The sequence below is a fragment of the Zingiber officinale genome, chromosome 9A (genome assembly GCF_018446385.1).
Source record: "Zingiber officinale cultivar Zhangliang chromosome 9A, Zo_v1.1, whole genome shotgun sequence".
Classification (NCBI taxonomy): Eukaryota; Viridiplantae; Streptophyta; class Magnoliopsida; order Zingiberales; family Zingiberaceae; genus Zingiber; species Zingiber officinale.
In genome coordinates this window covers 134,675,204-134,747,292 of record NC_056002.1, presented here as the reverse complement: position 1 = coordinate 134,747,292, position 72,089 = coordinate 134,675,204, and the positions used below count along the sequence as shown (strand labels likewise).

The 72,089-nt window shown below is 38.9% G+C and overlaps 2 protein-coding genes across 3 annotated transcripts; one reads left to right on the top strand and one right to left on the bottom strand.

Annotated features, from left to right (window-relative positions):
* The first annotated feature begins 19,557 nt into the window (after positions 1-19,557).
* On the top strand, positions 19,558-22,334 carry LOC122020550 (probable WRKY transcription factor 47). Of its 2 annotated transcripts, none has more exons than XM_042578524.1 (5): positions 19,558-19,838; positions 19,915-20,139; positions 20,222-20,425; positions 21,375-21,488; positions 21,594-22,334. In XM_042578524.1, exons 1-5 carry the CDS (start codon positions 19,566-19,568, stop codon positions 22,149-22,151), a joined length of 1,374 nt encoding a protein of 457 aa, XP_042434458.1. In that variant the 5' UTR covers positions 19,558-19,565; the 3' UTR covers positions 22,152-22,334. The 2 variants fall into 2 exon arrangements, with proteins under 2 accessions (XP_042434458.1, XP_042434459.1); XM_042578525.1 differs by having other exon boundaries at positions 19,561-19,838; positions 20,222-20,419.
* A 34,460-nt stretch (positions 22,335-56,794) lies between these two features.
* Positions 56,795-58,125, bottom strand: LOC122020963 (geranylgeranyl pyrophosphate synthase, chloroplastic-like). Its single transcript, XM_042579025.1, has 2 exons — positions 57,440-58,125; positions 56,795-57,356 (listed from the first exon to the last, which is right to left on the bottom strand). Exons 1-2 carry the CDS (start codon positions 58,064-58,066, stop codon positions 56,940-56,942), a joined length of 1,044 nt encoding a protein of 347 aa, XP_042434959.1. The 5' UTR covers positions 58,067-58,125; the 3' UTR covers positions 56,795-56,939.
* Between the last annotated feature and the right edge of the window lie 13,964 nt (positions 58,126-72,089).

The window sequence follows — 72,089 nt, the reverse complement described above, 5'->3', positions numbered from 1 at the left end:
CAGTTCCACTTGGCCAAATGCACCAGATCGAAGCCATATCTTTCTAGACATGCGATGCCCAAGTTTCCCTAACGTACTATCATCCAAAAACTTCACCGGTACCATGATTCAAGTTAAACTTGGTCTCTAATCCTAATTACCCTGCCGGGTTAATTTGTTTTGGGTTACCCTGTCGGGTAAGTTAGTTTTGGAGGTGCCAGCTATTCTGGAGCCTCCCCCTGAATTATTGACCATTGATTTTAAATTTTGGTTTTAGGTTTGTGTCGATTCTTTTTATAGTTATGGTTAACTTGGTGATAATTTTGTTGATTTTTAAAGTGTTTAGATTTTGAATTTGATTCAGGTTTGTATTTTGGATTTTGGTTTGGTTTATTCGATTTTATATAATGTATTTTTTCTTTAGGTATATAATATTGATTAAGTCCTACTTGCGTGGTCAGACACGCTTTCGGAACCCAAGCTAGATTGGTTGATTTGTATTGGGTTATTAATGATTTGAAGGTTTTATTTGAATTCGACTTATATCCTAGTCCGGTTTTATTATAACATGCTTTTTGATTATTCAGGATTAAGTCTAAATTTTTTGATCTTGTTGTGAATTTTTCTAACATTTATTTTAAATTATTAATCTCATTTTTTAATGATAAATTGTCCTCCTCAAGTGTTAGATCCTGAGTTGGATTTGAATTTTTGATTTGTTCCTTGAGGTTTTGATTTTCCTCAAGAAGTGATTTGTTTTCATTTTCTGTTTTAATTAATTTATTGTTTAAACAGGAAATAATTCTAAAATTTTTTTTGTTTAAATTAAAGTATACCTCATTCGGGCCTTCGGAAACGAGTACGGACTCGTGGCTTGTTTCGGGTTCAGACCCATCTTCATCTTCCGACCCGTCTTCTGTTTCAGCTTCGTGGGCCATCAGTGCGAGGTGGCTCTGATGTTTATGTTCTTCTTCCTCCGATTCGTCCGGGGAGTCGTCCCACGTTGCTTTGAGCGCCTTCTTTTTGGTTGGCTTCGGTTTGTCGAACTTCAGTTTTGGGCATTCGTTCTTGTAGTGTCCCTTTTTATTGTAACCGAAGCAAGTAACGCTCCTTTGTTCTGTGGGAGAGCTGATCTTTTGAAGGTCCTTTTTACCGAAGCTCCTCTTTCTCCTGATGAACATTTTTCTTACCAAGTTCACCAGGTGTTCTTCGTCTTCGGAGTCTTGGTCGGAATCTTCTTCAAATTCAGGCTTGCTTTTCTTTTCTTTGGTGGAACCTGCAAATAAAGCTATACCTTTCTCGGCTCCAGCATTAGTTTGTTCATGTAATTCTAATTCACAGAAAAGCTCATCTAATTTTAACTTAGAAAGATTTTTTGAAATTTTGTAGGCATCCACTATTGATGCCCACAAACTATTACGTGGAAAGACGTTTAATGCGTACCTTATTAAGTCTCTGTTTTCCATCTGGTGGCCTATCGCATGAAGCCCGTTGAGGATGTCCTTGATCCTCGCGTGGAGCTGATTCGCCGTTTCTCCTTCCTGCATTTTTATATTAAAAATTTTATTTAAAAGCAGGTCTCGTTTCGTTACCTTGGCGTCGCTCGTTCCCTCGTGCAGCTCGATCAATTTGTCCCACAGTTCTTTAGCATTTTTGTGTGGACCGACTCTGTTTAGTTCTTCTCTTGTTAATCCGCACTGTAGAGTGTTGATCGCTTTATTTTCTGTTGATGCCTTTTTCTTTAAGTCTGCTGTCCAGTCTTCAGGATCCAGTAAATTCCCGGAGTTGTCTACTGGAATTTTGTAGGGTCTCGTAATGCTCATCCACTGGTCGAAGTCTGTCTTGAGGTAAACCTCCATCCGCTTTTTCCAGTACGGAAAATCGTCCCCGTTGAAGAGTGGAGGGCGTACTGTGCTGAATCCTTCTGTCTGAGACATTTTAGTCCTGCGCACAGACGAAAGAAAAGAGACAAAAAAAATCCCAAGACTTGGTCTTGGATTAGTAGTGCGGGACGAAAAAATAGTAGACAAATCTAGATTGGTGTTGCACTAATTTAGATTTAATTGCAAAAAAAATGATATACCAGTTTAGAATTAGAAAAAATTTTTTAAGAGGAATAAAAAAACAAAGGAAAGGTTTCACCCCCAGTCTGATTGGTGGTTGCACCAAATCAGAGCGGTACCCGCTCTGATACCACTTGTAGGACCGTGATCGTTCGATAGAGGGGGGGTGAATATCGATTCGAAAAATTGAGTTAAAATACGCAGCGGAAAAGTAAATGAACACAGTTGTTTTTACTTCGTTCGGAGCCTGTGACGACTCCTACTCGAAGGCCCGTGGTCGTTGACCACTTTCGTTGGGCAATCACTATCAATTCGAATATAGTTACAAAATAAGTACAAGAAATGCTAGTGAAAAAATACCGACAAGGAAATTAACTAAAACCCGAAGGAGCACTTTGTCGGAGCTTGTTGGCGTCGCAAGAACGTAGAGCAGCAGGACCAGCAGTAGAGGAGTTCTCAGATCTAAAGATGATTCTGAAGCTCCTGCCTGGGGCTTCTTTTATATGTTGCTCCGGGCGCCTGGATTCCTTCCGGGCGCCTGGAATGTGACGTAGCTGCTCAAACCGAGATGCTCCACGTGGCGACGACTTGGCCTGGATATAATTTGCTTTCCGGGCGCCCGGATCCCTTCCGGGCGCCCGGGCGCCCGGACCACCTTGTTCCAGAAAACTCCTTTTTCTTGCAAAACAAAGTTAGTCTGAGACAATATATATCCTGCAAAATAGATTGTTAGCGCATTTTATAATAGTATGAATTAGCACAAATAGTATGACTTAGATTCCGTCTTTCCGAGACCGGAATCTAGTCACGATCTCGACTTAGACATCCGAAATGGATCTAAGCCGGATCGACGCCTAATGTTCCCTTCCCGGGAACGCATCCTCGCAGTCACTCCCCTCCAGTGACTTACCGCACCAACACATGTGACTCACCATAGTCCAAAAGTTTATCCAAAGAATGTTTGTTTGTTGGATCCAAAGCTAAACCTGAATCTAACACAAAGTAAAGCCAAACTCTAAAAATTGAACTTAACTTCATCTTATAAAAATTATAGGATTCCCTGATTGAAAACATAGATTGCGTGAGATGACTAAGGACATTAAATTAAATTATATTATATTATATTATATTATATTGTATTATATTATATTATATTATATTAAACTAAACTAAACTAAACAAAATTATATTATATTACATTAAATTAAATTAAACTAAATTTATCCACTAATGGTCCTAGAGAGCTCTGATTACACTCATTTCAGTTTCAGTGAATTTATGAGGTTGTAAGAAGTTTAAATATGTTATCCATTATTTATTTTGATTTCTCTAAATGTATTAAAAAATTAACTAAATCTTATATAATGTTACTCATATGTTATGCATGCCTATAAAAAAGAGAAGAAAGAGAAGAGGAGAGAGAGAGAGAGAGAAATGATATAGAAAATAATAATGGTAGAAAAAGTTAGATTATCAGGAGGGTAAAATGGAAAGTGCACTTGAAAAGGTGCGTCCTTTGGTAAATACCAAAATAGCACGCGCTTTTAGTAAATTCAAAAATTTAAGTGTGTTGTTTGGTAAATTGTCGTAAATTGTATTATGTTAATATAACTAGCTAAGATGAATATTGTTGTTCTGACTAACCAAATGGTTGAAATCTATCTATGGAAAATCTCAATCTTACATTACGTGGTTCCATTACAAATGAGGAAAATATATTATCAAAATGTTTCCATGCAGGGGAATCAGAAGGATGCCACATTATACCTCTTCCGTGCTCATTCTCATGATGCCACATCATGTGGCAAGTTGTAGCGACAGATTCGTACAACTATTAAAGTTTAGTAGTAACGGAAGGTAATACATCATTTTCCAAGTAATATTTTTCTTCTTATTCCCTAATATGCGAGTATGATACTTATAATGAGGGCGAGTACAAATTCTGCATTCGATTAGTTCGTTGTCTTCATTTCAAAAAATCATATAGTTATTTATACAACAATCAATCTTCACTATAGGAAAACTTAAATCTCTAACCAATTTCTTTATACTGTAGAAGCTATCAGTTATTATGTTATCAGTAGAGAGTAACTCCTACATTAATTAACATATGTCATCATAACATCTTTCTGAAAAATAATGTTCTACTTTCATATTCAATAACCTTGTAGTAGCTGATAGTTGAGAATGACTAGGAAGAATATCCTCCCACACTTCTCTTTCACCTGCCTTTAACATTTTATATAGTTGCTAATATTTAGGTATTGGTATTTCATCTATATTAGAATAATCAACTACATTCATCATATCGTGAACTATTGATTGGATTGCAATACCATTAGTTGATGATTCTCGAACAACAGTTATGCCAAATGATAAACCACCAAAAGGCTCAATTGGTTTATACAAATAAGGTTCTCTATAACAGTACTAATTATAGTAATTTGGTACAAAATCATTTCTATACATATATACTTTCACAATATCCTCATTATGAAAGACTTTATTTCTATATTTGTAATGATTACATGAACGTCGTAACTTGACATCATTCATACATTCTTACATTCTGGATGACTCTTAATAAAGTTCACAAACTGTTCAACTTTAGTAATAAAATCATCTCTAGAAAATCTATTTTCTAATCAATTGTATATCTAAACTTTATTCATATACATTGTTACCTAATGAAAATACAATTTAATATAATTTATTACAAAGTATATGGGTTGCTAAACCTATTAAATTGTAAATTAAAAATATAATTTATTTTCCCACATATTGAACTTGTAGTATGTATCAACCTAAATCACAAGAAACCTAGATTTCATATAAAAAAGATAACAAACTATGTTATCTTTCATATTTCAACCAAAGATAATGAACTCTAAAATTAACATAGATGTAAATATATCAACACTAAAATAACACGATGACTATATTATGTTATAAATCAAAATACTAGCTTAACATATATCTAAATTCTACCATATAAAATAATATATAGGTACTGTTTAATAAATTATACTTGAAGATGAGTAGTCTAGCTGGAGAAGAGCAGCAAATGCAGTATACTACAAAATAAAAAAAATAGCTAAAATTAATCACAAACAATCGTAAGAAAAGAGAAGCTGAGCTTGTGGCAGACTGAGCTTGTAGTCGCGAGCTGGCAATAAACCGAGCTTATAAATGTGAGTTGGTGGCCGACTAAGCTGGCGGTCGGACAAGCCGCCGGTCGCATGCTGGCAAATTTATGGATAGAATGTTATTCTGTCAGTAATACCGACAGAATCCCATTTCTATTAGGGATTATTGACGGAAACATAATTCCATCGACAACCTGAGTTCTTACCTTCCCGACGGAATCCAATTTCCGTCGGGGGTTACCGATTGAATCCCAATTTCGTCGGTAACCTTGTGGAAACTAGGGTTGGCAGTTGTCTTCCTCGCAGAAACAATAGTCCGTCGGTAATCCTGTTCTTACCTTCCCGACAAAGTTACAATTCTATCAGTAACCTCGTGGAATAGTTTGCCATATTATAGTTTTCCCAAGAAAATTTATTTTCATCAATAATTCCGTCACTATTCCGGATGGTTTTTTTTTTTTTGTTAAAGTAATTCAACGACAAAGTATAATATTGACAACAATTTAAAGTTTACAACCACAAACCCTGCATTCGACCATCACAATCAAGCTAATAAACTGCAAGTTTGGGACAAGACTTGAGGCACCAACAATGGCGAATGAAAACAGTTCATGAGATTTGAATATCCTAATTCTCTCTACAAGTCAGTGTGGAACAATTTCCTTAGCCTAACTTGGCTTTTCGGGCTATCATGAGGTGTTATGTGGGCCTCCATGGGCCTCTTGAATCAAGGGTGGTAATGCTTGCGATGCCAAATGTAGAGAGCACACAAGAGCTCAATGCTTCCTCCCTAGGGACACAGTTGCCTATGAGACCTAATGTTTATGAAGGATATGGTCTGACAATGACAATGGCGCCACCTCAATTGTGTCAAATGTAATTTATTTTACTAAGAAAAAGTCTTCAATTTTTTTATATATATTTTTTAATTTTTACTATTGGTTGAAAAAGTGAAAATTAATTACTTTTTTAGAAATTACTAACCTACTTGACTTAACATTGTCGATATAACGCATGTCCTTCTTTACTCAAAGATTGATCTTATTCTTTGTATGTAGTCCTTGGACTACATACAAAGAATAAGATGCAAGTTATGGGGGCGGGGAGGGGTGGGTCATGGAGGACTTAACGTCCCATTTCCAACCATGTCTTATCTATGACTTACTTTTTTTTTTCTGGTAGACATTGACAATAAACGAAGGAGATGCTTGGGGTAATGATAGAGTTGTTGGTTTGTGATCAAAAGATCACGGCTTTGAATCCTGAAAATAGTCTTTTACAAAAAGTAAGGTGAAATTGTGTATAATGAATCCTTCCCTGGGACCGCGCATGGCGAGAACTTCGTGCACCGGACTATCTTTTTTTAAGACATTGACAATAAACGGATGCCCTTCCTTGGACCCTCTCATTCTCAACGACAAACCTTTCGAGCCCTAGCACAATGCCATAAAAAGAAAACATTGGGCCACATATAAGCCTATCATCCTTCTCCAATGTCCATCTCAAAGCATACCTAACTTTGTTCATTTCTCTTTGTCTTCTTATGAACATAATGAAGAACAAAGAAATGCCTTGTGAAGTTTGATGGATTTGAGCCACCTTGTAGCTGTTTATGCTATCTTAAGCTTTTTTATTAAAGGTCTTTATTTGAATTGCATGCCCACATTTTAGTGATTTTTTGGCCTGGAGATCCTTTTCATGTCAAACTTTTGAGCCTCAAAGTCTCTCCTATCTTTACTGTTGATTTTGACAAATTTGTACTCACATGAATCTGTAGTTCCAACAATTGTTTGCAAGGAGCTTTCAGTTGTCACCCTTGTATCCTATGAATAACCACATTTAAGAGATGGGACAAATCCTATTTTAAATGTATTATGTTGATCACAAGTCTTGCCCGAATTCAGCAAAACTCCAACTCAACCTTCTAGTTATCTTGTAATTCTACCTCCCGGCCGGCTTCTCGACTCATCTTCAAGAGACATTAATCAAGACCTCAACTCTCTTGGCAGACCATATAAGTAATTTTGTATTTTACTATCCAATAATAAAGATGATAGAGTGTTTTGATCAAACTCTTGGATAAAAAGAATATGGTTTAATGATTTAGAAGACAACAAAGAGTTGTGTGGTGAGTGATTCACTGACTTGCCTCCAAGACAAACTAAACTAAGAAGAGGATGACTAGCTGAAGTTGATGAAGCTAATTAAAAAGAAACCAGACCTATGAGTCCAATGAGACTATTTCACAGCCACAAGGGAGAAAGAAAAAGAGAAAGAAGAGTTGCTTTCCTAGGTTCCCTACCTCTTCAAACAGCTAAGAAAATTAGGTCTTGTGGGGCAGAGAGAGAGAGAGAGATCTGTTTGTATTTATCAAAAATGTTTATTCCTGAAACTTGTAGTTTTTGCATGTGTACAAGAGGGTTGAATAAAGAAATATTCCCTCCTTTTGTCACTAGCTACGTACTTTAAGCCTTCACCTAATTCACCCTCTACTTTCACAATGCAAACACTGGTTTCGTATGTCATATGTCATGATGAAAACAATATACGACAATAATAAAAATTAATTAAGTCTTTATCTTACTTTACTAGATAGGATAGCTATATATAAATTCACATATATGATTGGTTTCAATAATTTAGTATATTTTTATTTAAATAAATTGTATCCCATTTTATTGTTATTATCTAATTAGTCTTTTTTTAATTTTTTTCTCCCTAGGTTAATATGTGTTTTTGTTATGGTCTAACATTATCTAATTTGAATATTTATTATATTCATATCATTTTAAATCTGTCTTTTAAAAATTTTCATTCAATTTTTAACCTTTTTTCTAATATTCTCATTTTTTATCTTGTCCATCCTTTTATATTTACACATACATCTTAAGATTATCAAATTTACGACTTTGTACTCATTTCATAATCCAATATTCAACCGTCAATATTCAACTTCATAACTTATCTGATGTAAAATATCTCTATCAAATTTTCCATCCTTTTACAAAAATAAATTTAAATGAAGAAGGAAGCAATGTACTTAACTGCATCAAGGGAAAAAACAATACATTTCCTAAAAAACATGATGCAACAAGTCACTGAAAATTGATGGCCTAGCTCTTTCAAGAGAAAGATAGGCATTTGATCGAGTACCTGGAAGCTGATGAGCTTAAAGAAATTAACATGACTGAAAGCTACCACTCGGCACAAAATTCTTCCCAGGTTGGGAGGAAAGGAAGAATACAAGACAAAACTAAATCTGCAAATTATGCAAAGTCTTCAAGATCAATTAATGCATAAGCATGTTTCATGCCTACACTTCTGTTCCTTAATTATATTGGACGGTGTTTACTGTTATCCAGTTGAATGGCCAGTTGTCAACATGTTGGCAGCCATTTTCTTGCTCACAGAAGTCATCATTCAACAAGCCAAGTAGCTAGCCAAGGAAAGTTATAGTAAGAGCAAACGACTATGCTCCAGATTTATTCGATAGACGAACTAAAAGAGAAAACCGTCTACCAATAACATTTAGATTATCAAAAAAAAAAAAAAAAATCTAGTAAAGGTGATCTTGTGGTCGACTCGGAGACCATTTTGTCGCGGAGTGTCCCTCCGGCGCCAATGCCTTTTACTTGAGCCATTTACTTGCTCGCAAAAGTCATCATTCATGATCAAGTGAAGTAGCCGGCCGGGGGGAAGTTATAGCTAGCGAGAGCAAACAAAGGTGAGACTGTACCTAGCTAGTTAACCCACATCATCCCTGATGATGTTATACAACTTGATGTTATAGTCCACCTCCAATGATGCATCAAGCCTCTAGACTCGTTCCAATGTCATTTTTTGCACGGAGTCATGCACGGAGAGTCGGACAACATATCAAAATTATATATATATAGTTCAACTTTTGTCGTACTCAAGTTGCCCTAGAGTTTGCCTCCACGTCAAGTTCACAATTCTTTGGATGCATCCAACAATTGTTTAGGTCATCAAAGATCTGACTAATTAATAGCTCATGCTCATCCTGGAGTTCGCATTATAATTTGAAGGCACCAAGTCATGTAACCTACTAAGTCCCTAGCTACTAACTTGATGCACGTACACATAAGTCAGTAAGATATATAGATCTAACTTGGCCTCTTTACCTAATACATCAAATAATCTTAAGTTTGAATATAGGCCTCAATTCAACATGTTAGATTGGATTTTGTCATGTTGGACAAGGATAAACAAATCAAGTTGATTAGGCCAAAGCAAGTACAAGGAAAGTTGAGTCAAAATTATTTAGGTGGCCATATATATACTTTGTTTCCATTGTTTAAATTATTTTATTTTAACTTTTAATTTTAATTTTTTGGTAATCCAAATACTCAAGTCTTGCCATCCAACTAATCTTAGAGATGAACGACCCAGCTTCACTAACCGTCCACTAGGCAAATTCAAAAAATTAACAAAGGCAGGCCACAAAGAGAGCCAAGATTCACCATGTTAGATTATATATATTTATTTGTTTATAATTTTTAAGACAAGTTAGTCATTTTTTTCATTTTCAATTTAGGATTTAGAGTTTCTTAACTTAGTTATATAAGACTTTATACTCTGTATTTCTATTATTCTTTATGGATTCAATAATACGTCTAGCTTTTTTCCTCTTCTTAATTTCTATATAGTATCAGAGTGAGGTTCTCCTTCTCTAACCTAATTTTTCTATCGCCCCCTGTTACTGCTTCCTGTTGTTGATGTCGCCTCTTACTGTTGTCGTTGATTTCGGCACCAACGCCATTTTTTTGCCAATTTTGGTGCCGACGTCATTTTCTGTCGATTTTGGTGCTAACACATTATGTTGTCGATTTTAGCACCGATATCATTTTCTGTCGATTTTGACACCGATGCCTTATGCGGTTGATTTCTGCCTCGGGTTCTTCGTGTGACCACGAGTCGTCTTGATACCCGTTTTCATGGATCGTCACCATGTCGGGGCATTATTCGTGTCAAGGTATCCATCCAGTTTGGTTATATTTTGAGCATTATTAGTTCTGTCACCAAGTTTGGTCATACAGATGCTTCATGAAAATTTGATTTGTATTTACTGGAGTAGTTTCAACAGTTTCTTGTTTCATAGCTCTCTGTCATGTCTGCTTCCTCTCATATATGTTTGTCATTATTCGGTATTTCAAGTGTATCTTCATCCTTATAGATTTTGGACTCTAATGTCTCTCATCATATGCCATATAATTTATCATATTTTATTTCTTTTTTCTCTCAGTTTATCTATATATATTATGATTGCTGATAGAACTTTTTTGTCATTGGTAGGTGTTGGTTCAATTGTTATATCTTGTTTATCTTTTACTGATGTTTATTATATTCTGAGTTTTACTTTAAATCTTATTTTTGTTAGTCAATTATGTGAGTCTGGATATCTAGTCTCTTTTTCTTCATCCAATTGTTATGTTCAAGATCCGTGATCTTAGAAGCTGATTAGGACAAGCCGTAGGCAAGGATGACTCTATATTTTGGAACAACTCAAAGTACCAAAAGTTGTAGATCTGAGTGTAAATTTATCATCTTTTCATCTAAGTCGTTTATCTTCTGATTTTTATTTATGACACTTTTGTTTAGGTCATGTTTCAATATCTCATTTGTAGTTTTTAGCTTCTACAGGAGTATTAGGGCCTTTAAAAAGTTCTAATATTTCTGATTGTAGTGGTTGTAAACTGGCTAAATTTTCTTCCTTACCATTTTCCAAAACTCTTTCTTTTTCTTCTGTTTCATTTGATCTTATTTATTCTGATGTGTGGGGGCCCCTCCTATTCCTACAAAGGGAGGTAAGGTATTATTTTTTATTTATTAATGATTACACTTGTTACTCTTGGATCCATCTTATGAAATACAAGTCTGATTATCTTACTATTTTCAACAGCTTTAGAGCTCTTGTGAAAACTCAACATTCTAGTGTCATAAAGTATTTGAGTTGTGATTTAGAGATGAATACACTTCGAATTATTTTTCATATTTACTTACTTCTGATGGTACTATTCATCAATCCTCATGTACAAATACTCATGAACAGAATAGTGTGGTTGAACGAAAATATAAGCATCTTGTTGAAACAACCTATTCATTTTTATTATCTACCAGTGTTCCTAGTATCTTTTGGGGGGAAGCAATCCTTACCACTGCTCACGTGATTAATAGAATTCTAACCTTACACAATTTAGGTTTGTCATCTTTTGAAAAATTGTATAGGCATGCTCCTATCTATTCCTCTTTACATATTTTTGGTTGTACTTGCTTCATTCACATGTTGAGCGTAATAAGTTAGCCCTTCAGTCTACTCTTTGTATCTTTTTGGATTATGGTATTAGCCAAAAAGGATATCGTTGCTTTGAATCCATTAGTTAAAAATTGTATGTCTCTCGTCATGTTGTGTTTCTTGAGCATATTTCATTCTTTTCTAGTCCTGCTAATTCGCATAATATGACAAAGTCAAATTTATTTTGCATTGATCCTTTCAATACCAACACTGAGGAAGCTTTACCCATAGTTCCTGCTGGTAGTTTAACTAAATCTGGTACTTTGGTTCCCGAAGTATCCGCTCTATATGCTCCTCCTTCTACTCTTATCCAATCATTTCCTAAGGTTGCAGATGATCCTTCTCTCCATCGTCATTAGTCTACTCATGTTCATAAGTCTACTAAACTACTAGATTTTGCTTACTCTTGTTATTTTCTTTCTTTTACTTCATTTGTTGCATCTGTTCATTGTCTTTCTAAGCATGTATTCTACAGAGAAGTTGTTCGTAATCCACTTTGGTATAATGCTATGGCTAAGGAATTAACTCCTCTGCATCAGACTCATACATGAGATTTGGTATCGTTACCATCAGAATTACATACTATTGGTTCTCGTTGAGTATATAAGATCAAAGCTAAATCTGATAGATCTATTGAACGATTCAAAGCTCATTTTGTTGTTAAAGTTTATTCTTAGGAGTATGGTATGGATTATAAGGAAACATTTACTCCTATTACAAAAATGATGATTGTTGTTCTCTTATTGTTGTTCATTATATTTGTCGATGCTGAATATATCAGATTGATGTTAAGAATGCATTGGTAAATGGTGATTTTCATGAAGAAGTTTATATGATACCTCCTAGTAGTTCACACCAACCTAGTGAAATTTACAGGCTTCATAAAACGCTTTATGGTCTCAAACAAGTACCTCATGCTTAGTTTGAGAAGTTCTCTATAGTAATTACTTCACTTGTTTTTCATCCTAGTAATCATGATTCAGCATTGTTTGTCAGATGTACAAGTATAGGTTGTATTCTTTTATCATTATATGTTGATGACATAATTATTATCAGTGATGATTCTAATGGAATTACTTTCTTGAAGTATGAGTTGACTTATATTGTTTTTTTATAAAAGACTTGGGTATACTACGCTACTTTTTGAGCATTGAGGTCGCCTATTTCCCAAAAGGTTGTCTTTTATTTCAGTCAAAGTATATATCTAATCTATTTGATAGTGCACGTCTTATTGATAATAGAGTCATTGATACTCCTATTGCGACTAATGCTCGACATTCTCCATCTAATGGCTCACCTTTGTCAAATTCTAGTTTGTATGGAACTATTATTGAAAGCTTGGTTTATCTCATCATAACTTATCCATATATTACGTATGTTGTTCATGTTGTTAGTTAATTTGTTACTGCACTAACTATAATTCATTAAGCTGTTGTTCTTCGTATTCTCAAGTATCTTCGGGGCACTTAATTTTAAAGTCTTTTATTTTCTTCTACTTCATCTCTAGAACTACGTACATACTCTGATACTGATTGGGCTGGTGATCCTATCGATCGTAAATCTACCACTGGTTTTTATGTTTTTCTTCATAATTCTCTCATTTCTTAGAAGAGTAAGAAATAAGATATTATTTCTAGATCTTTCACAGAAGTTCAGTACCGTGGCATGACTTCAATTACTTATGAGATAGTTTGGTTGCAATAGTTGCTTGCGGATATGAGTATCTCTTTTCATTAACCTATTTTGTTATATTATGATAATCAGAGTGATATTTAAATTGCGCATAATTCAGTTTTTCATGAGCGGATAAAATATATTGAAATTGATTATTAAATTACTTGTCATCATCTTCAGATTGACACTATCATATTATCTTTCGTTCCTTCAAATATACAAATTACTGATATGTTTACCAAGATATATTTCACTTCACACTTTCGTTTCTTGTCTGATAAACTTTTAATACTTCTAGCTGTAAGATCATGAGTTTGAGGGGATGTTAGATTATATTTATTTACAATTTTTAGGACAATTTAGACTATTTTTTTTTTCTATTTAGGGTTTCTTAAACTATATATTTCTATTATTCTTTTTAGATTCAATTATACGTCTCACTGTTTTCTTTTCTTAATTTCTACCCACAAGTGGTTCGAAAGTTTAAATTATTTCGTCAAATACAAGGGATAATTATATTAGGTTAGATCATGATCACGCCAAGGCAACGCCATCATCCAGAAGCCTAAGCCTCTAGGCCTTCAATTTGCATGACTCTTTGGAAGAACAAGACAAATTTAGGCCAATAAAATAAAATAAAAATAAAAATAAAATGTTTAGGTTAATGGCTTGTCACCATCTGAATATCTTGCAAAATTTGACATAATAAATGGACGCGGCAACGGTCAAAATAAGGAAAATATTAATTATAAAGATTATTCAGTATTAATTAGTAATGTTCTACACTAATGTTTAGGTTCATTAGTGAAGCGGTCGTCTTCTACTTAATTACGGGATTAGTGAGATGAATCTGAACACTTGAACTCTAATAAATAAATAAATAAAATTGCTCTTAAGTTATAATATAATTTTAGTTTAAATTATTTGCTATGTGGTTTTAATATTTTTTGAAAGAGAAATATTCTTTTTAATGATACAAATAGTTAAGTCCCTTTTGCATATTTAAATAATTCCTCATATTTATTCTCGCAAAAGGCCGCGCAGCTTCTCCGCAATTTAAATTTGTCAGTCATTGAAACATCATGATTTTAAATCAAAATATATTATTATTATTATTATTATTATTATTATGGTGGTCTTTCTTTTTCCACTGTGATGAAATTTGAAGTTTTCTCATGCATCAACGTCAAAAACGGGAACCCCATGGATTGTGCCAAAACGTCTCCAACACCACTTGTCTAACCTAACCTCTAAATGGCATAAAACATGCTTAATTATCAAAATTATTTCACTAAAATTAGTATTTATCAAAATTATTATAATTACAAAAACATTTTGAGAGAAAAAAAAATCAAGGTGTTTTTTCCTTGTATTATTTCTATCTACAAACTATTTTATATTTTGATCTTAATTTTATATTTAAAAAATGATATGTTCAAATACTCAAAAATAGATATATAAAATAATAAAATGTATAAAAATAAAATTGTGGACCATGAATTTATGTATTTATACTTAATATTTCCTTAAGATTTTTACTTGTATATATCATTGCTCTTTCTATTAAATCTGGTATAATATAGTTTCTATATTAGTATTACAAAATTATTAACTGATGGTTTATCTACAAGTCAAATTATCCTCTTATTCATGTTATTAACAAGTCAAATTATCTACTAATGGTAATAATACTATCAAAAACGTAATATTATATTCTTTAAATCATCAAAAATGTAAAATTAACCTCATTTAAAACCCTTGAAAGTATTGATAATAATTTTATCATTTTTGGAGAAAAAAACTTATTTATTAAAAATCCTATCTAATTCGAATCAAACTTAAGCTTTTTATCAAACTCACCTAACTACTTATTATCCTTATAAATTAGTTAAATAATGTCTATCTATTCCATGTAACTTTTATGAATAATACTTAGACTATAAAAAACTAAAAAAAAAACATGTATAATTAAATTATAAATAAAATTATTTATAAATAGTAATAGCACAACTTAGATGATTCATAAATGCTCTAGTTAAGTAATGCAAAATAAAATAAAATTTTATCTAAATATAGAAAATGATATACTAGAAGATATAATTCAATGAATTAGCTAACACCATGAATGAGATAAGATTTGATTGTTGATATTGTTATATTTATAAATATTAACAAATCAAATTTACTATAAAAAATCAGAAGGGAGTCCCAAATTTTACAAATCATCGAAAGGATGCCCCTTTTTTTTATAAAAAAAAAATCAAATAGGTCCCCCTCTCATAATTTTATCTTCAAATTATCCCCTTAACCCAATGCTATTGCAGAATCTACTGGTAGTTTCAACAATGTGCAGAAGCTACCAGGTAGCTTCTATAACGTGCAGAAGTTATCGGGTAGTTGCTACAACATGTAGAAGCTACCGGATAGCTGTTACAACGTGCAAATACTATCGAGTATTTGCCACAACGTGCAAATACTACCGAGTATCTGCTACAACGTATTTAATAGAGTTGGTAACGGGATGGGTTCGAGTTGAGTTTGGCCAATCCCAGAATCCACCCCACCAGAAAATAATAGACTTGATCTCAAAACCGTCGCACTTAATTTTTCAACCCGCTCTGCCCTGACTCGGCTCAAAACTCGACGGGTCCATAGCAGGTTAGACCTGCCAATCAACTAAACTTATATATATATATATATATATATATATATATATATATATATATATATATATATAATACGGGTTGGATATAAATCCGACCCATTGTCATCCCTAGTATTTAGGGCGAGTTTAAGATTTAGTATTTATGATTTATATCATGTAGAAGCTGCCAATAGCTACTATAATATGTAGAAGCTACTCGATAGCTATTACAACATATAAAACCTACCTAGTAGCTGGTACAACATGTTTAGTGTGAGTTTATGATTTAGGGTTTAAGATATTTGAATAGTATTATATCAAAATAGCTTCTACAATTGTATTAAAATTATTTTGATAACGTTTAAATAATTTTAATTGGTAAATGGTATTTTGATATAATAGTGTTAAATGTCTTAAATTTTAACTTTTGAATCCTAAACTCACAAAGTAACTATTGGGTAGTTTCTACATGTTGTAACAATTACCAAATGACTTCTACATATAGTAATAGCTAGTAAATAGCTTCTACACATTATAGTAATAACTAGTAAATAGTTTCAACACATTGTAGTAGTTACTAGGTAGCTTTTACATGGTATAAATTATAAATCTTAATTAGACTTATCCTAAAAACATTATAGTATCTATTGGTAGCTTTTACAATGTTAAATTGTCAGAAAATTAGTTTTGAACCAATTAGTGTGTGCGAATGAGAAATCACATGAATGGATGGCATCGCTTAATCTCTGGATCGCCGATTTGAGAAGACATAAGTGCCCTTTCCAATGACTCCATCTCAACCATTGATTTCAAAAGGATGACATCCAAATGAAGAGACATTGTGTCTCTTAGGAAGGAATGTAATCTACACCATGTAATTCAAGTTGGATGGATGACATCAAGTTGAACCAAGAAGTTCTTACACCCTTTTATTTTATATAAATAAGATCTCTCACATTCTCATTTTGCATTCCAATTCAAAGCAAAACAATCATTGTATTCTATACTTGCATTTGGAGAGTTCGAGAAGTTTCTTCGGTTCAGAGGTCTTGCGATTTGCAATATTGCTATCCCAAGATAAAGTCCTTGTATTTTGGGAGACAATTGCTATGTTCCGTGAGTACTGTGTGTGAGGCAAATCGTTTTAAAGATATAGAGTCCAACTCTAGTCTCGACTTCGTCAAAGCAGTGTTATACCATTGATTGCCAGATCAGCATTATTCGATTGCCCGATTGCGATTTTACTGTCGCTGAGTCGGTATTTTCTCGGTCGTGCTAACGACTTTACTATCGATCCATCTCTCTGTTACCCGGTCTTGATTTTATTGACGCTCGGTCAGTATTTCCTCGGTTGCACTCACGGTTCTGCTCGTCTATCGTCTTTCGACCTGCTCAGTATTTTTCGATTGCCAGATCGGCATTGTTCGATTGCCCGGTCGCGATTTTACTATCACTGAGTCGGTATTTTCTTGGTCGCGCTCACGACTTTACTCGTTGATCCGTCTCTCTATTACCCGGCCGCGATCTATTGACGCTCGACCAGTATTTTTCTTGGTCGCGCTCACGGCTCTGCTCGCTCATCATTCTCTCTATTGATCTGTCGTGATTTATTGTCGGTTGATCGCACGCTCGACACCACTCGCTCGACATTCTTGATCACTCGGTCGACACTTTTCGGTGACTTGATATTGATTGTCGCTCGATGGCTCTACTTAGCATCGCCTGGCCGCCCGCTTGATATCGCTTGATTTCTTGCCCAACATTGCCACAGCTACCCGTTTGACGTGATAAGGCGAGTACCAGTGATCTGATTCCGCGTTCGATAGCGATTATGTTTTGGACTTAGTCTAATCAATTGGATTTGCGCCTCCTTCAACTAGACTTGAAGGGGAGGCTTGTGATGTGGATATGGTTTTGTGGTAAAAAAGTGATTAAGAGAGGAAGGAGGGGCATTATTTGTCTTGGCACTATTTAGGTCTTAAGAGGGAGGAGGTACTGGGCGAAAGGGGGGGCTTCGGGTTTTCTTCTCCACCGCCAAAAGAGAGGACATCCAACTTCTCCTCCTCGAGCTCAAGCCCTCGCTGGCGCCGGCTACCGTTCCTCTCCCTCTCCTTCTCGCTACGCCTCTACCGGACAGATTCGACACCGGTTAAACACACGGTCGGCCACAGCTTCGCCTTGTGGCATCATCATCCTCTCCACAACCCCCGTTGAGTAGTCTCCGACCGCCGACATCTCTCCCAGCAAGCCGCCTCGCTGCCTTCGCCGGCTGTCGGACCATGCCTCTTGTCGTTAACCTCCACCCTTTCCTCGTTTCTCTCTCAAACGCACTAGCCAGTTACCACGCCAGCTTTTCTGTCCGCCATCTACTATCGCCGGCACAGCGCTGCCGCAGTAGTTGTCTCCTCGTGCCGCCTCGGGCGGCCACAACCGCTACTAGTACTTACTATTTTCGCTGTCATTGATTTGAGCGTATTCCGATCCCGTTGTGTGCCGGCCTTCGTGTCGTCATCTCGTTCCAGCTTTGGATGTTGTGGTGCTTCGGCCTTCGTGCCTTGGTTATTGTTCGGCGTCACAAATTTTGCCGTATTCTGCTCTTGTTGTTTTCTCGATCTACATGTCAGTGTTTTATCTTGGCCTGCGTGTCGAAGTCATGTCCCGACCTACGTGCCAATTTCACGTCGCGGCTTGCGTGTCGCTAATATTTCTCGGCCTGCGTGCCAGTGTTGTATCTCGACCTGCAGCTCATCTTCCGGGCCGTGCTGCTTTCAGCTCCTTGTCATCAGATCCTACTCTCCCACCTGATTGGAGTCATCTACTCTTCCGGGTCGCGACAACTCGAGCCGCGTCCCATCCGAGGGCGCCCCCTGGGCCAGGGTACGTCCTTCGTTCATATTCTATGCATATTTCATTATTTTATGGCTTAGTCTTGTACTCATATATTCATTGGATCTGCCTCGAGCATCGAGGTACCGGGGGTCGGGTCAATTCGATCGCTGGCTGCAGGTAGTGTTGACCAGAGGACTTTTGAGACTTGGTCAACATAGAAGTCATCTCAGCACACTTCCCTCTGGGACGTCGCGACTCGGTCAACATTCCATCCACCTCACCCGACGGTCCGTCTGACTCAGCTTCCGGACGAGATCAACCATCATTTTACCCGTGCTCAGATTACACCACCACTAGAACCAACATAAATTATAAATTCTAAACTCACCATAAACATATTGTAATAATTATTACATAACTTGTACACATTGTAACAGCTAAACGATATCTTTTACACATTATAAAAATTATTCGTTAACTGCTATACGGTATAAAAACTATTTGATAATTTTTACAATCGAATTGATTTAAAGAGTAATTCTAGGATAAAATTATAGATGGAACATCCATTTAATATTTTTTTTAAAAAAAAAACAAGAGATGCTCTTTCTCTTAATTATATTTTTTTCCCTTTAATTTTTTTTTTATATATAAAATATTACATTTAGTCAAAAGTTTGTACTTGGAGATATAATTTAAAGTTGTTCCACATGAGACAAGTCTAAGTTCATCCACTAACACTGACTCACCAACGTAAAGGCCACCATTTCAGCTCATTTTCTTCCCCTGACTTATCTTTTTCCTTTTCTTGACTTTTGTTAATCAGATCAAACACATCAACTTTATAAAAAACAGATAATATTAAATTGAGCGTGCAAGAAATTAAAAATCAATAATAATCTGTTAAAATAAAATATATGCCTTGCTCTCCTTCTTCTTCTTTTTCTTCATCTCACCTACCTCCTCTCTTGTTACTCATTATAAACCTTCTCTTCCTCTCTTCCCCATCTTTCTTTGATTTCTTTGTCCGATCCACTTTCATATCGACGTCCATGGAGACGAAGACGCTGTTCCCGTTCCATGATGCGGCTGTAGTCGAGCCCATCAAGGAGCTCGATCTGTTCTCCAGCGCACGGCCGGAACTCCTCCTCCACCGCCGCCGTCGCCGTTCTTGTTCCCCTGACGTCGATGTGGGTAACGTAGATCTATAGATGGATATTAGATATGCATATGTACGGCGTGGATTGATTTTGGATGTTTTTGTAGATCGGGCTGAATCTGGCGACGTCCGGTAGTAGTCGAGTTACAGAGGAGGAGAAATCTAGCAAAAGCAGGGTGATTGAGGTTAAAGTGGAGCTGAGCAGAGTGCTGGACGAGAACCGGCGACTGAGAAGCATGCTGGATCAGCTCGCCGGGCGCTGCGAAGCGCTGCACGGTCGTCTGGTTCATCTCCTGAGGGAGAGAGATCGCCGTCGAGCGGCGGAGAAACCGGTAATTATTATGCTTCAGCTGGTTGATCGATCGATCGATCGATGGATTGCGTGAGCTTGATGCCTCGTTATGCGAATTGAAGGATGCTGGAGGGATCCCCGAAATGATGGTACCATTTGCAGATCATGATGAAGATGCGACGACGACGGCGGTGGGGGCGGTGGCGGCGCCGACTGACTTGGTGCAGCAGGAGAACGACAAGAGCGACGTCGGTGCAGTGCCGGAGCTCCCTCGAAGGAGAGCTCGAGTTTCAGTTCGGGCACGATCAGATGCGTCAATGGTAATGGTAAATTAGCAATTGATTAAAGTTGTGAAATCTAAAAAAAAAACATTTAACTTTAAGATTTTTCAGATTATTTCATTTTATCCCCTCCTGTGTGACACAAGGCGATTCATTCGTCCCAGTACTCTCGTTAATATGTCTCTAGGTCAATATGAAGAAGGTAAATTACAAATAACTACTAGCTATTAGTGCAGATGGTCATAACATGAGAAAAGACATGTTCAGACATAGACAAATTTCAACCCAAAACTTCATGGGACGATACTTATACTTTAATCACCGCACCATCACGAGGGAACTCTTTTTATCCCCTCTTGTTAATTACTGTGATAGCTTCATTAATAATATTAATTACACTCTTGTGATATTGCATTTTAAAAATAGTGCTAATTTTAGAATTTATGTAATACCAAAATAGCATTAAATTTTAAAATACAGTAGCATTAGTAGTATTATGATGTTATTATTCAAAATCAACATTAGATAGTATTAATTTTCAAAATACAGTGATGTTATTTTTTAAAATCTAGTACCATAAGAATGTTATTTTTTTAAAACAACACCATAGTGATATAAAATACGCTCATTTTAGAGGTCTTTTGATAGTAAATTACGATGACTAAGTGACGTCTAGGAATTTATTCTTTAGGAGATTATCCTCTTAAAATTTGATCACTATTCTCTTATGATAATCTACCACTAACTCCATTATACCCTTGAAAGCAGCATTAATATTTGTTCTTTGAGCAATATTAATAAGTCCTCAGGATTATAAATAATAATAGTTAAGACATGAAGTGTTATCATATAAAATCTTAGAATATAAATTGAGGTATTAAATATTATCATATATATTTAAAATGCAACAGGAAGCTACTTATATATCTTATATCTTGATAGACTGCTATTTTTATCATCTTTAACACCATTAATAGAAATTTTTAATGTTCAGATCGGTGATGGATGCCAGTGGAGGAAGTACGGACAGAAGATGGCGAAGGGGAATCCTTGTCCTCGAGCTTACTACCGCTGTACCATGGCCGTCGGCTGTCCGGTTAGGAAGCAGGTACTGTGATCTCCTTATCTTTGATTTCTCTATCTCCTCCGCCATGGATGCGTGGCGGCGGCGGCCGCGGTGACGGTGGTGATGGGATAAACTGTGAGTGTGCAGGTGCAGAGGTGCGTGGAGGACAGGGGCGTGCTGGTGACGACGTACGAGGGCAGCCACAACCACCCACTGCCTCCGACGGCCGCCGTCATGGCGAACACCACCGCCGCAGCCGCCGCCATGATTCTCTCCGGCTCCGCCAGCAGCAACCTAGGTGACTCGATCATGGCGGGCCTGCAGCGCCCCTTCCCGTACGTTGCTGCTTCCCCTGCCGTGGACGCCGCCACGCTGGGCGCGCCTTTCCCCACCGTCACGCTCGACCTCACGCAGTCCTACTCCTCCACCGCCGCGCTGCTCCGGCAGTTGCAGCAACAGCAGCAGATGCCGCTGGACTTGCGGTGCCTCCTCCCGCAGCAGCCGCCGATGGTGGAGACGGTCACGACGGCGATCACCAAGGACCCCAAGTTCACCGCGGCCTTGGCGGCCGCCATGGCATCCATCGTGGGGTCTCCGAGGCCGAGCAGTGCTGGCCCAAGTGACTCAAGTGGGCCTGGTCTTGGGCCTGCTACTTATGGGCCACCTCAATTTCCCAAGCCCTGCGCCACCTTTTCGTTCAAGTAATTAACTAATGGAGGAATGAGAGTGTGAGAGATTACAAACACCCACCTTTGTGTTCTTCATATGTATAATATAATAGTAAATCTATCTAGTCAGAATCTGGTTCTGGTTGGCCAGAACTAAATTATAATGTACGTATGTAATTAATATATAGAGATGATATTAATAAAATATCTTTAATAATAACTTATAAAGTGTATATTGTTTGATCAGATTCTAATCATTTAACATTGTCCATAATATAATACGAGCTTGAGCAATTAATTTAACTTAGCTAACATTCAGACACAGTCGATAAACTACAATGGTTGTCATAGATGAATTCCCCACGAACAACTTATGACATGGCAAACTTTATCACAACTTGTGAACAAGTATGGATATATAGTTGCAAACCTATCACTAGTGATATACAACACTAGCATCAAGAACACTTCCTAGAATAGTATGGAATGAATATTAGACTTTCATCTTTGGAGGAAGATAACGTTAAAAAATCTTGATAAATTGTAGTGACAAGACATACATGTAAAAATTAGAAACACCAAAAAATATAAAATATATTGATGGCCCAAGATCCTTAAAAGAAAAGATGTAGAGGAAGACAACCAAAAAATAAATTGCCTCAGAAATGGAGATAAGACAAAAAGAGACACTAAAGAAAAATTGAGGACTTAATCACTTCATATTACAAAAATGATTAGGGTCAATCATCCCTTTAAATACAATTCAAAAGATAATCTAGACTTCTTTTTGATGACGTAGTTGACCATTGAAAACATAAATTATGAAAAAGACTAAAACCATTTAATCCTAGGTAAATTTGGATGGCTAGAATCTGGCCATCCAGAAAATGAATTTACCTAGTTAAAAATTAATTAAGTTAGTTAAAAAATTAATTAAGTATTATTAATAAAAATTAATTAGGTATTATTTTAGAAAATTAAATATAAAAATAGTTGAGAAAGGATATAATTAACTAAAAAGTAGATATAATGATCCTAAAATTCGAACTCACTTTATAGTTTCAAGTAGATCATTTGTACTTTCAACATGATATTTTGTACTTCCAATATGATATAGTTATAGTTCCAAGCGACTATCTTCGGTTTCCAACAAAAAATAACTCAAAAAAAATACGGTTCTAAGGATCACTTTAATTTCCAATGCTCCTCCTTAAAGTGATTCTTTAGCAATTAATCGCTTATTTCGAAGTGACTTGAATTGTCTACTACGAAGTTCTTTAGTGAATATATTTATAATGTTGCGCAAAGAGAGGACAATACTTCTCAACCTCTAAACCGTGAAAGAAGAGGAAGAGAGAAAAGAGATCGCGCGGAACAACAAGACAAAGATGCACAAAAAAAAGGAGAGCAAACACCAGAAAGGAGAAGAATAAGAGAAAAGAAAAGAGTTACCGTGGTTCGACGACTTGTCCACTCCACAAAACGACCGAAGCTTTATTAAAATTCTCTCCACACAAGAGAATCACATCTAATGATTCTTGTGTTTTGTTGTTGTACAATAGGCTTACAATAGTCTCTATAAATAATGCTAAACCCTAGACCCGATAAAATTATAACAGAATTTTGTTATGAAAAATCACAACAAAATTCTGTTATATAAAATCTTAATAGAATTTTATTAAGAAAAATCTTAATAGATTTTTCTTTCATAACATCCCTCATATTAACCTTTATCCAAATTTGAGTCACCCTCTCAACAATCTTCACCTTGACAAATATTCACCCCTTCGAAGAACACGAGTATCTGAACAAAACTCCATCCGAATCTCTGGGTCTGGGTTTCCTTCCTCTAGCATCTAGAGATATGGATAAAGTTCAAGCAATGTTTAAACTTCTCTGTGGTCACTGGCTTTGTCAGCATATCTGCAGCATTGTCTGCAATGTGAACTTTCTCAAGTTGAATTTCCCCAGAAGCAATCAACTCTCTGATCTTGTGAAACCTCACATCAATGTGCTTGGTTCTCGCATGATACACTTGATTCTTCGATAAATAGATAGCACTCTGACTATCGGATAACAATTTGACTCCACCTTACTGAACACTCAGTTCTCTGACCAACCCTGTAAGCCATAAAGTTTCCTTCGCTGCTTCAGCTGCTGCCATGTACTCGGACTCCGTAGTAGACAATGCAACAATAGATTGTATCATAGATTTTCAACAAATAGGTCCTCCTGCTATAGTGAACACGTATCCTGTAGTAGACCTCCTGTTATCTAAATCTCCTGCATAGTCTGCATCTACGTATCCAGCAACTAAAGGATCTTCCGGTTGTTTATTGAACATGATGCCATAATCAGTTGTATTTCTCAAGTATCTGAAAATCCATTTCACTGCATCCCAATGCAGTCGACCAGGATTTGAGAGAAACTTGCTCACCATACTAACTGCTTGCACCAAATCTTGTCTTGTGCAAACCATGACATACATCAGACAACCAATTGCACTAGCATAAGGAACCTTTGACATCTCTTGGATCTCGTCATCCATCTTTGGACACTGTGTACTGGATAACTTGAAATGATGCACCAGGGGTGTGCTTACCGACTTTGCATTCTTCATGTTGAACCTATCCAATACCTTCTCCACATAGCTACGTTGAGACAACCATAATCTCCCTGCAGTTCTATCCCTGTAAATATCCATCCCAAGAATCATCTTTGCCTCTCCCAAATCTTTCATGTCAAATTCCTTGCTCAGTAGTCTTTTCAATTTGTCAACCTCTTTCATCTTCTTCGCAACAATGAGCATGTCATCTACGTATAGTAGTAAGAAAATCAGTAATTCATCTTCAAGACTCTTCACATATATGCAGCAGTCATACTCACATCTCCTATATTCATTTTGAATCATGTATGAATCAAAACGTTTATACCATTGCCTAGGAGATTATTTCAATCCATAGAGTGATTTCTTCAACTTGCAAACCAACTGCTCTTGTCCGGGCTGACTAAATCCCTCGAGTTGTGACATAAAAATCTGCTCCTCCAAATATCCATGAAGAAATGTCGTCTTCACATCCATTTGCTCAAGATGCAAATCGTGATGTGCCACTAAAGCTAACACCGCTCTAATTGACGTATGTCTTACCACCGGAGAGAAAATTTCTTCATAGTCAATCCCCTTTCTCTGTGAATACCCCTTTGCTACCAACAGAACCTTAAACTTCACTTCTTCTCCCTCTGGCATTGCTTCTTTCTTCTTGAATATCCACTTGCACCCTATAGCTTTCTCTCCTTCAGGAAGTTCCACTAGATCCCACGTTTGGTTCTTATGCAACAACTCCATCTCCTCTGCCATAGCACCCGTCCACCTGTCCTTCTCAGAGCTATGTATCACCTCCTGAAAAGATGTAGGATCTCCGCTACTAGTGATAAGTGCATAAGATACTAAGTCTTCGAATCCATATATAGTGGATGCTTTTACGACTCATCTCGTTCTACCACTAGCTATATGTGATGCTCCGTATGCTCTGAGCTAGAATCATCAGAGTCATGAGTCTCTAGCTCCACCTGCACAATATCTTTCTTCATATTACTTTGTGGTGTTTCCTTTCCTTCTTCCTGAGTACGCCGTAACATGGCTTTCTCGTTAAACATCACATCTTTACTGATCACCACCTTATTTGCCTTAGGATCCCAAAGCTTGAAGTCTTTAACTCCTCTTTGATACCCCAGAAATATGCACTGCTTTGACTTCGCATCCAGCTTTGATCTTTCCTCACTAGATATGTGCATATAGGCTGGACATCCAAAAACTCGAAGATGAGAGTAATCTACTTGATTCCCTGTCCATACTTCATCTGATACTTTGCCTTCTAGTGTTGCCCTTGGTGATCTATTAATGAGATAACATGTCATGTTAACCGCTTCCGCCCAGAAATTCTTTGCAAGCTTTGCATTTAGCCTGAGACATCTTGTCTTCTCAATGATTGTCCCGTTCAATCTTTCCGCTACCCTGTTCTGTTGAGGTGTTCTGCGAACCGAGAAATGCCTCATTATCCCATACTGCTCACAAAATTCCTGAAACTTTGAATCTGTGTACTCAGTCCCATTGCCTGACCTAAGACATTTGATCTTTCTTCCGATTTGGTTCTCCACTTCAATTTTCCACAATTTAAACTTTGCAAAAGTTTCTGACTTGTGACGCATAAAGTATACCCAAACCTTTCGTGAGAAATTATCAGTAAAACTCACAAAATACAAGTGCCCTCCACGTGATGCTCCATTGGCTGGTCCCCAGAGATCCGTATGTACGTAGTTCAGAATTCCCTTTTTCTTGTTTGCTGTCGTCTTGAATTGCACTTTGCTCTATTTCCCAAGGACACAAAATTTACAGAATTCAAGCTTGCACGTCTTGACACCCTTCAATAAATCTCTCTTGTAAAGTTCTAGCATCCCACGTTCACTCATATGCCCTAGCCGCATATGCCACAAGACAGTACTATCTGATTCAGACTCCACCGAGGCGACTCCACCTACAACTGTAGTCCCTATCAACTTGTAGATGTTTCCTGTTACCTTTTGTCCTTTCATTACCGTTAGAGCTCCCTTGCTAACTTTCATCACCCCCCTCACTGATTTGTAATTACAACCAATACCATCCAGTGTGCCTAGTGAGATCAAGTTCTTCCTTAGCTCTGGTATATATCTGACATCACATAATGTTTTGATCACACCATTAAACATCTTGATTCTAACATTCCCTATGCCGATAACTTTGCATGATGCATCGTTTCCCATCAACACTGAACCAGAATCCACTGCCCTATAGGTGTCAAGCCAATCTTTGTTTGGAGTCATGTGATATGAACATGCAGTGTCTAAAATCCATGCATCCGTCAGCTGCTCCGAACTTGACATAACTGATAGCATATCTCCATCACCGCTCTATGAATTTTCTTCTTCAACTATGTTTGCAGACTTTGCCGAACTACTTTTGTTCTCTGCAACATATTTCTTTATCTCTGGACAATCTCTCTTGATATGACATTTGCCTCCACATTTGTAGCACATGATCACCTTCTTCCTTCTCGATTTAGAACGAGTCTTGTTGTTGTTACCCAATCCATGTCGAGATTTGCTCCTACCACGCTCTTGGTTGCTATTTACCACAAGTCCTCCTTGAGAGATTTCATCGCTTGTTTTCTTCCTTTAGTGAAAACCTAGCAACGCACTTGTGATCTCCTCCAATTTGAGAGTTTCCTTACCCCACATCAAAGTAGTAATCAAATTCTCGTACGTAGGAGATGAAGGTAGAGAATTCAACAACATCAGTGCCTTATCTTCGTCTTCGGTCTTCACATCAATCCGCTTTAGATCACTTACAATCTAGTTGAATATGTTGATGTGCTGGCTCTGATCGGTTCCTTCTGTCATCTTCAGTCCGAATAATTTCTGTTTGAGATACAGCTTGTTTGTCAATGATTTTGACATGTACCGGCTTTCCAGCTTTTGCCAAACTGTCACCGATGACTCCTCGTCCATGACATGGTACATCATGTCATCCGTAAGATAAAGCCTGATTGTTGGTACTGCCTTCGCCTGAAGTTCTTCCCAATCTGATCTCTCCATGCTTTCCGATTTGCTGTCTCCTAGCGCCTTCACCATGCCTTGTTGCACCAACAAGTTCTTGACCCTTCTCTGCCATAATCCAAAGTTTCCGGTTCCGTCAAACTTCACCATATCAAACTTCGCAGAAGTCGTCCCCGACATGTTGAAGAAATCCGCCAAAAACCTGTAGCTCTGATACCAATTGTTGCGCAAAGAGAGGGCAATACCTCTCAACCTCTAAACCGCGGAAGAAGAGGAAGAGAGAAAAGAGATCGTGCGGAACAACAAGACAAAAATGTACAAAAAAAGGAGAGCAAACACCAGGAAGGAGAAGAATAAGAGAAAAGAAAAGAGTTATCGTGGTTCGACGACTTGCCTACTCCACAAAACGACTGAAGCTTTATTAGAATTCTCTCCACACAAGAGAATCACATCTAATGATTCTTGTGTTTTGTTGTTGTACAATAGGTTTACAATAGTCCCTATAAATAATGCTAAACCCCAGACCCGATAAAATTGTAACCGGATTTTGTTATGAAAAATCACAACAAAATTCTGTTATATTGATCCTGTCTGGAAGCTGAGAAAACGAACCTGCCGGTGTGACGTGTCTGGAAGGTTGACCGCATCCCCATGACCCGGTTGATGATTTGTCCGCTGCGTTGACCAAGTCGTCTGAAGTCCTCCTCCTGTCAACTGTACCTGTATCCAGTGACCGGGTTCCCCCGGTCTCTGGTACCTCGGTGCTCGAAGCAAATCCCACAGATGCATAAATATCCGAATAATAATAGAATATTGAAATAAATGCGAAGAAGGTACGAGAACGTACCCTGGCCCGGGGGGCGCCCTCAGATGGATGAGTGAGCTGGTCATGAAACTGACCGAGTCGTCGTGACCCGGAAGGGTGGATGCCTCTGAACCGACCGAAGAGGAGCTGGGTCCGGAGGTGACAACGCGGAGCCGAATGTGGCATGAATCTGAAAGGTGACACACAATCGGAATACAACGGCGACACGACCGGCGTACGACATCGGCTCGCAGGCCGGAATGTGACAACGGCGCGTAGGCCGGAACACTAGGCAAAGTCGGCACCAGGACTGCCGGTAAGTGCCGGAGGAGGGCTGCTCTGCGTGTAGAGGCTGCCGGCGAGGGAGGAGAAGAAGGGAGCGCCGGCGGCTTCGTCGGCGCCGGCGGAGAGCTGGAGAAGGAGAGAAAGTTTCCTTGATGGCTGGCGGCGGCAAAAATCACGAACAGAACCCTCTTCCCTCTCTCCCTGGCGGCGCCCCCCCTCTAAAACGCGAGGCCTCCTCTCCCCTAAAGAAACCTAAACATTCAATTACCCAAACGCCCTTTGACCTCCCCTTAATTCCTCCCATGCCACATTCATATCCGGAACACAAGCCTCCCCTTCAAGTCTAGTCGAAGGAGGCGTGAGTCCGACTGACTGGACAAGTCTATCGCACAGGGCTGAACCGCTCATGATATCAAAATCAAATCGCTGAACCCAAAGTATACTGTCTCCAGCGATCGGTCGCTATAATAATGGTGTCGCATGAGATAGTACTCGTGCCGAGCGGATCAAATCTGTAACCGGACCAATGCCTAGTATGCAGCCACGAAGATACCGACCGGACGATCGAAGTGATGCCGATCGGGTGGATAGACGCTGAGCGGAAGATGCTGAGCGAACGACAACACGCTGAGTGCTCGATATGTAAACTGACAGCCGACCGAGCGACACGTGGGACGCTGAGTAGACCGGCACGAGGCCGGGCGTGCGACCTAGATCAAGCGGTGTGGCCGAACGGATGATCGGAAAGATGTCGATCGAGTGAGTAGAGGGCGTGCGGACAACGCCGAACGGGCGACAGAAAAAATGACGATCAGTCGATCATGAAATGCTGGCCTGACGTGCTGAATGAGCAGCATCGAGAATGGTCAACGAGCGAACATAAAATGCTGGTCCGGCAGTCGAGTAGCGAGGAGTTGGCAATGCTGAACGAGTGATCGGAATGATGCCGATCGGATGGATAGATGCCGGACGAATGCTGTCGTGCGAACGATCGTAGTGCTGCCGATCGGATGATAGAGCGGGTCGAGATCGTGCGCGGCGGCCCGGCGCCGATCTATGCCAGCAGCGCGGCGGCGATCGCCAACAACATCACCGTATCGGGTGGCCCGGTGGCGCGGGGCAAGGCGCAACTGACGCTCGAATAGATGCCGGCGGACGATGCGCATGCGTGGTGACGTCGATCGATCAGATAGATGCCGGGCGGACGATGCCGCGCGTGCGACCGCGGTGACGTCGATCGGTCAAATAGATGCCGGGCGGACGATGCCGCGCGTGCGACTGCGATGACGTCGATCAGTCAGATAGATGCCGGGCGGACGATTGCTCGACCCCGAACGGGGGAGATAGATGATCATGAATCTGGTCCGTGACCAGTGAAGGCCGCTCAACCCCGAACGGGGGATATAGACATATGATGTGCTGGTCCGCTGAACTGGTCCGAAACCGGTGATGATCGCTTGAATATAATCCTCCCGGCCGATCGGCTCGGGGGTCTTCGCCATCGAGCCTGTGGCTCGGATATAAACCTCCCGGCCGAACGGCTCGGGGGCCTTCGTCTTCGAGCTTGTGGCTCGGATATAAACCTCCCGGCCGAACGGCTCGGGGGCCTTCGTCTTCGAGCTTGTGGCTCGGATATAAATCTCCCGGCCGAACGGCTTGGGGGCCTTCGTCTTCGAGCCTGTGGCTCGGATATAAACCTCCCGGCCGAACGGCTCGGGGGCGTTCGTGTTCGAGCCTGTGGCTCGGATATAAACCTCCCGGCCGAACGGCTCGGGGGCGTTCGTGTTCGAGCCTGTGGCTCGGATATAAACCTCCCAGCCGAACGGCTCGGGGGCCTTCAGTGATAACTCGACCCTGAACAGGGGAGAGAATATATGATATGCTGGTCCGTGCAGAGGTCTTCAGCCCGGGAGGTTTATAGTCGCCGGCCCGACTGCGTCCCGACTCTTGGTCGGTCGCCCGGGAGGTTTATAGTCGCCGGCCCGACTGCGTCCCGACTCTTGGTCGGTCGCCCGGGAGGTTTATAGTCGCCGGTCCGACTCTCGATTTTTAACGACGGTGCTCGTCGGTCTCCTAGTGAGACTACACACCCGGCCGAACGGCTCGGGCCTTCGTCGTCGAGCGCTTGGCTCGGAAAACCACATACCCGGCCGACCGGCTCGGGCCTTCACATCGAGCGCTTGGCTCGTATATAATCCTCCCCGAGGTAGTCTCGGCTAAAATGTACCTGGCCGAGCGGCTCAGGCCTTCGGGTTCGAGCCCCTGGCTCGGATATAAACCTCCCGGCCGATCGGCTCAGGGGCCTTCGGCATCGAGCCTGTGGCTCGGATATAAACCTCCCGGCCGAACGGCTCGGGGGCCTTCGTGTTCGAGCCTGTGGCTCGGATATAAACCTCCCGGCCGAACGGCTCGGGGGCCTTCGTGTTCGAGCTCCCGGCTCGGATATAAACCTCCCGGCCAATCGGCTCGGGGGCCTTCGGGTTCGAGCTCCCGGCTCGGATATAAACCTCCCGGCCGATCGGCTCGGGGGCCTTGGCTCGAAGAAATAATACAGATCATATAACTAACCGAGAACAGATAACAGAAAAACTGACCGTGGTCATGAGGATGGCAGAACTATCCGGCGTCGTTCATCTTCACGTTCCAGATCAGGCGCGTTCCCACAGACGGCGCCAATTCGATCCTGTCTGGAAGCTGAGAAAACGAACCTGCCGGTGTGACGTGTCTGGAAGGTTGACCGCATCCCCATGACCCGGTTGATGATTTGTCCGCTGCGTTGACCAAGTCGTCTGAAGTCCTCTTCCGGTCAACTGTACCTGTATCCAGTGACCGGGTTCCCCCGGTCTCTGGTACCTCGGTGCTCGAAGCAAATCCCACAGATGCATAAATATCCGGATAATAATAGAATATTGAAATAAATGCGAAGAAGGTACGAGAACGTACCCTGGCCCAGGGGGGCGCCCTCGGATAGATGAGTGAGCTGGTCATGAAACTGACCGAGTCGTCGTGACCCGGAAGGGTGGATGCCTCTGAACCGACCGAAGAGGAGCTGGGTCCGGAGGTGACAACGCGGAGCCGAATGTGGCATGAATCTGAAAGGTGACACACAATCGGAATACAACGGCGACACGACCGGCGTACGACATCGGCTCGCAGGCCGGAATGTGACAACGGCGCGTAGGCCGGAACACTAGGCAAAGTCGGCACCAGGACGAGGGAGGCGCTGTGCGCGCGGAGGCTGCCGGCGAGGGAGGCGCTGTGCGCGCGGAGGCTGCCGGCGAGGGAGGAGAAGAAGGGAGCGCCGGCGGCTTCGTCGGCGCCGGCGGAGAGCTGGAGAAGGAGAGAAAGTTTCCTTGATGGCTGGCGGCGGCAAAAATCACGAACAGAACCCTCTTCCCTCTCTCCCTGGCGGCGCCCCCCCTCTAAAACGCGAGGCCTCCTCTCCCCTAAAGAAACCTAAACATTCAATTACCCAAACGCCCTTTGACCTCCCCTTAATTCCTCCCATGCCACATTCATATCCGGAACATATATAAAATCTTAACAGAATTTTATTAAGAAAAATCTTAATAGATTTTTCTTTCATAACATCCTTCATATTAACCTTTATCCAAATATGAGCCACCCCCTCAACATATAATATCCTCATTACTTTGTGTTGGATCAAGGGGTAGATCACATTGTTTTTAAAATTTATATTTTACTTTTAAAGAATAGAAAAAAGTAAACGTAGCGGAAACAATAATAGAAAATAGAAAAGTAAAAGACATTGTTTAATTTTATTTGTTCAGAGTCTTTGTGTTGAATTTCCGTTTAAAGTAATTAAAAACAGAAATTAACATTTTGTTACCAAACACTTTCTGTAGACAGTCGGCTCAAGCTCGGTGTTTGGATAGCTTCCCGATGATAGTCGGGCATAGCAGAGTTGTAATAGGTTAGCAGTAGGAAGCCGAAGTAATTGGAAACACAATCGGACGCGTAGAAGCTCGTATAAAAGTTGATGTTGAATACTTGGTTGAGATCCCCTTTTATGGACGGTAGAAGACGTCTTCTATAGCCTTGAAGGCACCTTCCATAAGCCAAATCCTATCCCAAAATTATTGCTCCTTGTCTGCGACGAGATCTGAATTTTATTCATTGGAAGAAGTCCATGAATAGTACTGAAGGCGTCTTCCAACATTTGAAGGCACCTCGGGTATTATTCACCCGAGGCCTTTTTGCTCCTTTCACCCTACAAGTTATGTTAGTCTAACAGGACAATATCTAATATGTAAAATAAAGTTAACAATAATAAGATTAATTTATAACTTAGACCTTGTTCTCCAGACTAGGATCTATTCAGGATCTCAATTTAAGTTTTCAAAATAGACCTAAATTGGACCGACGTCTACTGCCCCCTTGAACGGGATGCATCCTCACTTAGTCACTATCCTCCAGTGACTTACCTTCACTTATCGTGTGTTAAGTTTCCTCCTTGACGTCAATCTAACCCATCAGGTCTTCTCGCCGGTATCGTACATCCGGACTTTACCACTCAGAAATCGCACATGCCTATCTCTTGTCGGAATCGCACACCCCAACTTCACCACTCAGAAATCGCACATCCCAACTGGACTTTTCACCTGGTGTAAGATCCTCTTGACTCGTTAAGTTAGTCAACCCTGCACACTCGGTAACAAGGTTAGGTCATGATAACACCTAATTTAACTCACTTATCATTTATCAAAACTTGAGTTAGACCGTTAATGTAAATTGAACCAACACTTTGAACTTTCATTATCTTAATAGTACCATCAATAATCTTTTCTCGAATGAAATAATGCTCAAGCTCAATGAGTTTAGTACTTGCATGACATACAGGATTATTTGCAAGCTTGATAGCACTCTAGTTGTCTCCAAAAATAGTAATTGGGTTATGTATAGGAATATGTAGATTTTCATCGATTCTTTGTAGCCATATGCATTCTTGACAGTAAGTGTAGCAGCTTTGTATTCTGCCTCAGTAGTTGATAACGACACAGAATTTTATTTCTTGCTACATCAAGAGACACTTGTATCACCATACAAAAAAAAATATAACTTGATGTAGATTTTCTATCATCCAAATCTTCACCATCGTTAGCATCTGCGAAACCAACTAAGGAATCACTAATCTTTTTTTTTAAAAAAAAATAAGCCCAAATATGATGTTGAATTTATATAGTTCGAAATTTTCTTTGTTACTTATAAGTGAGGCTTTCTTAGAGATGGCATAAATCTACTAATGTAGCCAATTGAAAAGGCAATATCTAGCCTTGTAATAGTAAGATATAAAATATTAGAAGAAAAATTATAGAAGAAGAATTGGAATTTATGTGAAAGAGGAAAATAAGGAAAATGAGATTTTTTACATTTTTCATTCATAAAAACCAACATATTTACAACATATTTCATGACTCAAATAACACTACTATCTCTATGCTCCCACTAACTCTGTTAACACAAATACATTGAATCTAAATTATTTTCTTTAGCCACTAATACCATTAATTGTTGTTGGTGCGGGAAACATCCGATGATTGAACCTGTGTTTTAATTATGTCAAAGGGTTTAGAGTTAGGTTGTCTTGTTATCTAACAAGGTTGAATGAGTTTGCAGGAAAGTCCTAAGTGTACTTAGGCAAAAGTCATAGCTGCGGTTAGGCAAGTGAAAAATCCTAGGAAGTGGTAACCCTAGGTCCTAGGGGGTGGTAACCCTAGGCTATTCTGCTCGATCTAAACTCTGTGCTATGTCAGCCTGGTTCGGTCAACCAATCCTTGGATTTGGTCGACCGATCCTTCTAGTTTCTATAAAACAGAGTTAGTTCCATAAGTAAAAAAATACTCATGTAAAACAAAGTTAGCATAGTATAATAATTCTTGAATAAATAAAGATAGTAAGGCTTATCTTGATCTCAACTTAGAAATCTCTCGATTTTTTTAGTTGGATAAGCGGCCTATGGTTTGTCCATTCTCAGAACATGACCTCCTCGTCGCTCCACTCCAGTTGATTACCTCAGCTTACCTGCCAAATATTTGATCATCTAGACCTAATTGAACTTTCTCCACTCAGTGTCTGATCGCCTGATCCACTAAGACTTTTCCTGCAATGCTAAATTAGTCAACAATAATAGTAGTAATGCAAAATACTCTAATAAAACTAAACTTAGATTTACCAAGATCTGCTGGTCCAATCGATCGCAGATTAACCTTGTTTGGAGTTCACTCCTCCAAGACTTCTCGTTATCTAAGATTACCTCCCCCTAGGGTTTTCATCATCTGACTTCACTCACCAAGACCTAGATTTACCTCCCCTAGGATTTTCACCACCTGACTTCACTCACTAGGACTCAACATCAGATTGGTCCATCAGGGATTCGATATTGTGTCCTCCAAATCTATCGAATCCTACCTGATTTTCATGATCTGTCAAAATTTCTCTTGTCTAGCCGTGATTAAGACTTCCCTTACCTAACCGTAGTTAGGAATTTTCTTACCTAATCGTAATTAGGACTAATCACTCGGTAGACTTCTCACCCTTCCCTTGCTTGCCATCCAGTTAATCTTGACCTGACTAAGCTCCATTAAACATATTGTCAAACAAACATCAAAACTCCATGACTCAACATCATATCGGCCTGTTAGGCATTCGGTATCGGGTCCTCCAGACCTACCAAATCCTACGTGATGGCTTCACTCACCAGGACTCAGCATTGGATTAGCCTGTCATTAAATATATTGTCAAACAATCATCAAAATCTTAGAGTCGATTGCACCAACAGACCCATGGGCCTGATGGACTAGATCTCTCCCCACAAGTTTGACCGGGCTCAATGTTTGATCAAGCAAGGGATCCTCTAGGCCTGATCGAACTTTCTGACTGAGTAGATGACAACTGCCGAATAAATTGGGTAGTCAAAAGTCATCTAAACCGTACTAGTACCCAGTCCCTCTTATCCGATTAGACCTGATTGGGAGTGAGGTCTGATCGAATAACACGAAAGGTTAGGGTCGCTGCAGGAACATCACTAGAGCCTATCAATGCCTAAAAGCCCCAAAAGGTCCACCATTTTTGAGATAACAGCCCATTAGCCTGTTCGGCCCATCAACCTGAACCGTCTTTTGACGCCATGTATAATGGCTACCATTAGAGAATCACTAGCATATCCTCTGCACAACCAGTATAGGGGACGCTTCCACCAACTGTACGCAAAAATTGGTCAGTGCAATTTGGGCAATATGATAGTATGGTTAGCCTTATTATAGCAATACACTTCATTATGTGGACTAAGAGAAACAACACTATATAAAGGGGTCTCTTCCTTATGCGCAAGTAAGTTTTTTCGGTCCCTCTTCATTATTCTTCATCATTATTCTTCGATTACCCTTACTCGGCCTCCTTACTAACTTGAGTATCGGAGTGACTCTGCCAAGGACCCCTCCTTGTTCCTTCTACTTGTTGGCGCTACTCAGAATTCCATTATATTTCCCCTGTACAAAAATTTGTACAAGCACATAACTTTTCCTAGCAACTCATGTACTTTTCAGAAGTTAAACTTGGATTACAAATGAAACTTAACATTATTAATCCAAGTTCAACCCATGTGTTCATCAGAAGTTAAACCATATTATAGAAGTTGATTAAATATCTATTTCAAAGATTGACTTCCAGGTCGTTTGCGAGGCACTCGACCCTCTTGGGTATGAGATCATCCACCACTTCCTAGTCAAAGTCTTTCAAAGAAATTGAATATTTAAACTCCTTACAATAAACCCTAGGTTAAACTAAAGAGACCTCAATCAAAGTACAAGATCGCTAGCCTCTTGTGTTGGTACTTCAGGATCCATATAAAGGAAAAATAAATTAGTACACAGCGGAAATAATTAACTAGTTATACCTTTCTTTGTGTCTTAAAGATCTCTTGATCTTCTGCTGTATTTCTCTCCTCCTCTTGGACATTTTGTGGGCGACGATCTATCAAGACGCAAAAATCACCCAAGTCCTTCTTTCTTCCAAGACTTTCGGCTACCAAGGGATCAAAGCTAGGAACAACACCTCTTGTTCTTCTTTCTTCCTTACAACCCGCCGGCCACAAGATGCTTGAAGCCTCTTGATGCAGTCAGCCTTAGGTGAGAAAGCAAGGGGAGAATAAGAATATGAGGAGGCCGACCACAAGGAGAAAAGAAGAGGAATAGAAATTGTGTAGATCATTATTTCCTCTAAGGCACTATCTATCCTCTTTTATTGATAATGGCTAAAAAGGAAAGATATTAACAACAATTAATATCTCTCTTTTAAATTTCCTATTGTGGATGGCTACAAAAGGAAATGTTTAAAATTAAAAATCCCTCTTTTAAACATTGTAGATGGCTACAAAAAGGAAAGATTTTTAAAATTAAAACATCTCTTTTAAATCATGGTTACAAAAAAAGAAAGTTTTAATAAAAATAAAATCTCTCATTTAAATCATTGTAGATGGCTACAAAAGGAAAATTTTTTTAAATTTAAAACTCTCTTTTAAAACCATGTGGATGACTTTAAAAAAGGAAAGTTTTTAAAATTTAAAATCTCTCTTTTAAAACATTGTAGATGGCTAAAAAGAAAGATTTAAAAAATAAAAAACCCACTTTTAAACCCATCTTGGCCGACCCCTTACTTGGGCACCAAGCAAGGATGTGGCCAGCCATAAGGATGACTTGGGTGGATGCGAGATTTTATACATAGAGGTTATAACAGGGACCTAGAGGAGGAATTGGTTTTAGCCTCCTGATGAGCTTGAGCTTCCTGTGTTCGACCCGAACACCCAACTCAAGTTCATCAATAATAACTCATACCACTAAAGAGTTATTATTGAACTACCGCACCAATCTTATATTACATTATGGGCTCATTCTTATCATGAGTGCATTAATCTCCCTATGTTTAAGATATCGAATGTCAATTAATTAAATGAGTTACTGACAACTCACTTAATTAATATCTAGCTCCAAGAGTAGTACCACTCAACTTCATTATCATGTCGGAACTAAGTCCACCTGCAGGGTTTACATGACAATCCTTATGAGCTCCTCAAGGGGACATCATCATCCTAATAAATAGGACACAGATTTCTTCTATAATCAACAACACACTATATAAATAATATTATTTCCCAACTTATCGGTCCTATTAATTTAATGAATAAATCTCACCCTTTGATAAATTAAAGAAATAAATACTAAGTACATGTGCTTATTATTATATCGAGATTAAGAGTATGCACATCCATAATAACAGAGGTTATGTTCTTTTATGCAGTTAGTATAAAAGGAACAACCTCAAATGGTCCTGCTCTATACTTACATAGTGTACTAGTGTGATTTTATAGTCAAGATAAACTAGTACTAAATTACACTACAACTATTCCAATGGTTTGTCCTAATCCATCTTGGTTGTGAGCTTCTATTTATAATATATAAAGAACTGATAACATGATCTTCTGTGTAACACCACATACCATGTTATCTACAATATAAATTAAATAGACAACTGCATTTAACTAAATACAGACATTTGACAAATGCGATTCTCATTTTAAAATAAATATTTATACAAAAATCTAGGCTTTTAGTATACATTCTAACACTACTGATGTTTTCTTCTTTCTCCATTCTTTGTGACGTGGCAGGCTCGTTCGCAGTTGGAGATTGCTCTCATTAAAAGTCTTCTTGTGGTCAACGCACATGTCATCTCATCAGCTATCCATCTTCACTGACCGCTGACAGGAAGAAATGAAAGAGATCCTGATAGAAAGATATTTTTTTAACAAACTCACAATCTTAAAAATTCTAAACAGGCTTTATATATATATATATATATATATATACCTAAAGATAAAAAAACCAAAAATTACAAAAAAAGAATAATTTTTCAAAAATAATAAAAGTGATCCAAATTCTCTTGCATCATTCGTCCCGGATTAAAAAGAACTTGTCATTGAATTTAAATAACGTTAGATAACAGTTCAGGAGGAAGATTATCTTGTATCAACTTGATAAAATCTACTAGCTGTTGAACTTTAGGAATTCTTGTCAATCTGCAAACAAGCATGACATTGCGAATGCTGGTCTTGTCAAAGTCATCACCACCCAGATATGTGTATCCATATGTTGAGAGCACTTTAAAAACACCAACTCAAACTTTAAGAGCTGAAACATTAAAGGTGCCACCTCCATCCACAACGCAACTTCCTCTCATGAACATCTAGATGTGCCTCCACGATAGTGTGCTTGACGAGCCCGTACCTCTGAATCGCTTCATCAACAAGTCTCATTCCGAAGCTACAGACTGTTAGAGTGTATACTAAAAGTCTAGCTTTTGTATAAACATTTATTTAGAAATAAAGAATCACAATGGTCAAATATCTACATTTATATGCTAAGTGTAGTTGTTCAAATAATTTATATTGTAGATAACATGGTGTGTGGTGTCACACATAGAAGATCATGTTATCAGTTTTTTATAAATTATAAACAGTTGCACATGACTAAGATGGAAAGTAACAAACCATTGGAATACTCATAGTGTAATTAGATATTAGTTTATCTTGACTAATAAATTACACTAGTACACTCTAAGTGTATTGAGTAGGACCATTTTAGGTAAGTTCTTTTTATACTGACTTAATAGAAGAACTAGACCTTAGTTATTATGGAAGTGTGTGCTCTTAATCTTAATATAATAACAAGCACATGTTGGACCCCGTGGTAGTTTTGATATGATCAACCAAGTTGGTTAGGTCCTGCTTTGTGTTTGATCCCTGTGTCTGAGTGTGCAGGAGTTTAGGAGCGTAGGAAGTCGAGCGGAAGACGCAGCTAGCGAGAAGGACGGCACGGGAAGGGAGTCGACGGGCTCGGTGCGTCCGAAGGACGAGAGAGTTGCGGAAGAGTACTCCGGTGGGGGTGAAGAACGTACGCGACGTTCGAGGGACGTTAAGCCAGGACGGAAGGTTGCTCGAGGAGAAGGCCGGGAATTGGGTTCGGGTGAGCCCTATTCCAGTTGGCCGCAATTACCCAAAAGAACAGAGCGTCGGAAGCTGAAGAAAGCAAGCTAGAATTTGAGCTGCCAGCTTGGAGGCACCTCCATCAGGCTTGGAGGCGCCTCCAGCTTGAAGACGCCTTCAGCCTTGTTAAAGGCGCCTTCAACAGGTCAAACTGACCGTTTCGAGCTGCGGATAAAGTTTTATCCGCTCACCTCTTGGAGGCGCCTTGGACCCTCGAGATCAGATTTCCAGAGGATATTTAAAGGCCCCTGGAGCTAGGAATTCAAAACAACTCAAGCAATCAATACTGTAAGCAATTCCTAAGCAACTAGTGAGCTTCCAAAAGTGTAAAAGGCTTCTCCGCCTTCAGAGGAGATTTTTGTTAGTGCGCTTTTCATCGCCCTGGATTAACAACCCTCTTGGTTGTAACCAGGTTAAATTCTGTTCCTGTTTCTTTTTCTATCTCCTTAATTTAGTTGCTATTATTTTACTGCTGATTTTATTTCTGAGTTGAAATCCGAGGAGGGTATAGTTTATTTTTATTTTCAGCAATTCACCCCCCTCTTGCCGGCCTCCGCTGTACCTACAGCACATATATTTAGTATTTATTTCTTTAACTTATCAAAGGGTGAAATTTAGCTCGATAAATCAATAAGCCCGATAAGTTGGGAAATGATATTACTTATAGTGTGTGTTGTTAATTATAGAAGGAATCTGTGTCCTTGTTATCTAGGTTGAGAATATCCCCAAGAGGAGCTCATAAGGATTATCATGTTAAACCCTGCAGGTGGACTTAGTCTGACATGACGATAAAGTTGAGTGGTACTACTCTTGAAGCTTGATATTAATTAAATGAGTTGTCAGTAACTCATTAAATTAATGGACATTCAATATCTTAAATATAGGGAGAATAACACACTCATGATAAGAAGGAGCCCATAATGTAATTTGAGATTGGTGCGGTAGTGCGATAATAACTCTCTAGTGGAATGAGTTATTATTGATGAACTTGAGTTGTGTGTTCGGGGCGAACACGGGATACTCAAGCTCATCGGAAGGTCAAAACCAATTTCTCCTCTAGGTCCCTGTCGTAGCCTCATTAGTGCCTCATAGTCCACTCATGAAAGTCATTCTTGGTGTCCAAGAAGGGGTCGACTCATGGCTTGGTGACCAAGCCATAGGGGTCGGCAAATTCCTTCACAAAGGGGTCGACCCTTTGCTTGGTGTCTAGGCAAAGAGGGGCCGACCATAATAAATTCAAATAAAAAGGGTGTTTTGAATTTTTTAAATCTTCTCTTTGTAGATATCTACAAGTTTTAAAAGAGAGATTTTAAAATATAAAACTTTCCTTATTTGAATTAGGCCACATGGTTTAAAAAAAAGTTTAAAAGTTTTAAAATTTTCCTTTTTTAACCATCCTCATGGTTTTAAGGAAAAAGGAAGAGAAGTTTTAAATTTAAAATTTTTCTATTTTTGTAATCATGTTAAAAAAGGAAATTTTAGAAGAGAAATTTTAAATTTTAAAAATTTATTTTTTAAACATTCACTTTAGGAAATTAAAAGAGAGCTTGTAAAATTTTATAAGAGATTTCCTTCTTTGCTTATAAAATTTTTACAAGGTTATTTCCTTCCTTTTAAGGGGCCGGCCACCCTTGCTTGGTGCCCAAGCAAGGGGCTGGCCAATCAATAAATTATCCAATCAATGATTTGATGATTGAATCAATCAAGAGGAAGGAAAAGGAAAAATAAAAGGGGAAAAGGAAAAACAAGAGGAAGATTTTATTTTTTGTAAAAAGTCTTTCCTTATTTGCCTTGGGCAAGTAATATAAAAGATGGGGAGGAGAGGCCTCATGGTACATCAATTCTTATTCTCTTATTAGAGCTCTTCATTGTGGCCGGCCCCTCTCCTCTTCTTTTTCCCCTTGCTCTCTTTTGCTCCTTGGTGGTGGTGGTGGCCGAATATTAGAGAAGGAGGAAGAAGGCTTTTGGATGGTGTTCATCTTGGAGGATCGTCGCCCACACGACGTCCAAGGCGAGACGAGGAATACGGCAGAAGATCTCGAGGTTATTAGCATACGAAGAAAAGGTATAACTAGTAATTATTTTTCACATCATGCTAGTCATTTTTCTTTGTAAGAATTTCAAACACAAGAGGCATTAGATTCTAGTTTTTTGAATTTGTAATTCGAGTTTGTGTTTTTTTTTTATTTTTCAAATTTGTGATTCGATTGTTCTTTTTTTGTTAAACCTAGAGTTATATAAGAAAATTAAACATTAGCTTTCCTTAAAAGGCTTTGTCTAGGCGGTGGTGGATGATCCCATACTCAAGAAGGACTAGTGTCTCGCCATGCAGTCTTGGAAGCCAATTTTAGAAATTAATGTTTAATTAAATTTATAACGTGGGTGGATTTGGATCAATAGTGTTAAGTTCCGCTTGCGATCCAAGTCTAAACCATTAAGAACAGATAAGTTAAATTTGAAATCAATAATGTTAAGTTCCGTTTGCGATTCCTAATTTAACTTTTAAAGAACACAATAAGTTGTTTAGGAAAGGTTCGATACTTGTACAAAATTTTTGTACCGTGAAACCGGTACGATCTTCCTAAGACCAACCAACACAGACGACCCTCACGTGTGCCTCCATCAGTGACGTCTGTGAAAAAATAATCAGACATGATAAGGTTAAGTCCCCGTGTCGTTAGTTTATTTTATTTATTTATTTTCTTGATAATTTCTTATTACTTAGTCGATCCTATTTTTATGGATCTAGTGTTAGCTGATCCTATTTTTATGGATATCATAGTCTTTGCTCTTATTATTTGTGGTGTATTTAAAGGGTCGTAGAGGCATGTAGAAGGTATCTTGATGTAAAGTTTTCTTTCATAAGTTAAATTTCTATTTGTCATATTCTTCTTATATATTCCTGTGTGTTGTGTGTTTTGGGTGTGCTATCCTATCCGATTCTAGGCCAACATCTGGCATCAGAGCTTTGACAGTATTGAACACCCAAGAATCCATGATTCCACAAAAATGTCTGGCATCCCACAAGTTGCTGTGAAGGAGAATGGCGGAGTGACATTTCCCTATCCGATGCTAAGCCCTCACAATTACACTGTGTGGGTAATAAAGACAGAGGCGATTCCTGATACCCAGGGAGTCTGGGAGGTGGTGGAGCCAGTGGAAGGAGCCCAAGTAGATACAAAGAAGGACAAAAAGGCGTGTGCATACATCTTGCAATGTATCCCCGAAGACATCCTTCTCCATATTGCAAAAAAGAAGACGGCGAAGGAAGTCTGGGAAAACCTCAAAACGAGGTACCTTGGTAGTGATCAGGTGAAGAAGGCACGCGCACAAATGTTGAAGAGCGAGTTTGACGCCCTCCGGATGAAGGAGACCGAGACGATTGATTAGTTTGCTGGCAAACTCAGCGCTATGAGCAGCAAGTTCTCCACTCTTGGTGCCACACTTGAAGATTCCTCTTTGGTAAAGAAGTTGCTTGATTCTGTCCCAGATAAATTCTTCCCTATTGTTGCTGGTATTGAGCTGTTTCACGATCTTGAGACGATACCATTTGAGGAGACTATTGGGTGACTGAAGGCGTATGAGGAACGAACACTACGATTACGCGGCAACACCAACGGTACTGAAGGTGAGCTCCTACTTACTTATGTCGCATGGCAAATGCGACAGAAGGGGAGCAACATGGACACTTCGTCAGGAGGCAAAGGGCATGGGTCCAGCAGCCCTAGTCGTGGAAAATGGCGTGGGCGGGGAGCGATCGTGGTCGTGGTACGTCGAGCCAAGACAGTGCAGGAGGCACTAGCAGCAATGACAGAGGCACTCATGACAAGAGTCGTATAAAATGTTTCAATTGTGAGAAAATGGGGCATTATGTGTCTGTGTAACGACCCAAATTTCTCCATTTAGAGTCCAAAAAATAATTCAAAAATATTTAAAAATACTATAGAAAAATTCTAGAGAATTTTAGAATATTTTTATGCAATTTTTGGAGGTCGTTTGGTATTTTTACCAAACGAAGGAAGTTTTGACAAAAAAAATATCCAAGCCGAGGTTCGAACTAGCAACCTCTGACCCAATCAAACCGGCTAACCAAGTGGGCAAGCAATTGTTACTTGATCAAATAAAGGAAGAATTTTATTTAAGTAGTAGAAGTTAATAACAATAAATAATAGGAAGAAAATGAGTTGCAGCCGAGATTCGAACCCACGAACCGCGCCTTAAGCAGAACGCAACCAACCAACTGTGCCAGCGGGCTTTGCTAATTTAGGATGGAGCGGAATATATTTAAGGTATAGTTGATAATGAAACCCTAGTTACAAAAAGAGGACAAAATTTTCCCGAGCCCTAATATCTCCCAAATCCTTTCCTCTCCTCTCGTGCGTGACGGCGACGACTCTCGGGCGAAAATGAAAGAAGGCCTAGGGTTTCATTCTGGCGGCCGGCGAGGGCGTTCTCCGAAGGTTTCTTCATCTCCTGGTGATCCTCTCGTCGAGGAGGGTCAGTGGGCGCAAGGGAGGTTGAAGATCCGAGCTAACCGGAAACCTAACAGCTCCTTCTTCTTCGGTTGTAAGTCCAAGAACGATGTAAGTCGCTACTCACCTGTAGTAGGATAGTTCCGGATTCCTCTTCCTTTTGTTTTCGAATTTTTCTGTGAAGATGGTTGGGTTAGGGTGTGCTGCCGTGAGTTTCCAAGGGATTGAACCTTGAAGTTCTTCCGTGGGTTGAGGTTTCGGATTAGATTTCTTTTGGGTATTTAATAGACCACGAAATACCTGCCTTGATGTTAAAATAGATCCTTCTTCCTTGCAATTCTGCTGAAGCAAGTTCATTTATCTATCTGGTATGGGATCTGTGGAGGAAAGATAACAGACAACTACCAACCTAATAAGCTTGTTGTCAATGTCTTAGCTTAGAGTCTTCAGATGTATGGCTGTTGCAATATCCATAAGATGGTTTCAGACAAGGAACTTAATAAATCTATATGTAGAAGTAGATGAGTGAAACTATCCCTACTATGCTTCTTTGCATTGTAGGTTTTTATCGAATAAAATGTGTCGAGAATTCTCATTCAGCTCAAATCTCTGAATATATTCAGAGAGTTTAAAGGTGATTGTGTTAGAGTGTATACTAAAAGCCTAGCTTTTGGTATAAACATTTATCTAGAAATAAGAATCACATTGATCAAATGTCTACATTTGTGATAAATGTAGTTGTTCAATTAATTTATATTGTAGATAACATGGTGTGTGGTGTCACACACAGAGGATCATGTTATCAGTACCTTATAAATTATAAACAGTAGCTCACGACCAAGATGGAAAGGAACAAACCATTTGAAGGTCGTAGTGTAATTAGGTATTAGTTTATCTTAACTATATAATTACACTAGTACACTTAGAGTGTATTGAGTAGGACCATTAGAGGTCGTTTCTTTTATACTGACTTTATAAAGAAACAAAGACCTCAGTTATTATGGAAGTGTGTGCTCTTAATCCTAATATAATAACAAGCACATATATTTGATATTTATTTCTTTAATTTGTCAATGGGTGAGATTTAGTTCGATGAATCAATAAGCCCGATAAGTTGGGAAATGATATCACTTATAGTGTGTGTTGTTGATTATAGAAGGAAACTGTGTCCTAGAGATACTAGGTTGAGAATGTCCCCAAGAGGAGCTCAAAAGGATTATCATGTTAAACCCTGCAGGTGGACTTAGTCCGACATGACGATGAAGTTGAGTGGTACTACTCTTGGAGCTAGATATTAATTAAGTGAGTTGTCAGTAACTTACTTAATTAGTGGACATTTGTTATCTTAAACACAGGGAGACTAACACACTCATAATAAGCAGGAGCCCAAAATCTAATTTGGAATTGGTGCGGTAATTAAATAATAGTTCTCTAGTGGAATGAATTATTATTGATAAAATTCACTTGTGTGTTTGGGTCGAACACTTGATGCTTAATTTTATTGGGAGACCAAAACCATTTCCTCCTCTCGGTCCCTATCGTAGCCTCTTAATTATAGAGTACTATACCCACCTATACCTCCCTTCTTACCCATCCTATAGGGGCCGGCCAAGCTAGCTTGGAGACCAAGCTAGGGCCGGCCAGTCATGGTTCATGGGTTCATGTGGCCGACCCTAGCTTGAACTCAAGCTTAGGTGGCCGGCCCTATTAAAATAAAAAGGAATTTTATTTTTTAATTTTTTTTTCATGTGGATAACATGATTTAAAAGAGAGTTTAAAAATTTAAATCTTTCCTTTTATAAGATTCTATAAAAGATTAAGAGAAGAGTTAAATCTCTTTCCTTATTTGTAGATTAAAAGGTTGATTTTAATTTTGGTAAAAACTTTCCTTTTAATCATGTTCATGATTTAAAAGAGAGTTTAAAAATTAAATATCTCTTTTATAAAGCTTCTACAAGGATTAAGAAAAGATTAGATATCTTTCCTTATTTGTAGATTGGAAGAGATTTTAATTTTTAAAGATAACTTTCTTTTTATCCACATGTTTAAAAGAAATATTTTAATTTATAAAATTTCATTTTTATTGACCATCATGAAGGGAAAATTATTAGAGAAATTTTTTATAAAATTTCCGGAAACAAATTATGAAAGTTTTAATTCTTGATTGAATTAAATTTCCCTTGCTTGGTTTAAAGTGGTCGGCCACATTGTTGATGAGAAAAAAATTATTTTAATTAAATAAATTTTCCTTATCAATGACAAAAGAATTAAGGAAATTTTATTTAAATTTCCTTATTTGCCAAGGCCAAGGATTATAAAAGAGAGGGTGGAGGTGTCTTCATTGTGAATAACTCTATTATTTTTCCTCTCTCTTTTTCTTTCTTGGTGTGGTCGGCCATCCTCTCCTCCTTTCTTCTCTTTGATGGCCGAGCCTCATCCTTCTTGTGGAGACCCATATGGTGGCCGAATCAAGTTTAGAGAAGAAGAAGAAGAAGGAGAGAAAGAAAGCTTTGTTTCTAGCATCCCTTGGAGCATGGTGGTGGTGGCCGAACCTCTTCATCCTAGAAGAAGTTTTGATGGCCGAAATTTGCAAGGAAGAAGAAGGTGCTTGGTGGTTCTCATCTCGGAAGATCGTTGCCCACACAACGTCCGAGGTTAAAAGAGGAATACGGTAGAAGATCAAGAGGTTTTTCTAAAAGGTATAACTAGTAATTTTTCTTTCCGCATCATACTAGTTATTTTTGGAAATAATACTAAATACAAGAGGCATACGATTCTAGAGTTTCGAATTTGTTTTCGATATAGTGTTCTTTTGTTTTTTTTCTTGTGATTTGATTGTTCTTTTCGGTTAACCTAAAGTTATTTTAGGAAATTAAATATTAGCTTTCTATAAAAGGTTTTGTCTAGTCGGTGGTGGTTGCTCCCATATCCAAGAAGGCCATGTGCCTCGCCACGTCAGTACTGGGAACCGATTATGGAAATTAATATTTAATGGAATTAATAACTTAAGGTGACTTGGGTCGAACGTGTTAAGTTCCGCAGGAGATCCAAGTCAAAACCTAAAAGAACAAATAGATTAAGTTTTGGATCAAACGTGTTAAGTTCCGCAGGCGATCCAAAATTTAATTTAAAAGAACACATGGTAGCTAGGAAAAGGTTCAGACCTTTGTACAAAATTTTTGTACAGTGGAACCTCTAGGCTTTCCGAGTAGCAACCAACAGATTGTTCATTGGGTCTTTGCCTCTTGTGTTGACGGAAAAAAATGCTGAACAGATCCAAAGGAATGAAAATGGGTGTGGTTAGGTGGTTAGGTAGATGATTCCATTGTTCCATTATGATGCTTAGAGGTTTTAATTTGTTCCCTTATGATACCTGGATGTTTTCATTAATTGCTTATGATATATTGATAGTAAATACATTGGTTTAAGTTTAGCGTTGGGTCCCTTATGAAGACAGTATAGGACTATGCATGTTTACTTGTAATCTTCGATATGCATTACAGTACAGATCTTTCATTTAGCATTTCAGTTCCGGATTATTAAGCATGGACAACTGGCCTTCTCTTTTAGCTTTGTAGTTTTATTTCCCTTGCAAATTAATGAGCTTGAATGGTCTATTTTAATGTATGCAAATCTTAGATTTCTTTGTCATTGGACAGCATGTACAGTTAGATGCAATTCCTTATTTTCACAGCAAGTCTTAACGAATTGAACTCGTTCTATGCAACTCTAGAATCTATATGTACATATGGTGTTCTATTAAATCCTTTTAGGGACTCATGAGAAGTTATAAGTAAAGGAAAGACCAAGGTCTGGAGAAGAAAAGATAAATATTTTAAAGTATAAGAAGTATAAGTTTTATAGAGTTTCAAGTTCTAACAAGTTTAGACCCTTTTGTTATCAATTGTTTAACATGCTACTAGATTATTTTTTAGTAATCCTTTAACCTGCAGTTATAGTTTTAAGTTTAGCATGTTAGTTTCAGATTTCATGAAAACATTTCAGATGTAGATTTTCAGTTTTAGTTTATATATATATCTATGCAACGAACTGCCTTTTATTCCAAGTATATAGTTAGATTTTTCTTTAAGTTTTTAGTTTCCCTTTCTGCTATTAGGCAATGAACATAGAATGACTTGGATTAAGTATTGGTTTATTAGGCTAATTGGAGGTTGATCTGGCAGTGATTTTGGATTATTTTATGATGAAGTAGGTAGTGTAATCTCTTTAGTGCAGAAATGTGGATGAAAGAGTGAAGATGAGCATATGTAATATGTTGTTTTGGTGAGTATCATGTATTAAAACTAAAGATGATTTGAAATGATGTAATGAATTTAACAGGTGAGAAGTATGTGTGTAATTTAGATATGCAAGTAGTAACTTCAGAGTAGAAGTTTAGTTTAGAAGATGAGAAAAGAGATTTATATGTTGATCAATATAGATTTTATACTGAGAATTCCTTTCTGACCATAAGTTTAATGGCATAATTGATGTTCAGAATTAAAGTACTTGGATGTGTCGATATCAAGGATTCCATTTGGTCTCAGCCGGTTACTAGAATATGAAATTCTAGGTTTATAATTGCCATGTGAGGATTTTAGTGCAAATTAGATCTCCTTGAAGTGCAGAATTTTAATGCAGTTGAAATCTCCTTGTAGTGCAAAATTTTAGTGCAGTTTAGATCCCCTTGTAGTGCAGAATTTTAGTGCAGATTTATTAAGTATTGGTGTGCAGATTTTATTAAGCATTAATGTGCAGATTTTTAGTTAACATTGAAATGCAGATTTCTGTTAAGCATTGCAGTACAGAATTTTATTAAGCATTGTAGTGTAGATTTTCTTTAAGTATTTAGTTTCTTTAGCAGTGCAGGTTTGCTAATAGATAGTTTATGGATAGCATTGTAGAACAAGGCTTTAGATTTCCCTTAAATATGCATGATTGTGTGTTACCTAGTTGATTTCACTTATAGATGCATATGGAAAAATACCCTAACAGTATTTTGAGTTTAAGAAAAGTATAAGAAAGATAAAGAAAGGAAAGAAAAATGCCAAGGCCTTAAGTAGATCCCAAAAATTAAGACCTTAGGGATTTTGGCACACAAGGTGCTTGTTAAAATGTCAAGACATTTAAAGAAAAAGTAATTAAGATATTTTACTTTGAAGAGGCTAGTACCCGACTTCCAAGGTTGTCGTTAAATAAATTCAGGTGACCAATTCCAAAGTCTTGGCCCTGGTAAGACTAAGGTTTTTACCCTCGTAGGACTGGTGACTAGCTACCACAGTCTCTATTAGGGAGCGCGCATAAGATGGTACTACGCCTGAGCCCAAGAAGAAGTTTATTATTATTTTGAAGTATTAAAGTATAAGTTTTTGGAATAAATGAAACAAGCTTCAAAGATGCTTAAAATCAGTAAGTTTAGTTCTTTAGAATTCTAAGCATTCAGTGTTAGTTTTATTTGTTTCCTTATTAGTTTATTGAGCATGATTAGTCTTATTTCTAGCATGTTGTTTAGACTTCCCTATGCTGTTTAGACTTTCCTTTGTTGTTTAGTCTTTCCTTTCTTGTTAGGCTTTTCTTTGCTATTTCGAGCATGAGCAGTATTGAGTTCTTAGTTCTATTCCATTTGCTATTGATTCTAGCATGAGCAGTATAGATTCTTATTTCTAGTACTTTATTATTAGATGAGCATGAGTAGCCTTCTTTTTAGCATTTCAGTTTCAGTATCTTTTGTATTTACATGCACATATTCGAGTTTTTGTGAGTTAGATAGCGCTTACTAAGCATTTTGCTTATAGATTGCATTTCCTCTTACTGCAGATACAGGAAAGGAAAAGATTTAGCAAAGGAAGGCGACAAGGTGGCGCGGATGGTGTGTGATGCCAGGACTATGGAAGTCTTGGGACTTAGTTTAGGAATTTGTTAGATAAATTTTGTATATAAGTTGATAAGAAAATTTTGAAGTAGGAAGCTGTATTTTATTTTGTTCCGCTATTCATTACTTGCATGATTTGATTTTATTAAACTGCATGGTGATGTTATTTCTTTTGTGTGTTTGATATATGTTCCAGCCAACTGTGGCTGATGTATATTATGTTTGTATCTCAGTTTAAGGTCACCGGTACAGGGGAGACTTTGTCGAAATTTTTCAGTAGAAACTCCTCGTGGTTTCGATCATACCAGTTAAGTAGAGTTAGTAGTTAAGTAACGATCATCCTTAGAGTGTAGTAGTAGTAAGAAGGGTGGTCATTACAGTCTGAATGCTACAACAAGCGTCGTGATGATGAGGCTCACCTCACTTGCGCCACCGATGAAGTGCCAACACTGATGATGATCGTGTCCCACGAGGAGCCTGACACTAGGCGTGAGCGTCAGGATACCATTCTACTCAGTGAAGATAGGTTGCTATCGGAGATGTATCGCGACGTTAATAAAGGAGATAAAGACGTCTGGTACCTTGATAACGGTGCTAGCAACCACATGACTGGCCATCGCGAGAAGTTTCAAGAACTAGATGAAACCATCACCGGGAGGGTGAGGTTTGACGATGGATCAACCATTGAGATCATGGGCAAGGGGATGGTTGTGTTCGAATGCAAGAACGATGATCAAAAGGCTCTCCACGAGGTATACTACATTCTGAAACTTTGTAGTAATATCATAAGTATCGGTCAATTGACAGAAACTGGGAACGAGGTGCACGTGGAAAGAGATACCATGAAGGTGATTGATAGGAGCGGGAAACTCTTGATGCTGGTAAAGCGAACACAAAATCGTTTGTACAAGATAACCTTGAAGACATTCAAGCAAGTCTGTCTCCTAGTAAGCCTAGAAGACCCAACCTGGTTATGGCATACAAGGCTCGAACATGTCAATTCCCATGACTTAAAGCTGTTAGGGGAGAAGAAATTAGCGGTTGATGTGCCTCCATTACCCCAGCCGAACAAGCTTTGCGAGTGCGTGTGATCACCAAACATGCAAGGTCGCCATTCCCGTGACAAGCAAATTGTAGAGCGGAGAAGCAGTTGGAACTTCTCCATGCTGATATTTGCGGGCCAAACTCACCATGTACACTAGCCGGTAACAAGTACTTTCTTCTAATTGTTGATGATTTCACAAGGTGGATATATTGGCAGCAAAGAATGATGCCTTTCGAGCATTCAAGAAGTTCAAATTCTTGACGGAGAACAAGACTGAATACAAGATCAAAACACTCTGGATAGATTGGGGCGACGAGTTTCTATCTACGGAGTTCACTCAATTCTGTGAAAATGAAGGAATCGAACAACATCTCACGGATCCCTACACACCCCAACAAAATGGTGTTGTGGAGCATCGTAATCGTACCGTGATGGCCATGGCAAGATGTCTCCTCAAGGGTACACATATGCCGACAAAGTTCTGGGGAGAGACTGTTAGGCATGCTGTCTATCTGTTAAACCGTCTCCCAACTAAGGCGTTAGAAGAGCGCACGCCATTTGAAGCTTGGATGGGGAGAAACCCACATCTCGCCCACTTGAGAGTGTTCGGTTGTGTTGCATAGAGCTGTAAAGTGTTCGTGAACAAGCTTGGTGTTCAGCTTGGTAGGAGCTTGTTTATATTCGTTCAATATATATAAGATTAATTAAACAAACAAGCTTGAACAGCTGGTTAAGCTAAACAAACAAATTTGAACACATATGTGTTCAACTCGTTAACATTCGTGAACAATGTTCATGAACAATATTCACGAACTATATTCATTAATAAAACTCTTTTCAATATGCTAAATAAATAATAAAATAAATAAATAAATTTAAATTATCAAGTTCAATAATCAATCAAACAACTAAAAGTTCCAAACAATCAAATAAGCTTGAATTGAGAGCTTGAAAATATCTAAACGAACCAAACTCAAGCCAAGCTTGAATTGAGAGCTTGATAACATCTAAATGAACCAAACTCAAGCCAAGTTTCAAACAATCTCAAACTCATAAAAATAAACCAAGCCAAGCTTGAACACTCATTTCAAAAGTTTGGTATATTTTAAGCTCGGCTTGGTTACCTTATCAAACAAGCTTGAACACCCCAAAGCTCGGCTCGGCTCGACTTGTTTACAGCCCTAATGTTGCATATGTGAAAAATACATCCCCTGACCTCAAGAAACTTGACGACAGAAACTCACCCATGGTATACTTGGGCATCGAGAAAGGCTGCAAAGCTCATCGTCTATTTGATCTAAGGCATGACAAGCTACAAGTAAGTAGAGATGTAATGTTTCGAGAAAATTGTGAATGGACATGGAATGCAGGTGCCAACAATGAAGAAAAGGTGCCAGAATTTATGGTGATGGATGCATTCGACACCAACGAGGTGATTGTTGCAGCAGACATTGAAACCGCAGTGGAAGATGTCACAACACCGACAGTAGCCGTGGTACCCATGAAAGGAGTGTCAAGTCCATCTACACCATCATCGAACACCCATACAGCTTCCTCGCCTTCGATAACAAACTCACCCGAGTCTTATGAAGGACCGGTCCATTTTATATCCATTGCTGATATCTACGCTAATACTGAGGAAGTGGTTGGTATTGATGAAGAAGAGGGTGAGGTGATGATGGTGATATCTGAAGAGTCGACATGTTATCAAGAAGCTGCAATCGAGGCTTGCTGGTATGAAGCAATAAAGGAAAAGCTGAAATCTATTGAGATGAACAATACCTGGAACCTAACTGAGCTCCTATTAGGCCCCAAGCCTATCGACCTAAAGTGGGTGTTCAGATTGAATAAAGATTCAGATGGGAAAGTCATTAAGCACAAAGCAAGATTAGTGGCTAAAGGTTATGTACAAAGACAAGGCATCGATTTTGAAGAAGTGTTTGCGCCTGTCGCTAGATTTGACACTATTTGAGTCATTCTTGCACTTGCTGCAAATCAAAGCTGGGAGGTACACCATCTAGATGTGAAGGCAGCATTTCTTAACGGAGAGTTAAAAGAAGAAATATATGTCACTCAACTAGAAGGGTTTGAAGTACAATATCAGAAACATAAGGTATATAGGTTGTCCAAGGCCCTCTATGGACTGCGGCAAGCTCCACGAGCTAGGAACATACGTTTGAACAGGAGTCTGGAAGAGCTTGGCTTCAAAAAATGTACTCAAGAACATGCAGTATATATAAGAGGTGAAGGAGAAGCAAGTATACTTGTTGGAGTGCATGTTGACGATCTCATCGTGACAGGAAGTAGCACAGAGAAAATCAACAAGTTCAAACAACAAATGATGACAGAATTTGAGATGAGTGATTTGGGTCTTCTCTCCTACTACTTAGGGATTGAAGTGGAGCAACATAAGAGCCGAATTTTACTTAGACAATCAGCTTATGCCAAGAAAATTCTATCTCAGTTCAAGATGGCAGACTGCAATGCCACAAAACATCCAATGGAACCCATGACACGTTTGCATAAGGACTTGGAAGGGATTCCAGTTGACACCACGGAGTACAGGCGCATTATTGGTTGTCTGAGATATCTGCTACACACACGGCTGGACCTGTCATATTCTGTCGAATTGGCGAGCAGATACATGGAGAGACCTACAATCATGCATCACAAGGTGATCAAACAGATTCTTAGGTATTTGAAAGGTAAAATCTATTTTGGGCTTGTTTACATAAAGGGACCCCACGAAATTAGTATATTCGGCTACTCGGACAGTGATTTAGCAGACGATCTCGATGGGAGGAAAAGCACAAGTGGAATGACTTTCTATTTTAATGAATGTTTGGTATCCTGGAATTCACAGAAGCAGAAGACAGTGGCACTTTCATCGTGCTCCACCTATAAGCCGTCAATGAGGAAAATGTCGAAGGTCTGCTGGTGGACGTGCTCCATGGCAAGGTCGCCGGTTGAGAGGTTCGAAGGGGAGAGCGAATTCCATAGGGAGCCTATGGAGAGAAGGATGTTGGAGACTTGGAGATGGTAGTGTGACCGTGCAGGGCAATGTGCATCGCTTCGTAGAGCTAGTCCTCCATTGACTTCTCCATGTCCGGTGTGCGGCGAGGTCACAGTGGGCGATGTAGAGCTTTAGGAGGTCACCGAAGAGTAGATCGATGGCTTGGAGTTTGGAGAGTTGGGACGAAAGGAAGTTCATTCCAAGCATGCGCTTATGGTCTTCGATCCAAGCTTCGTTTGGGTTTATCTTCTCTTTGTCCTCTTCTATTGCTATCGTTTGCTCTACGGCTAGCGGCCTCCAATTTCTTTTGCTCTTCCTGTAAAGCCAGCTCTCTTGCCTCTTCTTCAAGTAACCTTCTTCTTTCCTTGTTTCTTTAGCTAACCTCTCCTTCTCTTCCTTTTGTGTAGGCTCCAAAGCTCTAGATTGCTCTTCCATAATGCGTTTACGGATCTATGACTTTTCACCAACTAGAGCTCGTTGAGAACTTGAATCCTTCCTTAATGTATGAAGCCGTTAAGATAGAAATTGAGTGTATATGTAAAGGGGAGAAGTTGATCTTTCATCTTTTTTTTCATCTTCTCCTAATCATTAATCTTGGCCTTACCTTGTTGGTCCTGTGAGCACCGTAAGTGCTCCCACTAGACTAACGCTAAACCTCTGAGTTTGAAGGTAACCAATTTCACTTTCACTTGATCAGGAACTTCCTCATAATAAAGTATTCTCTACACTTCATTAAGTCAATCAACGAATCCCTCAGTTTGTGAAGTACCAGAAACTCAGAAAGATCAAATCAAAATCTAAGGTCTCCATGTCGATCCTCTATACTACATATCTCATGATCTTCAAGATCTTATGCCGCTAGACGTTGGGTTAATTTGTGATTTGTCTTTGTAAATTCTCAATCTCATCTTGGGCGCTACGACCACGGTGCAAGACTTCCTCAACCGAAACCTGTTTGTTGTTACGATCACGACCGCGACCACAATGACTTTTCATTGGATATGATGCTTGACTTCTTCAATCGAAACTTGTCAACTTTGATACCAACAATGTATGACAAAATGACAATCATCTTGCGATTTGACAAGAAAGGGGGATTTGAGAAAAAAAAAAAAAGAAGATAAATAATCTATCCTTCAAAATTTCTGAAAAAATATATTATTTAATAATTAAATTTTTAAACAGTTAAATATATGTTTATATGATCTGATACACAAAGAAAAAATATGTTTATATGATCTGATACACAAAGAAAAAAAAGAAATCCAAACTTATAGACCTGATTCCTAACCTGTAAGAAAAAACAGAGGTAGAAAGGAATTTTTTTTTTTGACAAACTTATAATTCTAAAAATGTTAAATGGATTTAAATCCAAAAACATAAAGAATATAAACTATCAACAATACTCTAAAGACATAAAAAAATTCAAAAATTACATGAAAAAGGAATAATTTCATAAAATTAATAAAAATAATTCAAATCCTCGTGCATCAATATCATCTTGTTTTGTAAACCTCTTTGCATCCATGCGCTAGTAGAATTCTCTAGGACATACTATTGGGATGGTCTGAGTGAAAGAAGCCATACAGTGCAGAGGCAGCATGAAAACACGATAGCAATTACTCAATTCTTTTACGTCTTTATTCTTACACGATTAGATTCAAACATAATATCAAAATATTTTTCAGCATAGAAATTACTCTTCTATATATATGAGTTGCACAAAATTTAAGTTCAAACGCTACTTTGTGTTAAGATGTATATATGATGAATTATTTTAACGGAATCTAACTCTTCTATAAATTTATAGAGATTATTCTAAAACCTCTTTTAATTTTGGGCCTTTACCTATATTTATTTAATTAAAAAGTTAAACATATCTAGTTGTAGAAGTTTAACTGTCTAAGTCAGTTAAGGGCGACTTGATGTTTGGTGGTTAGAAATATTAAAGGTTAAGCCGCGGTCGTCGAAGCAAGGGCAAGTTTTAGCTAGCTAGGATTGGTCTGGTAGACAAGCAATAAATCTCGGGGCTTCTGAAGGTGGGCTCGCTCTAGGTTTGATTCGCTCTGTCTTATGTTTCTCCTTGAAGTTGCTATGCCTGCTCAGTCATGCAAAATAGGGGAGGAATGGGATATTTGGCCGTTAGAGGTCCTATAGATTAAGATTGATCGGATATCTAACTAATAGATAAGGAAAATCCAATAATGAGATATATAAATATTTAATTGATATGATATTGATTGTGTAATTTAGTAGAGATATTTAATGAGTGCGTCACATAAATATTTAATTTATGAAATATTTATTTATTATATTTTAAATATTTGATTGATAATATTGGTGGATGCTGCGAGAGTCTACAAAATGGCATAAATTTTTATTTTGAGTGGACTTTAACTCAAGAAAGGGACAACAATAAAAATATAATATAATAATTTTAATTAAAACTATATAATTTACGATAAAAATATTTTTTAAAACTAAAAGAAATGATGAACTTATTTTCCTTGGTGAGGATGGCAAAAAAAAACAAATACTTCGTTCCAGTGTCTCCGTTTCAATTCAACACAAAGAAGATAAATTACGAAACAACTATCAATCTTTGGAATAATGAGTAAAGGCATTTCCCAACCTTATTTTCCTTGGTATCCGTAGAACCGGAGGTTGGCTAAGTTAGAAGATCTAGTTGTGGCGGTAAGCTATGAAGCGGGCGAGGTGGTAGAGGGGCGCGGCCCGGGCGGCGTCGAAGGCGGCGAGCTCCCCCTCGGCCTGGAGCACCAGCGTGTGAGCGAATTCCCGGGCGCCGTCCAGACCGAGCAGCTTCGGGTAGGTGGTCTTGTCGCTGGCCAGGTCCTTCCCGGCCGTCTTCCCCAACTCCTCCGACGTCTTCGTCACGTCCAGGATGTCGTCCACCACCTGGAACAGCAGCCCCAAGCTGCGCGCGTAGCGGCGCACCCGCTCCACCTCCGCCTCCTCCCCGCCGCCCACGATCGCCCCGCTAACCGCGGCCGCCTCCAGCAGCCGCGCAGTCTTGTGGATGTGGATGTACTCCAGCACGCCCATGTCCACTTCCTTCCCCTCGCAAGAAATGTCCACAATCTGAGAGTTCAGAAGAAAAATTATTCGTTTCTGAATAGAAATTTAATTTCAGGCGAAGATTTTGGAATTGATTGATTGATAACCTGGCCAGCCACTAGGCCCTCGGATCCGACGGAGTTGCTGAGCTCCAGTATGGCGCGGACGACGCGCTCCGGCGCCACCCCGACCCCGGAGCCGCTGGCGGCGACGTGCTCGAAGGCGAAAGAGTGGAGGGCGATGGCGGCGAGTATGGCCGTTTCCTCGCCGAAGAGGACGTGGTTGGTCGGCTGGCCGCGGCGCAGGGCGTCGTTGTCCATACAGGGGAGGTCGTCGTGGATCAGCGACATGGTGTGGAGCATCTCGGCGGCGCAGGCGACGGGCATGGCGGCCGCCTCGCATCCGCCGACGAGCTCGCAGGCGGCGATGGCGAGGAGCGGCCGGACCCGCTTGCCGCCCCCGAGGAGGGAGTGGCGCATGGATCGGTGGATGAGCTCCGGGTAGCGGAGGGGCACGGCCAGCTCCAGGGCCTCGTTCACCCTGCGGCCCTTCTCCGCCATGTACTCCTTGAGGTCGAACCGCTCCACCACCAGGCTCCCGGGTTCCGGCGGCGTCGAGACGCAGCGCACCGCAGCTGCCAGGCGGCGGGAAGCAGCGCCGGCGGGTACAGTCCCGGCGGCCGGTTTTGCGGTCATGTTGGTGGCGTAGGAGCAAACGACGGTGGCGTAGGCCATGGCGTAGTGTGCTCTTGCTATGAGAAGGCGAGGAGGTTTGTCGCAATGGATCAATTGAAGCATTAAATAGCAGTCTAACTCCGTTCTAACGGATTGGCGGAGTAGTTGTTTAACTATGAACGAGAATTAGGATAAATTAATCAGGCCGGATAATGTTGTGCCTGGGTGATCGGTCCGGTTCCACATAAATTTTTCATCGCCCACGGGAAGTACTAGTAGCGGGCAGCCCAGAAGTCTAGCATCCTTTAGTTACATACCTCATTTGGAGGAAAAATTCCTATAAATTCGTCATAACTAAGACTCGAATCGTGGGTGCTTAAGTGACAATCTAGATGCTTTGCCGTTGCACCATAGTCTCTAGGGCGAGAATTAGAATAAATCAGAAAGTACACATGACTGTCAGTATAAAAATTTAGAATCTTTTAATTGCATCCTCTATTTGAAGAATTTTTTTTAATAAATACGTTATAGCTGAGATCAAATCATAGATATATAATTGATAGTCATATCCTATATTTTTTTATGTTAATTCTAATATAATAGTTGGATGAAAAATATTTATTAATATAGAAGATATTTAATTCTTTAATCGGTATAGAAATGAATATATGATCCCGATGGATATAAGAATTGAGGATATAAAATTTGACTCGAATCCGGCCTATTATAATCTCTAATTCTAATAAAGTTTAGGATCAATTTCTAATAAGTATAAAATAATTTACTAGGTGACTCATATTCTCTTACCGAGAATTACTATATTAGAGTGAATATTCTCTATAATTTATCTCTTTTTAGAGAGTAGTAGGTGATCCTAACAATTTCATGGTTGCTCACTTCATTAAATTGCCACATCACTAATTACTTTAGTTAAGTTAAAATAATTTTAACTAATCTTTGAACCGTTTTCATCAATTAAAAAAAATAATCATAATTATTAAATACTTTTGACTATGTTAAAACAGATTTACTCTTAACTACTCTAACATATACTTTAAACAAACATAAATAAATTCTTATTGCCCTAAACACAGAACTTACAAATGTTTAATTCACTAACGGCTCTCATTATAATGATTTTGAAAGGAGAAATGGAACCGTGATCTAATCCATGATCAATCGAACGAAATGATTAACCAATAACTACTCCAAAATGGTCCCACAAAGTTGGCAGACAGATTAATTCCTGTTTGAACAGTGCTGTAATTAATGCATACATTAAGAAACATGTATTTAGTGTGATCATTCATACTTGGAAAAGGGCTCATGGAACACGTGCGGTGATAAGAACTGGGGCTCATTTCTATGCAACGAGAGTTTAAATAGATTATATTAGATATTTTTGGATGACTGTAGACTTTAAACTATTATGAGGAAACCATCTCTCCGTGACTCACTTGTGTTTTTTGAATTTAACTGGTGGTGGATTTATGATAACGAATTTTTACCTTCAGAATTAATCGGATTGTTAGAATTGAATATCTAAATTATTGAAAAAAAAAATTAATGTCTGAAAAGGAACGCAGTTGTGAAAGAGTAACGTTGACTGATAAATTTAAATTTTTGGTCAACTGAATTATTGAATGAGTGGCTGAAAGATGCAGCTCGGTGAAGTATGAATGCTCCTTAATTCCTTCCTTAGTAAACCTCAATTTGGTGGAATTCGGCCGCCTGGCCGGCGTTAGGGTTGGGCGCTTTGAAAAACCCTAATTATTTCAAAGGGCAAGTTTCACGACGCCATGCTTAGTTCACATTATTTTGAATATTGAGATATGTTTTTTTTAAAAAATAAATGGAACTTATTTTATTATTCTAATATGTTTATCGAGGTGTAGTTAAAAAGCCTGTCAACTAGGAGCTTGGGAGATTGGTGTCTCTACCAGTACATAAAAAAAAAGTTAAGATTTAGGGACTAAAAGTTTTCATCCAAAATCTATAATAAATTTTACAACGAAACAAGAACTCATCTCTAATTAGCAATAGAAGAGTTTCATTGTAAATTAGCAACAAATAATGTTTATCTTAAAATTCGTTGTCAATTAACAACAAACATTCATTACAGATTTTATGATGAATTCTATATTTATTGTAAATTTTACAATGAAAATAATATTTGTTGCAAAATCTACGATGAATTTAGAATTCATCACAAAAGTTTGCAAAATATATGGAATTAATGAAGCCACTTATGCGACTAATTTAGCGCATATTATAAAAAAAATAAAAATATATCAATTTGACTCAATATATTGAGATCAAATATTTTTTTTTACATGAATTAGAATTTTGGACACATTTGTGATAAAAAAATTATTGATCTCAATATATTGGATCAAATTTAAATTTGAGGATATTTATATAATCAGGAGATTTATACAAACATATAAGAACTGGTTTTCATATCATTCCGAACTCTCTAGGTCACTCAACCAATTTTGGACATATTTTTTTAATTTGAATCCATAGATTTGTCATAGATTTGAAAAAATATAAAAATAAATAAATGTAACAAAATCCGTATATATACTTAGAAAACTCAAAATGACATGAAATCAGTTTGTATGTGTTCGCTTAGTTCTCTTAATTATATCTATGCTTTCAAACATTAATTTGACTCAATATAATGAAATCAAAGATTTTTATTTAACACGAATTAGAATTTCAAACACATTCATATTAAGAAACACTAATCTCAATATATTGATTCAAATTTATGTTTAAGGATATTTATTTAATAAGGAGATTATAAGAACACATAGAACTAGTTTCATATCATTCCGAACACTCAACCAGCTTCAGACACATATATTTATTTTATTTCGGTGACGAATCCATGAATTCATGGTGGATTTGAAAAAATAATAATAAAAAAATATATTTGAAACCAGTTGAGGGACATAGAGGATTTAAAATGACATGAAATTAATTTCTACGTGTTCATAAATCTCCTAATTATATAAATGTCCTCAACATTAATTTGACCCAACATATTGAGTAGTGATTTTTTTAACATTAAAATTACTCTAACATGTTTAATCAATAACTCTTTTTAGTATTTTTACTACATCATTAGTCGATTATATTGGTGTAGTTTGTACTAATAATCAAACTCAGGTTTTGATGTATAATAAATGGTTAAAGTTAGATATTGTGTGTTCTAAAACTATTTACCAAGTATGCAGGACACATTCATATTTAAAAAAGCATTGCTCTCAATATATTGAGTTAAACTAATATTTAATGACATGTATATAATCAGAAGAAGTAGACGAACACATAAGAACTAGTTTCATGTCAATCCGAGATCATTTGTTTCATTAGATGATTTTGAGCAAAACCTACTGATGGACTAAATGATCTCGGATTAACATAAAACTATCTTCTATGTATTCGTCTACTTCTCCTGATTATATCCATACTCTAAAATATCAATTTGACATAATATATTGAGAGCAACAATTTTTTGAATACAAATATGTATGAAAAAAATTTAAACGTCGAAATTTTGAGCAAATCAGTCATTGATTTGCTTTTTTTTTATCAAAGTTAATTTTAGGTAAAATCGGTTGATAGACCAAATGACCTTGGATTAATATGAATCTAGTTCCAATATGTTCGGCTACCTCTCCTAATTATATTCATTCTCTCAAATATCAATTTTGACTCAATATTAAGAGTAGTGATTTTTTTAGCACTAATATATTTGAAAATTTTAATTCATATTTAAAAAATCATTGCTCTCAATATATTTTGTCAAATTAACGTTTGAGGACTTGAATATAATTAGGAGATGTTGACAAACATATAAGAACTCGTTTATGTCAATCTAAGATAATTTGATCTATCAATCGATTTTGTTCAAAATCGGCTTTGATAAAAAAAAATACTAGTGCCTGCCTACTCGGCCGCCCTGCTACTTGGTCGCTTTGCCACTCAGTCGATCTGTTGGCTCGGCTGATCTGTCCGCTCGACCGCTCTACCCGCTCAGCCACTCGGCTTGCTCGGCCAGTCTACCACTCGGCCGATCTACCCACTTGGTCACTCTGCAATCTACACTCAGCATTTGATAGAAATTAATCAGTGTCCGCTGGCAACCTGAGATTATCTGTTCAGGTCATATCGACGAATAAATTGAATTTAATTTAGTACAATTTCAATTTAACTAATTCCGTAAAATCTCTAACAGATTATCTAATAACTGGATCGTCTCATCCTGATTCTGGATCAGCAGCTTCACATGTTCAATGGGAGCTGCAGCAGTTTTGGACACTGCAGCAAAAATTCCCCCATAAGGAAGTCAATTGCAAATCCAGCGAGGCCTTTTTCTGAAGGAGCATGGGCAAACAGAGGACGGACGTGAAAGCTTGCCATGGTTTCTGAAACCCTCCATTCATGTAATTTGCTACTGTGCATTGACGTTCATACAAAAAAGCGTTAAGCAAGTTACGTTGCAGTTGCGGGGAAGTAACCACCTCATCATTGTCATAAACGGGATTATTGAATATCTAAACATCCTCCTCATAAACATTCATCTCTTGAAATTGCTGCTCTATATCACGATCAAAAGCGTAGTTGACTTGTTGTTGTCTTCTCGATGGCATACTTCCACAAGATCAACTCGGCTCATACCAAACTGATGCAACGGATAAATATCAAACTGGTTGATTCACACACGAATACCGAAAGTGACTATCAAATCCATTGCAATTTTCTAAACATGTTGATTCGCACACGAATATCAAACTAAACAAAACGTACGTTGAGAAAAAAAGACAGCATTGTTGAGTTTTGTGTTTTTAATTCAAACTATTTTCCTTGATTTTTGTTGTTGTTATGGTAATGCATATGTGTATGCATTTAGTCCCACATTGCTAAGCTAAGAAGGTTGGAAGACCTTATATATGGAGCTCTTCCATCCTTGCTTAGCAAAGTTAAGGGGACCTACACGCATGCACGGGCCGAGCCCAAATCAGGAGGTTTCGGGGCTTCAAGCCGGAAATCGTGAGCCTCACGCTTGCCGGCAGCCTGGTTCTAAAGATAGCTGGCACGTTGACGTTTAAACCGAGGAGATAATAATTTCTGGACCTTACTCTTTTATTGTATGCTTGCTATTTTGATGCAAATATATTACTGTATATATACTTCGACCTAAATATGCAAAGGAAAGAAATACTGACCAAAACAAAAAAATTTAAATATACTAAAATACAAAATATCCTAATATCAAACTCAACATAAATAATAAAAAAAATACATTCTCGATCATTAAAATTGCTTTCTCAATTTGCTTTTATGCACTATTCTACATGAGAAATTGTTTACTTTTTGTTAATCATTATTTGACCATGTGCTCAAAACATAAGCTAAGCTACATGGCAATTTTTGCTTTACATTCAATGTGCGATCACACTCAGACACACATTACGAGTCAATTGAATTATTTAATAAAATCCGAGCTTTAAATTTGCACCACACGAGTAAAAGCCTCTCATTCAATCATATTCATAACATTTTAAAGTTGCAATTCAATATAGTTGAACACTCTTACTCTGAAACTTCTAACATGGGACTACTCTAGCTCCCATTCATTCATATTGGAGTCAGCTTCATTCATTTTTCATTCAATTTTTTGACTTATACATCGATTGACACATTATTTCTGGTTATAGTTCCTTAGATAAGGTCAACAACAACTGAAAGCTGGTCGCAAACAATTGCTAGAACAACATATTAACGCTAGTACAAATTTGTCAAAATCAACAATAAAGATAGGAGAGACTTTAAGGCTCAAAAGTTTGACATGAAAAGGATCTCAAGGCCTAAAAAACACTAAACTGTGGGCATGCAATTATATTCAATTAAAGACCCTTAACAAATCAGCATAAGAACAGCAGCATAAACAAACAGTATTTAATACTAGCTACAAGGTAGCTTAATTATCCATCAAACTTCACAAGCTAAGGCATTTCTTTGTTCTTCATTATGTTCATAAGAAGACAAAGAGAAATGAACAAACTTAGTTATGCTTTGAGGTGGACATTGTAGAAGGATGATAGGCTTATATATCGCCCAACATCTTCTTTTCAAGGCATGTTGGATATTGGGGCCTAAATGGATCAATACGATTTTGAGGAGGAAAAATCGGAAGCCATCAATTGTTGAAAGTCGTAATTGACTTCAAAATTGAAATCTACGTTTCGCGTAGATAGATTTAGACTATTAATTTGCTCAAAACCGATTAAGGGTGAATGAGAAATTAATGTTCAAAGTCGGCCCAAAATAACGTTGGTTATTCATTAAGGAAATGCAAGGGAGAATAGTCCCACATCGGAAATTTCCGATGTGCATTCCTTACTTATTAATAATGTTGAGTTATTGGAGTTAACTCAGAAAAGTACCAGGTACTCTCTGCTCAGGGGCGAGCAGGTGCTCGCACCTGTGAGCCCGCCACCCGCCACGTGCGCACGTGCGCAATGGGCGCTTTGGGCGCTTTGTAGGCGCACTTTGCTCGCGAGGAGCATTGAGGAGCAGCCGTTGATCAACGTTGATCAAAGAAGTATGGTGGATCGCTTGTGATGCGATCTAGAGCGTTGGATCACAATGAGTCACGATCTGACGGCTTGGGATGAGACATGATCTGAAGCATCGGATCAATGGATCCAGATCCGATGGCTGATAGATCTGAGGGTCACAACTCTTAGATCTGATGGATGAGATTAAAGGGGCTATGTGAAGGGTTATAACTCTTCAGTCCGGACGGCCCAGATTAATCCACCCAAAGGTCACACCCCTCCCTAAAGCCTCTTCCTTCTGTATAAATAGAACCCTCCAGATTGGAATCAAATCACTCAACTAAATCTTCTCTTCCTCAAGTATTCACTCACTCATCTTGTGCATTCAAGAGTCCAAGAAGCCTACGAGAAGGTTCGCTGGTCTCGGAAGTCGGAGTGCTACGATTCCGAGACGATTGTCGTCGTTGTATCTTGGGAACGAATTGCAACAATCCGTTAAGCACCGTAGCGGAGCAATATCGTTTACGGAGATAGTGTCGAACACTAGCCTCGACGATCAGTTTGCATACTCCGGAATTTACCGGACCCAACAGTCGTAAACGATATTCCGTACAAACTGATATGGCTACCAACGACGTTCCAACCGCCGTTCCGACATCCATTCCGCACGGAGAAAAGCCGGAGAAATTCACCGGAGCCGACTTCAAAAGATGGCAGCAGAAGATGCTGTTCTACTTAACAACGCTAAACCTTGTACGGTTTTTGCGTGAAGACCCGCCAGTCGCTACGGACGGTAGCAAGGCTGCTTGCGATACGTGGACGCACGGAGATTTTCTGTGTCGCAACTACATTCTCAACGCCTTGGACAACACGTTGTATAACGTGTATTGTTCATTGGAGACAGCGAAATCTTTGTGGGAATCGCTTGAGAAGAAATACAAGACCGAAAATGCCGGACTGAAGAAATTCATCGTCGGCCGGTTTCTGGATTTCAAGATGGTGGACTCAAAGAGCGTCTCATCTCAAGTCCAAGATATGCAATTAATACTGCATGATCTGGACGCCGAAGGAATGAAGCTGAACGAGTCATTCGCAGTTGCTGCGGTAATTGAAAAGCTCCTCCGTCATGGAAGGATTTCAAGAATTACCTAAAGCACAAGCAAAAGGAGATAGGGTTGCAAGACCTGATCCTGAGGCTACGAATAGAGGAGGATAATCGAAAGTTATCCGACTGCAGAGGAACCAAGCGGACTATAGACGATATGTCCAACCTGGTCGAGCCGAACGCTAAAAAGCCGAAACAGTTCAAGAAGAAGGCACAAGCGAAGAAGTTCAAGGGATCCTGCTACAACTGTGGAAAGGCAGGACACTTGTCCAAGGACTGCAGACGCCCGAAGAAGCCAACCATGCTACGAACCATGCCGCAACCTCTCTTGAGGACTTGGATCTCACTGCGGTTGTATTTGAAGCCAACTTGGTGGATACCAACCCGAAGCAGTGGTTCATTGATACTTGGAGCAACTCGTCATATCTGTTCCGATAAGGCGATGTTCTCCAAGTATACTCCGATAAATGGCGGGAAGCTCTATATGGGTAATTCCACGACGTCGCCAATTGTCGGACTCGGAAAAGTTGTTCTGAAGATGACGTCCGGAAAGGAGCTAACACTCATTGATGTACTCCATGTTCCCGACATCGATAAGAACCTAGTTTCGGAGCGGCACTAGTTAAGGCCGGATTTAGGCTAGTGTTCCAGTCGACAACTTTGTACTTATGAAGAATAATATCTTCGTAGGAAAGGGTACCTAGAAAAGGGTCTATTCAAAATGGTTGTAATGCCTGTACTCGAAATATTGATGGTAATAAAATAAAAGCTTCCAGCTATGTTGTTGCGTGTTTTAATTTGTGGCGTGATCGATTTGGGCATGTCAATAATAATACTCTGAAACGTCTCGTCAAGTTAAATTTATTACCAAACGTCAATGTTGATGAAACACACAAATGTGAGGTGTGTGTGGAAGCAAAAATGACGACACTACCTTTTCATTCGGTGAAAAGGTCAACGACTCCTCTAGAGTTAATACATAGTGATCTATGTGACTTAAAATTCGTGCATACTAGAGGAGGTAAAAAGTATTTTATTACTTTTATCAATGACTGCACAAAGTTTTGTTATGTCTTTCTTTTAAGAAGTAAAGACGAAGCCCTAGAGGCATTTAGAACTTATAAATCAGAAGTTGAAAATCAACTTGACAAACGAATTAAAATAATTCGTAGCGATAGAGGTGGAGAATATGGTGCACCGTTTAATGAATTTTGTTCAGAATCTGGCATTATTCATCAAACAACGGCTCCTTACTCACCTCAATCGAACGGTGTTGCCGAACGTAAAAATCGGACACTAAAAGAGATGATGAATGCCTTGTTGATAAATTCAGGCTTACCTCAAAACTTGTGGGGGGAAGCAATATTATCGGCAAATCACATTCTCAACAAAATCCCTCATAAGAAAAGTGATAAAACTCCTTATGAACTATGGAAAGGCCGCGAGCCATCGTACAAATACCTGAAAGTGTGGGGGTGCTTGGCAAAGGTCGAAGTACCTAAACCAAAGCAAGTAAAGATCGGACCTAAAACGTTCGATGCGGTATTTGTCGGATATGCCCATAATAGTAGTGCATATCGTTTCCTAGTTCACAAATCAGACATTCCTGATATTCATGTGGAAACAACCATAGAATCTCGGAATGCAATATTCTTTGAAAACGTATTCCCAAATAAGAAGGGAAATGTTGAAAATGATAACAACGGAAGTTCAAACGAGAATGTCGTTACCGAACTTAGCTGTTATAAAAGAACTATTGACGATCAAAATAAAGAGCCACGTCGTAGCAAACGGGCTAGAGTTGAGAAATCGTTCGGGCCAGATTACATGACTTTCATGTCAGAAATGGAACCAAGAACATTAAGTGAGACTCTCTCTAGTCCCGATGCTCCAATGTGGAAAGAAGCTGTCAATAGTGAGATTGAGTCTATCATGAATAATCATACTTGGGAATTTCCTTCTGGTAATAAACCATTAGGTTGTAAGTGGATACTAAAACGCAAGTATAAAGCTGATGGATCAATTGACAAGTATAAGGCCAGACTTGTAGCCAAAGGGTACAAGCAAGAGGAAGGCCTTAATTACTTCGACACTTACTCACCGGTGACAAGGATTACGTCCATACGAGTGCTAATAGCCATTGCAGCACTGTATGACCTTGAAATACATCAAATGGATGTTAAGACTGCGTTCTTAAATGGTGAGTTGGAAGAAGAAATTTATATGGAGCAACCCGAAGGGTTCATAGCTCCAAGAAATGAGAAAAAGGTGTGTCGACTTGTTAAGTCGTTATACGGACTTAAGCAAGCGCCTAAACAATGGCACGAAAAATTTGACAAAGTAATGCTGTCAAACGAATTCAGAATAAATGAATGTGACAAATACATTTATGTCAAAGACTCACCCAAAGGCTATATAATCGTCTGTCTGTACGTAGACGACATGCTAATAATGGGCAGTAATCATGATGTAATCATGACTACAAAGAAAATGTTGACCAAAAATTTCGATATGAAAGATATGGGTCAAGCAGATGTTATATTGGGAATTAAAATTCTCAGGACATCAGAGGGGATAGTTCTAACACAATCCCATTATGTAGAATCGTATTGAAAAGATTCAATGCGTACGATCTTTCTACAGTAAAACACCTATGGATCTAAGTCAACACTTAGCGAAAAACCATGGTGAGACCATATCGCAGTTGGAATACTCTCGGATAATAGGCAGTTTGATGTATCTTACAAACTGCACACGTCCGGATATTGCCTGTACGGTCAACAAGCTGAGTCGTTTCACCAGTAATCCAAACGACGCCCATTGGAAGGCATTGATGCGAGTTCTTAGATATTTGAAATATACTATGAACTATGGATTACATTATGGAAAATATCCCGCTGTGTTGGAGGGATATTGTGATGCTAATTGGATATCAGATACAAAAGACTCCAAATCCACTAGTGGATATGTATTCACGATCGGTGGGGAGCAGTATCTTGGAAATCCACTAAGCAGACGTGCATTGCTCGGTCAACTATGGAATCCGAGTTTATAGCACTAGACAAAGCAATGAGGAAGGCTGCGGAACTTCTTGGAAGATATTCCGAGCTGGGAAAAAACCTGTACCTGCCGTACTGATCCACTGTGATAGTCAATCGGCGATTGGAAGGGCACAGAGTAGTATGTATAATGGGAAGTCAAGACATATACGTCGTAGACATAATACCATTAGGCTCGAATGGAGTGATTGTAATCGACTATGTTAAGTCCAAAGATAATTTGGCAGATCCTCTTACGAAAGGGTTGAGTCAAGATCAAGTATACTGCTCATCAAGAGGAATGAGATTAAAAATCTACAACTGAAAACGACTGAAATGGAAAACCCAACCTTGTTGACTGGAGATCCCAAGATCTTGGTTCAATGGGACAACAAAGTTTCAGAAGTTGTGGTTCAGCACAGGAGATAGTTTATCTCTATCCCAATCCTAGGATGAATTTGTGCTGTCCTACCTCATGTAGTGAGGTTAAGCTTATGATTTTAGTGACTTCTATACCTTATAAGGTGGAGTATGGTAGGATACTCTTGATAGAAGTGTCACCTATGTGAGTGTGAAGACAGGCCGCTTCAATGAAACACTCATGAATCCAAGATGGTATCCATGGCCAAAACGGAACCAACCATGAGAACCTAAAGTAGGTGAGATAGGTCTCTGTGTGGGTGTTATTGTCTTAGTATACACAAACAGCTGAGCAGTTCAAGACATCACGTTCACTGCGCAGCCTAGTATACTCGATAGCATTCCACTACGGAAGGTTCAAAGCCACAAGCTACCTCTCCCGATGCAGTGACTTATCGATTGGACTCTTGTAAAGTGTCAGCATGCATACACGCATTACATTAATTTCCATTCATGTGGGGGATTGTTGGATATTGGGGCCTAAATGGACCAATACGATTTTGAGGAGGAAAAATCGGAAGCCATCAATTGTTGAAAGTCGTAATTGACTTCAAAATTGAAATCTACGTTTCGCGTAGATAGATTTAGACTATTAATTTGCTCAAAACCGATTAAGGGTGAATGAGAAATTAATGTTCAAAGTCGGCCCAAAATAACGTTGGTTATTCATTAAGGAAATGCAAGGGAGAATAGTCCCACATCGGAAATTTCCGATGTGCATTCCTTACTTATTAATAATGTTGAGTTATTGGAGTTAACTCAGAAAAGTACCAGGTACTCTCTGCTCAGGGGCGAGCAGGTGCTCGCACCTGTGAGCCCGCCACCCGCCACGTGCGCACGTGTGCAATGGGCGCTTTGGGCGCTTTGTAGGCGCACTTTGCACTTCGCATTGAGGAGCTTAAATTTATGCTCCATGTGACATTGCAGTGCCTACATGGCACTCGGGTGACGTGTCAGGCTAGTACCTGACATGGCAGTGCCTATGTGGCATCCTCGTGGGCAAAGGGAGATGACTGGACAGTTGGTTGGGCGAACGGATGGCAGCCGTTGATCAAAGAAGTATGGTGGATCGCTTGTGATGCGATCTAGAGCGTTGGATCACAATGAGTCACGATCTGACGGCTTGGGATGAGACATGATCTGAAGCATCGGATCAATGGATCCAGATCCGATGGCTGATAGATCTGAGGGTCACAACTCTTAGATCTGATGGATGAGATTAAAGGGGCTATGTGAAGGGTTATAACTCTTCAGTCCGGACGGCCCAGATTAATCCACCCAAAGGTCACACCCCTATCTAAAGCCTCTTCCTTCTGTATAAATAGAACCCTCCAGATTGGAATCAAATCACTCAACTTAATCTTCTCTTCCTCAAGTATTCACTCACTCATCTTGTGCATTCAAGAGTCCAAGAAGCCTACGAGAAGGTTCGCTGGTCTCGGAAGTCGGAGTGCTACGATTCCGAGACGATTGTCGTCGTTGTATCTTGGGAACGAATTGCAACAATCCGTTAAGCACCGTAGCGGAGCAATATCGTTTACGGAGATAGTGTCGAACACTAGCCTCGACGATCAGTTTGCATACTCCGGAATTTACCGGACCCAACAAGGCATTGTGCTAGGGCTCGAAAGGTTTGTCATTGAGAATGCTAAAGGCGGATGAGAGGGTCCAGGGGAGGCCATCCATTTATTGTCAATGTCTATAGGAAAAAAAAAGGGTGCTAGTCGTCCTCTCTATGTGCTTCCTCACTATGTATCCAGGATGAGTATATATGTACTAATTCCTACAACATCAAAAACTAGAATCAACCATCATTTCTAAAATCAAAATATAAGAATAACATTTTTGTTCGTTCACTTGATTAACAACGATAAAATAAAATAAAATAAAATTCAAGTATATACTAACATATTAAGTTTTGATGAGAGATAAAAATTTGATTATAGTTGTATAAATAGTTAACTTGGTTTCAAGTTTCCTTTCACAACCCTTTTGCCTATACTTTAACCATTTTAGCCACCCACTATTGTTGGCGAGCATATCTCGAAGATGAGAGTAGTAGCAAAGTACTTATCCAACTTCCTAAAACAATCTAACAAGGTAAGAAAAGAGCCTAAACAAAAGATCGCGGGAGGGGTTAGCTTGAGGGTGGTCATGCTTGCCCTTATAGATTATTTCCGCGGCATAACCTTCGGCCGAATATTCGTTGCCTTGTAATCCGGACATGTGCATTTGCAGTAGCTCCTTGGAAACTAGTTCCCTTCATTTTCTTTTGCCCGTATGTCCTCCAATTGTATCCGTCTGAGGGTGGATTTCCGATTGCCTTTGAAACTTCCCTCGGCAATAGCTCAGCAACGACACCCGCAACCTCATTTTTGAGCTGATTTTCCTTGTTGTTGTTGTTGTGTTCTTCATTTCGCGCCTTCTCCAATGAAACCATTGTTAGAAATCAAATAATCTGTTGCCGGAGACTTTAGGAGACTTAGTTGAATTTAAAACTTACACGGAATTTAAATTCAACTTACAGTCGAAATGACCTGAGCAGATAATCTTAGGCTGCCAGCAGGGGCTGGTTTCCGTAACGCAGCAGAGCTGAGTGACAGGATAAGTCTGCAGAGCGGTAGAGCAGGTCTGCAAAGCGGCAGACCAGAGCGACAGGCCAAGTCTGCAGAGCAAAAGAGCAAGGCAGGTCTGCAGAGCAGCAGACCAGAACGGTAGGACAGGTCTGCAGAGCGGCAGGGGAGAGCAGCAGACCAGCGTTGTAGTGCGGAAGACCAGAGTGGCAGGGCAGGTCTGTAGAGCGGTAGACCAGAGAAGCAGAACAGATCTGCAGAGTGGCAGACTAGAGCAGCAGGTTTACAGAATGGAAGGCCAGGTCTGCAGAGCAGAATGACCAGGTCTGCAGAAAGGAAGACCAGGTCTGCAGAGCAGAATGATCAGATCTGCAG

Excerpts from the sequence above, each read along its gene's own strand:
- LOC122020550 (XM_042578524.1), top strand. The coding sequence starts at position 19,566 with ATGCCTTGCTCTCCTTCTTCTTCTTTTTCTTCATCTCACCTACCTCCT. Across the intron at positions 19,839-19,914 it reads CTTGTTCCCCTGACGTCGAT|ATCGGGCTGAATCTGGCGAC; the intron begins GTGGGTAACGTA and ends ATGTTTTTGTAG. Across the intron at positions 21,489-21,593 it reads GCTGTCCGGTTAGGAAGCAG|GTGCAGAGGTGCGTGGAGGA; the intron begins GTACTGTGATCT and ends GTGAGTGTGCAG.
- LOC122020963 (XM_042579025.1), bottom strand. The coding sequence starts at position 58,066 with ATGGCCTACGCCACCGTCGTTTGCTCCTACGCCACCAACATGACCGCA. Across the intron at positions 57,357-57,439 it reads AGGGCCTAGTGGCTGGCCAG|ATTGTGGACATTTCTTGCGA; the intron begins GTTATCAATCAA and ends CTGAACTCTCAG.